This window comes from Benincasa hispida, chromosome 9 (assembly GCF_009727055.1).
Source record: "Benincasa hispida cultivar B227 chromosome 9, ASM972705v1, whole genome shotgun sequence".
Classification (NCBI taxonomy): domain Eukaryota; kingdom Viridiplantae; phylum Streptophyta; class Magnoliopsida; order Cucurbitales; family Cucurbitaceae; genus Benincasa; species Benincasa hispida.
The window spans coordinates 61,779,357-61,851,445 of record NC_052357.1 but is presented as its reverse complement, the minus strand read 5'-3'; the positions used below and the strand labels follow the sequence as shown (position 1 = coordinate 61,851,445).

At 32.9% G+C, this 72,089-nt stretch overlaps 2 protein-coding genes and 1 pseudogene across 2 annotated transcripts; 2 read left to right on the top strand and 1 right to left on the bottom strand.

Annotated features, from left to right (window-relative positions):
• Positions 1–11,860: 11,860 nt before the first annotated feature.
• LOC120085214 (protein WALLS ARE THIN 1-like) lies at positions 11,861–15,429 on the top strand. The gene is made up of 6 exons (XM_039041107.1): positions 11,861–12,144; positions 12,240–12,302; positions 12,781–12,897; positions 12,997–13,411; positions 13,493–13,644; positions 14,960–15,429. The coding sequence occupies exons 1-6, from the start codon at positions 11,921–11,923 to the stop codon at positions 15,150–15,152; spliced, it is 1,164 nt and encodes a 387-aa protein (XP_038897035.1). The 5' UTR covers positions 11,861–11,920; the 3' UTR covers positions 15,153–15,429.
• A 23,136-nt stretch (positions 15,430–38,565) lies between these two features.
• On the top strand, positions 38,566–41,367 carry LOC120084837 (annotated as a pseudogene).
• Positions 41,368–48,397: 7,030 nt separating this feature from the next.
• Positions 48,398–49,228, bottom strand: LOC120086886 (dehydration-responsive element-binding protein 2D-like). The gene has a single exon (XM_039043702.1). The coding sequence runs from the start codon at positions 49,073–49,075 to the stop codon at positions 48,536–48,538; it is 540 nt and encodes a 179-aa protein (XP_038899630.1). The 5' UTR covers positions 49,076–49,228; the 3' UTR covers positions 48,398–48,535.
• Positions 49,229–72,089: the final 22,861 nt, after the last annotated feature.

Here is a 72,089-nt window from a genome sequence, read left to right as displayed (position 1 = left end):
TGTGACGAGAAACGTGAAACTTTTTTTTATGGAGGATGATTAACAAAGTTTAATTAATTTAATTTGTTGCCGGGAAGTTTGAGCATTAAGGTAGAAGCAGCTGAGTGGATACAAATTTGAGGCAAAAACCCAACAATATTCTTTGATTACAAGAGAGGGATTCATATATATACAGAGAAGCATTATTATTGGATAGGCTTTGAATGCGACACAACAAAGCAAGAAGCATTTTGTGATATCCCAACAGCCTTGTCTTTGCAACTCATTTTGTATGGTAAGTTTTCGACATTTCGTCAAGCCTTGAAACAGACGATTCAGTGTAAAAATGAACCATGTTTTAACTTAACTTCCTACCTTAGCTTTGAATAATTATTGACATCCTTAATTTCGAGAATATCTATATATAGATTTAGTTTTTAGTTGGTGTTTTTTCATTTTTATTTTTATGTTTTTTGTCACCACGTGGTTCTAAAATTCAAAACAAAAAGTGTCATTTTTATTACATTTGCTGTCTGACGCTTTTTATTTACCCAGCTAGCTAGCTGCACCCACACTCATAATTAAGGGGAAAAAAACGACCCAGAGATGGTGATTTCAGCAATCGATTCTTCCTTCTTTTTTTTTTTTTCCAACCAACCAACCAACCAACAAAAATTCACCCCTTTTGAGAAATAATTCATCACCCACCGAAAGCTCTTCTGATGGTTTTTTTTTTTTTTTTTGGGGTTATTGCTATAGTGCTAATTGCAACTACTTATCTACATGAATATAAGGATTGGATTTTTTTTTTTTTTTTTAATTGAACTCTTGTTTGAGTTCTACTGTGATATAATATTAAATTAAATGGAATTTTATCTCTAAATTAATTGAAAATAAGAAAAGTAATTTATCTATCTTATAAAGATCATTACAAAATCTTTTGATCTTTTTTCTCAACGTGAGATCCTCAACACTCATCAATATTTTACATGTATTTTTCTTCTTTCTTTCTTGTGATTGAATGCTCCAATTTTCATACTACCTCCCCATTTTTTGTAGTAAAGAAAGGATTACTTATGCTAGTTTGAATAATAACTAAAATAAAGTTACCTAAATTTGAATGGGTAAATATTGAGTATTAAATATCGACGTGTTCCCTTCTTATTGTAGATTTGATTTACTTCTCTTTTTTTTCATTTGTTCTATTTTAGTTCATATTAAAATGTTTTTAATCTGTTGGCACTCCGAAATTCAAGTTGTGCTTGTATCTATCCAGCTTATGTTATTTATGATTTGATCCTAGAGTTTTGAGAAGTGCATTGTATAAACTCTCTAACTCTGTAATATGATATTTTCTTTCTAATAATAAATTGTTTTATCCCTCTATTCATGAACGTAGCTAATATAGTGAACTACATAAATCTCCATCCCAATTCTCTATTATTTACTGTTTTTATTTATCTTTGATTGTTGATTTCTTAACTGTTCATATATCTGGAAAATATCTTTCAAGGTTCAAAACTTTTATATTTTCTTCCATGAACATTATAAACGTAGTGACTTTGATATTTGTTATGACTTTTGTCACTCAATTTTTCGTCATTTCAATTTTTTTGTCTATTCTATTTGAATTCGTATATTAATATTTACACTAATGATTGTTCATTAGACAAATTTTGAAAATATGTAGGGAGAAACAAAATAATGCTAATAGGACAAAATAATAAAAGATATGGAAACCTTATTCTTTCCGTCTAAAGTGAACTAATATGGAGATATTTACCAAGGAAGGGGAAAGGGATAGATATTGCTTTTATGAAAATGTTGATTATTTGTTTGGTTGATTAAGTAGAAATAGGAAGCTAAATATATAAATATATATATATAGAATTAATGATGATGAAAGACCAAATCCGCTGACTGGAGAATCCAATTTTCTGTACAACCAAATCTTGTGTGGGCAAACTGGCCGTGGAAAGCAAGAAGACGACCCCTATAATGTCAATATGCCACGTGCACTTCACATGTGCCATGTGGGCATCCCACGTCCCAAAAAAGCTTTCTAAATAAATAACTCACCTAAAACTAAAAGATATACATTTACATATTTCAATATCCCATCTCTTTTTTGGTTCCACACCTCTACCAAAAGGTGTTCAAAATTTTGAATCAATCCAAGATATTCCATTCATTCAACTCAATCTGTATGTTTTTGTTTGAATAATGGATTATCCTTTTTTTTTTTTCTTTTGAATTTTAGTTGAGTTGAAATAAATTAAAAATTTTATGAATGGATTGGTTCAATAATTTACTTAAATAAAGCCAACTAATTATTAATTTTAAAAGTAAGTTTTTTTAAGAAAGTTATTTTAAACTTCAAAATATTTATAAATATAGTAAAATATCACAACAATTGACTATTATTTATATCTAGATAGACAGTAAATTTTTCTATATTATATAAATATTTTGTTTCATTTTATTATATTTCAAAACAACTTTTCTTTTACTTACAATACAAATATATATACATATTTTTATTTTATTTTATGATTTTTGTGGATGATTAAAAATAATATTTTCAAGCATTTTGAAAATTAAAATTTTAATAATATAAATTGATCTGTTAAATAATCTTCATTCAATATCTAAAAATTTTAAAAAAATTTAAATACTGCTATTTTATTTTTTTAGAATAAAATTTGAGTATCTAAATCAACTCAACCTAAATATTTTATGGTTAGGATGAGTTGAATTGATTAGTTAATAAGGATATATTGGGTTGAAGAGATTCATCACCCGAATAATTGAATTGGATCTATAAACTGTTTTAACATAATTCAACTTATAGACATACCTAATTATAGAGATAAAGAGATAAATGTCCAATTTCAAAAGAGAGAATATATCAAGAATATAATACCATATATGCAAGAATAGAGTTCATATCTTTACGGTAGATTATTCCCATATGTTCTCTTACTTTTTCCAAAATTGGCTAATGAAACCAAGTATTTTGACTGTGTCTACTTTCTAAATATATAATACAAGAGTTAGATATTTTACTTTTAGACTTTTTGTATATATTATTACTTGTTTTTATTTAACCTTAAAACTATAAAGGGTTTTATTATTTTGATTCTAATGAGTTATTATTATTAAATATTTACAGTAGAGAGTCATTACCTTTATTTATCATAGGAAGTACCAAGTCAACATCGATTAAAATAATATAGCATTAAACAACATTTAAAAAAAAAAAAAAAAAAAAAAAAAAAACTATCTATAGAATTATGAGCTTTTATAGAAAGTAGTAATTTTTAGGTTTAAATCCTAGGATAGGTCTTAGGTAGCATTTAGCAGAAAACTACGGATCTGTTAAATAGAAAATTACTTTTTCAGATTTATTGAATTTAATAAATATGTGTTTAGCAAATAATTCGAATTCTGTTTTTTAAAATTGTTTTGGATTCTATAATCTAAATGGTGTAAATTCTGAAAATAATATTTTTATGTTTCCTTTATATCCAAATTTTGAATTTTAAAGTACATAATTATGTTAATTAAAGAAAAAAATACTTATAACTAATCATGTCATGTTATAAACTCAAACATTTTTTTAAAAGTAAAATATGTGTTATGTAATGTATTATAAATTTTTAAAATAGTCATTATAAAAAAAAGTTAACATAAAACATGTTCATAAATAAATCAATAATAGTTTATTGTCAACTAATATTTAGTGAATAATTACAACCAGTTTTATAATTTATGAATATACTATAGCCACATTTTAAACAATTATTTAAATTAGAATCCAGTTTCTGAAATGACTACCAATACATATATCTAAAAACATGAAACACAACTTCGTTTTTATTTAATCCCTTGTTTTCAAATTTCTGTTTTTAAATTCCCTACCAAATCGACCATAATTAAGTACTTGGTAAGCATCTGGTTTTTTATTCTTTGTTTTTAAAAAATTAAACTTATGTGATGGATTAACTTGGGAAAAAAGTTTTTCAAAAAAAAAATCATTTAAACACTTTTAATAAAAAAAAAAAATTGTTTAAAATAAGCTCATGTGTTTGGCAACTATTTCTCAAAAGTATTTTTTTTTTTTTGTTTTACAGAAATACGATATGGTCGAGAGATCACTAGGTGCCCCAGGATATTTCAACTAGGTTGACACATCCATAGGACCCTTATCACACCTCGACTCTAAAATATATTCATCTTCAAAGCCTAAAAAAATGTACAAGAAAGAGCTAGAGATAAGCCCAAGGTTTGAGCCAAGAATAGAAAGAAAAAAGCTTAATAAGAGCCCTCCAATTAATGGCAATATAGGAATCATAGTTCCAAAGCAGTTGTGATTTAGAGTTCCAGGTTGCAGCTAAGTTCAAAATATCTTTCTAAAGTTGAGTTGGTGATCAATTAGGAAAGTGGAATATACGATTATTACACTCCAATCAAATGCACCATAAACAAGCACCAATCAAATTTTCCTTGAGAATATTCTTCACAGATGATGGCGGTCAGTGGTCGTCGGAGTTGGACGGCAGTAGTGGTGGGTGAAGTTGGCTAGTGACTATGGTCGGTGGTAGCCACAGAGAGTTGGCCATTAGTGGCGATGGTTGTCAATAAAGGTGGTCGATAGCGGCAATATGAAGGAATTGAAATACCTCGCAGTGGAAGAAATCATGTCCCAATTTTAATTTTATAGAACAATAATTAGAGAACAGAAACATAGAATAAACAAAATTAATTAAACAAGTTTTCTACTGTACAAGAAGAAGAAGAAGGGTTAGGGTATCACATACCCTTGAAGATCAATTCTTTACGTTCCTTTCTAACTCGCGTCGTCTTCTCCCGATCCCACGAACATCGTAATCGGACACCACCACACAGTGTTCCCCATTATTCTCAGGGTCGAGAATCGTGCAGAGGTGTGGGCCTGTACTCAATCTCAACTTAGGAAGGAGTATGAGAGATTTTTCTAAGAAAAATTTCTACTGAAAAAATAGAGAGAAGGAGAGGGAGGAAGAGGGGATGATGATAAGAGAATCTCTCTTCTCTCTCTCCTTTCTTTACGAAAAAGTGAGAGGTTTGAGGTTTGAGAGAGTTATAACTCACTCCCTTTTTTTAATTCAAAATTCAAATTCAAAATTTGAATTTTAATATATATATATATATATTAACTAACTTAGTACTTAGTATATATAAATTTAAACTATATGTTATATCACATATAACATGTAACCTATAGTTTATATTATATCACATGTAATATTACCTATAGATTTTATATAAATTACATTCATATAATTTAATATTTGAATCACATTCAAATAACAGCCCCTCTTATCAAACTATATAAATTTAATATGAATCATATTAATATTAATTTTAACATATAATTAGTTTCTATATGTGTAACACCCCAGGCTCAGGATTTGGACCATGATTCAGAATCCGGATTCGGCCCCGACATTTCCCTGTGACCTGGCTACATCATCCTCACTTGCCTTGAATGCTTCTAGAAGTGAAAGTTGTCCTACAAACCAACACGGGTCCTTTCAACATGCTTTGTCCTCACTCACATGCATCCTAGGAAAATTCCCAACTTTGGAGTTCTTATGATTGAGCCACCGAAAAGGAAGGTACACCTTGTTGGTATAGGTAGTAACTTTCAATTCTTTTAAGCTTTTTTTAACCATACTTTCATGTCCTCAGAATCTCTCTCATTCGGATGTGATACTGGTTCATTCATGTATCCCTCTTGAACTCGGGTTGTTACAATGTGAATCATATTCACATAATTAATATTTGAATCATATTCAAATATTTATTTTTGTCATAAAACTATATAAATTTAATGTGAATCATATTCACATTAAATTTGAACATATAAATTTTATATGAATCTTATTCATATAATTAATATTTGAATATAATTCAAATATTTATTTCTCTCACAAAACTAAATAAATTTAATAGGAATTATATTCATACTGAATTTTAATATATAGTTTTTATATGAATGATATTCATATAATTAACATTTGAATCATATTCAAATATTTATTTCTCTCATAAAAATGTATCAACATATATTATATTATATAATGTATCAATGTACATTATTCAACTGTATCTTAAGCAATTAATTCCCTTTATTTAATTTGAACAATTCAAATCAGACCAAAACTAATTTGATTCCCATAGTCCTCATTGAGCTAACGAGAAGACCTTATAAACCTATAGATTGGAGTTCCAATGATACGAGATTAGTTGATTAAACTCTTTTAATCAAATTAATCAACATTCATTAACTACCGGTCATTTCACTAAAGAACGACAACTGAACTCTTCGTACTATAGATATATTTACGTGTCCTTTGATTATAACCAATCAATAGCGCGTTGACCCTTCACAAATTGCTTGTAAGTACAGTTTGGTCAAATTACTATTTTATCCCTATAGTTACATCTAACTTAGTAAGTACTACGGATCCCGCTAATGAATAATTAGTCATAATCCAACTATGATCGAACCCCTTTCGAGTTAGGAGAAGGTGAGACACCTTATTGTTCAAGCTCTAGAATCTATCGGAGTAATTTATCTTCTTATCTTAATTATAGAAAATGAATGTATTTCTTCTTATATAGCTGTATTCCCAACTCTGGAATGACATAAATTCTAGATCATTCTAAGTAAGAGAGAGAGTGGAATGCAGCAGGGGAGTGAGGGTGAGTTAATTGTTTGTTCACTGCCTCAAAAGAGAACCAAAAACCAGACTTTGACACTATAATACGTCATAATTACAAAGCGTGACTCTGAGACTTTCAAACCCTAAACATATTCTTCATCTTCCTCGTTAGCAATATACATAATAATATATATTGCCATTGAATACTTGGAATTAATGATGGCGGTTTCATTCAGGGGGGGCATTATGTCTCAACCTTTGTTTTTTTGGGTTGCCCTTTCTGTAGAAACATTAAATTAATACACGATAAAGTAGGGGGAAAAAAACTGTATATTGAAAGGATGGAAGTTTTTTTCTACATTTCCGGCAAGTGTGCAAAAACATCCAAGCTGTAACTGACACTCCTTCCCATTTCCGATGTGCGATTCCTCTTGCTTCTAGACAAAATACTCCAAACACGTTATAAAGATACATAAATTTTATAATCTTTTGAAACCAAATATGTATAAATTATTGTTGAGAATTTCAACTTCAAAAACTTAATATTATCAATTTATATAATCTAATAATTACTCTTTTTTTTTGTCAATTTATACAAATTTTTTAACCATCTAAGTCTCATTTGATAAATTTTTTGTTTTTGATTTTTAATTTTTGAATATTGAGTCTACAAACACTTTTTTTTTTTTTTTTTACTTCTAAAGTTTTTACTTTGTTATTTATTTTTAATCAATATTTAAAACCTCGTCGAGTGCATCTTTGGCTCTTGCTCATCTCTAGTAGCCGATTGAGTCTCTTCGTTGCTCTCCCACATATTGAGTAGGGCAAGTCCCTTGGCACTTGTTCCTCTTTTCTTTTACGAAAATCTCGGAGTTTATGCGTTTTTTGGAAACTCGAGTAGCTCGTCAAGCTAAAAATAGAGGAGCAAAGTAGCTCGACCGATAAGAAGACCATGCTATGGAATAGGCCATCCCATCTCCTAATTGTCAATATAAAACAATCAAGGGACAGATGTGATTAGATCAACTGAGTATGGAATAATAGGGATATGTAATAGATTGTGATCTATCTTGAATCTCTATTTTGAGACATTTTACACAAGACGGTAAAAATGTAGATCTAGCTAAAACAAAAAGCAATGCTCAATATGCTAGAGCCAACCTAAGTGAAAGAGTTTAAGTAAAAAAAAAAAAAGCTAAGTTTTGAAAATTGAATAACTTGTTTTATTTTTTTAAAATTTGGTTAAGAAATTCCACTCTTTTATTTGAGAAAAAAATGAAAGTCATTATCGTATGACATTTAGAAGAAATATATTTAATTTTAAAAACTCAAATAGTTACTAAACGAAGCTTATTTTCTTTTGAAATCTCATTAGTCTGGGTCATACACATATTTTATAATCATTGAATGTATATAAGAGAATACTGTATTTAATGATTTTGAGAAGAAAATTTCAGTACTTACTCAAGTTAAAAGGTGCAATTTAATAGATTTTTGTTTCAACAATTCGTGGAGTAGTGGAGAATCAAACAACTAATCTCGAAGTTTATATCATAGTTTTTTTTGTCAATTGAGCTAAATTTATGTTGGTCATAGTCAAACTTAAAACATATTTTTGATCAATGGTTAAAAGTTGGAATTAATTTCACTCTTTATTTGATCAATGGTTAAAGATTCGTAACTCCAATGAGTGACTTGTTAATTTATAGACTAAACAACGTCCCTCGTTATTCCAATTCATCGGAAAGTATACTTTGAAAATAGGAAAATTTATAGAGAAATATGATGATAATAATTAAGCAAGTGCGTTGGGTTCGTGCGCGTTATGTTATGAAAGGATTGGCGGCTCAGGGCCTGGGTGTTTATTCATCATTAGCCGCATGCTGCCAAAACATAACCTCTTTTTCCTTTTTCATAATTCAATCTAATTGCTCACAACTCTCCCCTCCCAGTTTCCTTCCCGACACTTGGCTTCCTCCCATTGTCTGTATAAAAATTAAATTATTTTGTTATACTTTCGTAAATTTAATTAAATCTATTTAGATTAATGCTCTCTTTTACAAATAATTTAATCTAAAAGTTTGGGAACTTATCTTCCAAAACGAAGAATTTTCTATTAAAATTATGCGTTACTTTTAATTTTGAATTATTACACCTCGAAAAGCGTCACCAACTTTAGTTTCAACCCAAAAAAAATAATAATTTAAGAACTAGTTGTAAGTATGTCAAAATAAGTTATAAAATTTAGGCTCATGTCCACGCAATATAAATTTTGCAAACAGCCAAATCAGTCAGCCCAACCCAATTTAAATGAGGCATTGAGACTGAAAAGTCAAAAATACCCTCTCTCACTCACGCGTGATGGATTCTTGTTTGATTATCATCTACTTACCTTCTATTTTTTGTCACTTCTGTTAGCCATCTTATTACCTTTTGATTGTCATCTAATTAACCTTCTATTCTTTGACACATAGTTACTAGTTGATTACTTTCTATTCTTTGACACATGATTACTTGTTTATAACATTTTCATCCAATTGCCTTCTATTCTTTGATATCATAGTTGTTTATGATATTGTCATCTGATTGTCTCCTGATTACCTTATAATCTTTAATACATAATTAGTAGTTTATGATATTGTTATTTGATTACCTTTATTTTTGTCAATTAGTTAGTAGTTTTCGGTTGCATTTTGATTACCTTCTATTTTTTGTCACATAGTTAGTAGTTTTAAATTAGACACTAAAACAAAAAAGTAAAAATACCGTCATTGATTTAGTGACTTCCGCTCAAAACTTGATTGTTATGTGATTGTATGATTGTTATATGATTGTTGTCTACTTACTATCTGATAATTAACCAGTAAAACTTATTTCTACTCTTTTCTTCCTCTTGTTTCTTGTTAAAAAAAAAGATAATTAGCCAATGATACCAATTGTTATCTGATTGCATCTTATTATTATCTAATACTAATTCTCAATGTTACTGAATACAATTTGATAATGATTTCTATTTTATTACTATTTGATATTGGTTGTCATCTAATTGTTATCTTATCTTGATTGCTATTGATACTTATTTGTTATATGCTTATTGTCTTATTGATATTTGATATTAATAGTTATTTGATTATCAATAATATTTATAACAATTAGATTGTAATAAAAACTCCACTGTTCTTTTCTAATCAAAACTCCAGTAGAGGAATATATAATCCCTATGAAGGAGAAAAGATGATCAAACAGCAGAAAATTTTTATTTGGAGAAGCAGCCGATCAAGAGAAGACTGCGCGAATGTGAATAAGAAAACAACTGGGAAGAAAAGATCTAGAAATTAGGTTTAGATATATTAAAGGGTTAAAAAACAAAAATTAGAATTTAATTATTTTGCAATTCTTAGCAAATCAAAATATTCAAAGTCACGGTTGCAACTTTCCTAATTTATTTTGCCACTCATTGCAATTTCTCAAAATTTAACGTATTTAATGAATAAACTTTTTTCTTCTTCTTAAATTTAATTTGTAATAACACGATAACAAGTATAAAAACTCGAATTTCTACGTATTTCGTAATTTGAAAAAGATCAATGTGTTTAGCGTATTAATACATAAACAACTAAGATCCACTGTCCTTTATATTTTAATAATAATAAAAAAAATCCCTAAATACTTGAGATTTCTTAAAGGTTGTCAATGTTTGAATAGTTATGAAATTTTTTGTCCATGTTTTCTTTTACATGAAATCATTGCTCCCCACTTTACAATTATGATACTAAAATAGTGTTTTTCTCTAACGTTTTCACATGAGTAAGGAATAAAAATCCTCAACAAACAGTTAGATAAAAATCTAAATATATAGGATTTTATTATAAGAAACATAGTTTTTGAATTTTACCTCATATAACAATTTTAATTAGTTATTAGAGGTGAAATAGTATCAATTTTTTTTATAAACAATTGAGTCCATTTAGGGTGCATTTGGTTTAACTTTTCAAGTATTTAATTTTGAAAATAAGTCATTTTGTAAAAAAAAAAAAAAATTGAAGTATTTGAAAACTATTTAAAATAACTTTTAAAATATTTTTCAAAGTATATTTCAACACCCCAAAACCTATTCAAAATTTTTATTTAGCATATTTATTTATTTATAGTTATTTACGATTATGACCTTAGGGTTTAACTCTTTAACCCTAGAGACGCTATTTGATTTAATTTTCTGAAAACATTTTCCCTAATAATATTGTTCTCCCTCTGTCCGTAGACGTAGCTAACACCGTTAGTGAATCACATATATTTGTGTGTCGATCTTCTCTATCTCTACGTTCCTTTTTGTGTTATTTAATTGTCGATTTCGTAACAATTCTTAATCAATCCAACCCTTTATCATTTGTTCCCAACCTTATTTTTCTGCAATTTGAGTTTCTCTCTTTCCTCACTCGCACAGAGTAGATTGGCTATGCAGGAAATTCCTCATACCCCTAAGGGAACGTTCTTGTTGAGACCAACATAAGATTCTTTAGCATCATATGACAAATTTCTCTCTTTCAATGATTCATAGAAAAACTCTAAAATATGTTTGAGAGAACATCGCCGTATCATCCATTTCAGCTTTGAACCAACAAATCTTCTCTCTTTGTCCATTATTCTCGTTCTTGTATTACATTAATCTAGTAGACTTTCATATGTATCTTACATATACTTGTAGAATCTTCTAAAAAAAAACATTTAGTACTTGACTAAATTTATCTCCATTGACAAACTTCATTATAATGAGCAAAAAAGAATTTCAAAATCCAAATTATTACAAAATTTAAATTAAAAGTAGTAAGTTGTTTTATATAAAATTCAAAAGAAGAAGTAGTACATATAAAATCCTAAACTAAAATGTTTTTTTTTTCCCCTCAAAGAATATGAAATAATGATTAAAGTCAAAATTGTGGAAGATTATTCCATTAGCTTTTTTTTTTTTTTTCTCTGTCCGAGTAGTGTGTAATTGAATGAGGTTGTCTTGTCAGAGTTAAGACGACGAATGTGGGAGACAACTTTCAAACATTTGAAAGCTACCAACAGTTGACACTACATCTTTTTAGGTCTTCTCGTGGGCCCTAATTTCTCCATTTTACACTTTCCTTCCAAAATCTCCTATATTTATATCTCCATTTCCTTCCCCAATCTCTTCACAAACCAAACCAAACCAAAACCCATACCTTTCCTTCTTTTCTTGAATTATAATGGCTGATATTGGAGGGTCAGTTTCTGGGTCAAGAATGTGGTGTTCAATTCCTGAGAAGCTTCAGCTACATGGTGCCATGTTGGCCTTGCAATTTGGCTATGCTGGCTTTCATGTTGTCTCAAGGGCTGCCCTTAATATGGGCATTAGTAAACTTGTCTTCCTTGTTTATAGGAACATCATTGCCTTTTTCCTTCTCCTTCCCTTTGCATATTTTCTTGAAAAGTATACTCCTTTTTATCCTTTCTTCTTTTTATTCATTCTGGATCTCTTTTTGCTTTCATTCCTCACTCAACACTCGTTATTTTATGTTCTCTCAGGAAGGAACGCCCTCCCATTACTTTCAATTTCCTCCTTCAGTTCTTCCTTCTTGCCCTTGTTGGGTATGTCCCAATTTTGCATTTTATCTCAATCCCCTAAACTATGCATATAATAACTATCACAGTTCACTATATATATTAAACAACAAACAAACAAACGTACAAACCTACGTTTATACAACATAAGTCCTTTTATATATTAACCTATTTCTATTATATTTAATCAATAAAGAAACTTCAAGAAATTAGGATTCTTACTTACACGAGTGTAGGTAAGTATTGTTATACGAGAAAAACTTATGTTTATGCAATCTAAGTCCAGATAGCTATTCATTTATGTGGTAATTTTTTTTAAAAAGAAATAGAAGTGAGAGAGGCTACACCTAATTATTTTATTTGTATAGTTGATATAATTAAATTTATCATTACCCATTACCTTAAACTTAATATATTTAATATGATATTAGAGTAGTAGGTTTTATTTTTTTTCTCCGATTAGTATTGATACGTAATCTTAAACTTGTGATCTTGTCTGTGACAGAATCACAGCGAACCAGGGGTTTTACTTGCTAGGTTTGGAGAACACATCACCGACGTTTGCATCTGCGATACAAAACTCGGTTCCGGCCATAACATTCCTAATGGCTGCATTGCTCCGGCAAGACATCTATAATTTACGCATCCTGAAAAAAAAAAAACGTATAAATAACATGGGGTGATTATATTTAAGTTGTTTTTAATTTTGGTATTATTACAGAATAGAACAAGTGCGACTAAACAGAAAAGATGGTATAGCAAAAGTGATGGGAACAATATGCTGTGTTGCTGGGGCCACAGTGATCACTCTTTACAAAGGTCCAACAATATACAGCCCAACTCATTCACTACAAACAGCCACCACCACCGCACCCATTTTCGCTTCTCTTGGGGACGCAACCGGCAAAAGCTGGACCCTTGGCTGCGTCTTTTTGATCGGTCATTGCTTGTCTTGGTCTGGATGGCTTGTTTTGCAAGCACCCGTTTTGAAAAAATACCCAGCTCGTCTCTCTGTCACTTCTTACACTTGTTTCTTTGGGATAATTCAGTTTGTTATCATTGCTGCCATTGTCGAGCGAGATGCTCAGGCTTGGCTCTTTCACTCTGGTGGTGAAATATTTAGCGTGTTGTATGCGGTATGTTTAAAGCTTAAGCTGATGAGTTATGATAATATTATTGTTATGGTTAATAAAGGAGAATGCGTGGGAATATTGCAGGGAGTGGTAGCTTCGGGAATTGCTTTCGCTGTGCAGATATGGTGCATACAAAGAGGTGGGCCTGTGTTCGTTGCTGTTTATCAACCAGTTCAGACACTCGTTGTCGCTGTCATGGCTTCCTTCGCTTTGGGTGAAGAGTTCTTCTTGGGAGGGTAGGTCCCCTTTCTCACTCAATCACCACCCTCCATCGCTTTCTTCTTCCAAATTACCTTCTTTACCAACTCTATATTAGGAAATATTTCCTGCTTTCCACCCCTTTAATTATTTAATACCCGTGTTTTCAAATTTAGAAAATTGAGTAAACTATTTATAAATATACTAAAAATTTATTTTTATTCGATAGATGTCGCGATTTATCGTCTAGTGATAGATATCTATCGCGCCACTGATAAATAGTGATATTTTACTATATTTAAAAATATTTCCAGCACTTTATCTTTTGAGATAATTTCATTCCCTTAAACTTCAAAAACAAAACTTAATTTTCCATTCTACAACTATTTTATTTTGAAGTTTTAGTTTTTAAAAGTAGTATGCTTTCATCTATTGAGTTATTTATTTTGTTATCTATTTTTTTTCAATGTTTTTTAAAATTCAAATAAAGTTTTGATAAATTAAAAAAAAATTGAGTGCAGTTTGGCTGAACACATCTTTGTGTAGTCCAACACCGCCCCATAAAAAATCTGACCAGTGGAAAAGTTTTCTTTTTTAAAAATTAAATTATTGTTTATTTTACTTAAGTAAAGAAAATGGAAGGCATGAAATGAGGTGTTTAATCATTTTCATTAAAAATATAATTTTAAAAACTTGATTCTTTTTTATGTAACTTTGCTAAAAATATAACTCAACTGCTTAAAACATATATATGAGGCAAAATATATCAAACTCAAATTCGTATGATTATTTAAGAAAGATAGAATTCAAATTAAAGAAATGATGAGAAAACAAACACAATTTTCAAAAGACAAAAACAAAAACTAAAATCCAAATAATTATGAAATCAAAGGAAGGTTTAAAAAGTATCTGAGAAATTACTTCCTTTAATTTGACCTTTCTTCTAAGGAGTCAAAGGACATACTTCCTAAACTGTGTAATTGGCGATATTTGATTAACAACTCATATCTAAACAAATTATTCTTCAATAAGACCACTACAAATTTTAATCCTCCGACACTAAAAAGAACAGTTATTTGGTTAATGGGATTAAAGTTAAGATTCACCACCCGAAATCAATTAAATTCCTCCGGATGAGTTGGGTGTTTTAGATTCATATATATATATAAAGGACGAGATTATATCACATTCACAAAGCTGGCGTCGTGGGTTAGACGTTCAGATCACCACTTGATAATTTGTTTTTTTTTTTTTTAATTTATAAAATAAAACCTAACGACTTTAAAATAACTTTATTAAAAAGCAGTATCATGCTTGGAAAATGATTGTTAATAATGTGAGCGTGATGTACAGGATCATCGGGGCGATATTGATCATCGCCGGCTTATACTTCGTCCTTTGGGGAAAAAGCGAAGAGAGAAAATTTGCACTTGAGAAGGCTGCGATCCTCTCCGCTCCGGACCACACTAACAACAGAACACCCCCACTCATCAAGCCCTCCATTACTCAGCCACTTCTCATCCATTCATCAAACGACAACGTTTGACTTTCACCACTCAAATGTTTCAACTCCATGTTTTCAAAGCTCTCAAAAAAAAAAAAAAAAAAAAGCTTATGTGTGTATTAAGATTTTCATCTTTTGCCCATCTTTGTTGACTTTGATTTTATTTTTTTTTCCTCAATAGCTTTTGTTAATTAGAGATGGGTTGGGGAAAAGGGAAAAAAGGGGGTTGAAAGAGAGATTCATATGTGAAGAACGGATGAACTTGTATTGATCAATGCCACTTTGAGTTTGTGTGGGATCCAAATTTCATCTTTGCTTTTTTGTTTTTTCTCCCTCTATTTCTTAATATTTTATGTTTCCTTTGATAATCATTTTATTTTCTAAAATTAAGTTTACAAGCACCACTTTCATTATGATGACGGTGCTAACTTAGTTGAGATTCTCTAAAACGATGCAACTTAGTTGAGATTCTCTAGAACGATGCAACTTAGTTGGAATTCTCATTGACCTAAAATTGTCGTATCTTTCTAAAAAAAGATAGAAAAACACCACTTTCACCATTGCTTTGTATATTATGTTATTCACATTTTATGAGTGTTTTCAAAATCTAAGCTAAATTTTGGGGAAAAAATAGTTAAAAATCACTTTTAATCTCTAAGCTTTCATAAAAGCAACAATTTAGTCCCTGAACTTTGGTTTGCAACGATTTAGTTCTTGTATTTTTTTCATTTTTGTTACAATTTAGTCCCTGAACTTTAATGTGTAACAATTTAGTTCTTATACAAGTTTGTAACGATTGATCCCTATAGTAGAAATTAGTGTTAAAATTTAATGAAATTTTTTTTACCTAAATAAGCGATAAACGAGTTAGGGACTCACTATTTTTATGTAATACAAGGCTTACATCATAAAATAATAAAGTTTGATATCTAATTTTGATGAATCTTTTTATATTAGGTACTAAATTGTTATATATTTGAAAGTACAATGACCAAATTGTCACATGCTAAAATTTAGGGATAAAATTAATACAATATTGAAAATATAGAGACTAACTAAATCGTTACAAACTAAAGTTCAGGAACTAAATTATTACTTACATGAAAGTTTAGGGACAAAATGTTTTTTAACCAAAAGAATTCTAAACTTATTTTTAAAATTTGAAATTTGGCTAAGAATATGAAAATCATCAAAAATTGTGTGCAACAAACATTTTTTTAAAAAATGTTACAAAGATAGAGGGATTAGTAACGCATACCTAGATATCTTAACTAGTTTGACACATCTTTAGTGTCCTCATCACACTCCAGAAACAAACATAATTTAAAAAAAAATAAATAGTTACTAAACAGGACCTTAGTTATTTATGTTTTAACTTTACGCAAAAATAATAATAATAATAATAACTCAAACCAGGTGGTGGCGGACAATTTAAAGCATGAAATAATCAAGCTGATTAGTTTAATAATGAGAGAAAAATATTGTAAGTAACATAATAATTAGGCATGAGAGATAGATTTGTAATTTCTTTAGTGAATGGATCTTCTTTTTAGCCAAAAGATGACTTTTCCATGTGTAGGAAGGTCTACTTTTTCTTGGCTTTAGAGTTGTTTGGGGAAAAGGGAAAAGGAGAGGAAGAAAAGAAAGAAAAAGAACAGGCCGTGCTCTCCTGAATTGTTGCTGTCTCTGTAGTGGAAATGTTGTTTTGAGAAAGTAGAGAGAAAAAGATTCAAACCATCATTTAGATTAATGATATAATATAATAGCTAGAGAGGGAGAAATTAAAATAGCTTTGTTTGGTAGGAGATAATGCAAACTTGGGCTCACACCATCATTTCATCAGATTAGATTGGATGAAAGATTAGGTGGAATAAAGATGATGAGCATCAATATACTATTACTTGTAAAACAAATTTATGGTTTTATTTAAGCATGTGTGACAAATAATATCATTTTTCATTTTATAATACACCGTATTTTCTTCTTCTACGTATCATTTTGTTGCTTTCTACACGATAATTCAACATGAATAAGTATGTATATGAAACAATGTTAAATGTCTATTTCATTAGTTATTCTCACATATATATAATTTTCTTTTAATTTTACAGTATTTTTTGTGATTTAAATTAATGAATATTCATGTTGTTTGAAAATAAAATTTTATATGGAATATAAATGAGTTGATTTTCTCTTGCTTCAAAAGTTAGTTTTAATTTGAGCTTTAAATTACTTTAGTTTTTATTTAAGATTTCAATCAACTAGTCTTTAGTTGAAAAATAAATATATCATATTATAAATGTAGTAATAATACATGTCATTTTTTTTAAAAAAAGAAAGATATGATGTTATTAAGCATGTAGGTGAGAATATATATATATATATATATATATATATATATACTCGTGCGTATTTAGCTCACTAGAAACTCAAGAAGTGCTACCAAGTAGAAAATATAGGAAGAAATGATGATAGCTCGTCCTTTCTTCCTATATTTTCTACCAGGCAGTACTTCTTACCTTTATAGTAAGTCGAATACAAGACATCCGCGGTCCACCTTGTATAGTTATACATGTCTTCTACTGTATATTGACATATCTTAGATATAAGAAGTTGTATAACAAAGTGGAGTTTTATTTTATATATATGTCATATATAATTGTCACTGGCATAAAAAAAGAGGTTTTGAGTTTAAGTCGAACCCACATAATATGTTATGTTGAAACCATGTAGTACGATAGTAAATTTCGTAAATCAATAAGGAGTCTATTGTCGTCATATCTTATCCTAGGTTTAGTAAGGTAGTTTTAAACGAGGTATGATTACATGGNGGTCAAATATCAAGCTTTCTTTGACAAGTTTAACATTTTTTATTTGTCAAATGTATTATTATCTTCATATGAAATATTTGACAAGTTATTTAATTCTTGACTAGCTTTCAATGTAATGTATGCCTTTTTTGCAAATTAATTGTCAAATATCAATTGCTTTAAATGGAAAGACTTTCCTCTAGTCTATTATCGTTTTTTTTAATCAAGCTTTTCTCTAGCTCCCCTTGTACTATCTTCCCGTTTTGAAATGAATGCATAACACGAGGGTATGATGAGAATACTAAGGTCGTGTTTGATGGAAAAAGCGATATGCGCAGCGGAAATAAGAATCGATTTTACTCTAATTGCCCAAATTAAACATGCAACCCAAAAGAATTAATTAGGGTTATTTTGAAATAATATCTTTGAAGCTCCTGAAACTCGTCTATCTCCACTCGAACACGAATCGGACAACCACTAGAGCTGACCTACTATCCTCTAAACTCAGAACTAGGTTGTGGGACCTAATGGATGAAGAACTCGAGAGAGAGAAAAAAAAAGATGGAAATAGTACAGTGAAATTGGGTTGGGTTTGGTTTTTTTTTAGCCCAATTTTAAAAACTAATTTTGTAAAATTTTCAAAAGTCTTTAATCCAAAATCACAAGCCCATATTTATAGAAAAGGGTCATGCAAAGTTGCATGAAAAAAACTTCACAAAATCGTAACACCTAGAATCCACTATCTAAGTGGACTTAATGTCTCCACTATAAGCTAACACCTAGCCCACTATTTTGTTAGTGGAATTATCCAACAAAAGTTTGGATTTTCCCACTAGCCAACAGCTAGCCCACTATTTTGTTAGTGGAATTATCCAACAAAAGTTTGGATTTTCCCACTAACTTTAGTCAAAGGGCAAAATAGTCATTTGGTCAAAGTCAAACTTTGACCGAAAAATCAACATTTTTGACTTTTTATGATTTTTTTCGTGTTGACTAATTTTGACCTCTCGAGCATGAATTCGCATTCATTTTCTCGAAATTCAAATCACAATTGAATATAAGGTCGGTCAAAGTTTGACTTTTCAAAGTCATTTGACTTTTTACATCTTTTACCATTTCCATTATTTCCGAGCTTCCGAATATGAACGTATTCATATTCTTGATATTTAAATCACATTTAAATATTAAAGCTATATCTCCAAACTAAAAAATCGATCACTATATCATATATATACTTGTCGGTTTCTCTCTCTTCACCTAATTCGAACAATTCGAATTATTCTATCATACTGTTCTAAGTTTATTCCATATGAGCTAGTAGGGGAACTTAATGGACCTATAGATCATGGGCTCCAACAATCTGAGATTAGCTGGCTAAACTCTTTAGACGGAGCTAATCAACATTCGTTAACTAATGGGTCATTCCACTATAGTCCCATAGTTGTACTCCCCTCACTATAAATATATTTGTGTCCGTTTGATATAACCATGATTAGTTAGTTAATCCTTCATAGGTTGTTCGTAATCTCGGCTGGGTCATAAAAACCGTTTTACCCCCGAGACTATATCTTATTCCTTAAGTTCCACTAATTCTCTAATAAACAATTGACTTAAGGTCCAATCTATAAACCGAACCCCTATCGGGCCAATGAGAGGGTGGGGCCCCTTGTTTAAGACCTGGATTCAGTACTAAAGGGAACAACCTATCTACTATCCCTATAATAGGTAAGAGTGAATTCCATCTTACACCCTATGTTCCCAATTATCCACCTGATCTTACCCCTGAAATGGGAGGCTTATTGGGCCAACAATAATGAGCTGCCCTCACCTATGCAGATCTAAGGATAATTCCGAGTGAACAGGAGTTCATAGTTAGCTCAGGATTAAGAATAAGTTACCTAGGTCATCAATTAATTAAATAGTCAATTTTTTATACATTAAACGGCATTTAGAATGTAAAAGTGGCTATTTCATGGTTCAGTCTTATGTAAACTCTTTACATAGGATGCCCTCATTTTTCATGTCTCCACATGAACAATTTAGGATCACATCATTTATACTAACTACGAAATGGGCTGCATCTACAGTGTCTCCAGAATAAAGCGTCCAACCTTATTCATATACTATAGACCATTTTGACTATTTGAACTTGATCCATATTTATGTCACTACATAAAGTTCAAACTTAAACTTAATAGCCTCGAATCCTTAGTTTATTGGATTCATGAATATAGAATTTAAATTTACTAAAGATTTTCCATAACAGCTTTATTGAACAAGAATATGCTATTACAAACTACGAGTTTTAGGACATAAAATCCAACAAACTCCCACTTGGACAAAAACTCCTAGTAGGATCAAACGATGCTGAATTTACTGTCAGAAATTAATATTACATATGAGTATAATAAACATATGAATACAATAAACTAGGGCATATACCCAAAAGTTCTCCCACTAGTCCTAGTTTACAAACACCGTAGACCTAAACTCTGTAGGTGACCCTAAAAAAATTTTAGCCCTGAGGGTTTTTGTAAAAGGATCAACAATGTTTTGCTTAGAAGATATTTGGGTCACTACAACGTCAGCACAGTGTACGATTTCCCAGATAAGGTGGTACTTGCGTTCGATGTGCTTTCCCCATTTATGGCTTCAATGTTCTTTTGAATTTGCAACTGTATCGCTGTTGTCACAATACAAGGTGATGGGTAAATGCATATTTGGAACAACTTCCAAATCTGTCAAGAATTTCCTCAGCCATACTGCTTCTTTTGCTGCTTCGCAAGCAGCTACACAGCTTCCATTGTGGAGTCAGCTATACAAGTCTGTTTTACGCTTCTCCACACTACTGCTCCTCCGTTAAGAGTGAACACTGATCCAGATGTAGACTTCTTAGCTTTTTTATCAGTTTGGAAATTAGAGTCAGTATATCCAGTAAGGATCAGATCCTTAGCACTATACACGAGCATGTAGTCCCTAGTTCTCCAGAGATACTTTAAGATGTTTTTAACGGCAGTCCAATGATCATGTCCAGGATTAGACTGGTATCTACTGACGATCCCTACTAAGTAGCATATGCCAGGTCTAGTACATAACATTGCATACATCAGGCTTCCAACTGCGGAGGCATAGGGAATATTTCTCATATCCTCAACTTCCTGAGGTGTCTTAGGACATTGTTCTTTCGACAGATGAATTCCATGTCTAAAAGGCAACAGACCCTTTTTGAAATTCTGTATTTTATATCTAGACAACATTTTGTCTATATAAGATGCTTGAGACATGGCTAGTGTCCTATTCTTGCGATTTCAAATAATTTGGATCCGAAGAATATACTGCGCATTTTCTAAATCTTTCATTTGGAATTGTGTATTTAGCCATTGTTTGACGTTAGTAAGATATCCTACATCATTCCCAATGAGTAGAATATCATCGACATATAAAACTAAGAACGCTATAGTAGAATTGGCGATCTTTTTGTAAACACAAGGCTCGTCAACAATTTGTTCAAAGCCATAAGATTTGATTGCAGTATCAAACCTTATATTCTAGGATCTAGAAGCTTGTTTCAACCCATAAATGGATTTTGAAGCTTACAAACCTTTTGTTCTTGACCCTGTGCAATAAACTCCTTTGGTTGAGCCATATAGATACTTTTTTCAAGATTGTCATTTAGAAATGTTGTCTTGACATCCATCTGCCAAATTTCATAGTCATAAAAGGTGGCAATGGATAAGAGTATTCTAATCGACTTATCCATGGCAACGAGAGAGAAAGTTTCTTCATAGTTTGCTCCCTCTCTCTGGGTATAACCCTTTACCACAAATCGAGCCTTAAAAGTCTCTACTTTACTGGCTTGATCTCGTTTTCTTTTGTAGATCCACTTACAACCAATTAGTTTTACATCATTTGGTTGATCTACAAGCTTTCAGACATAATTGAAGTACATAGACTCCATTTCGAGGTCCATGGCTTTGATCCACTGATCACGGTCCACATCTTTCATTGCCTGTTTATAGGTCGATGGATCCTCTGTGCCGTCATCAGGTATGACGACTTGTGTTTCTGTTAAACCCAAGTAACGGTCAGGCTGATGAATAATCCTCCCACTATGTCGAGGCATTCTCAACTCTTGAGAAGGATGTGACTGACCTGATATACTAGTTTTATCTACTACTGTAGTAGATGAACTAGCTTTATCTGTAGCGTCTTTTGAAATTTCTTTCAACACTATTTTACTGCTTGGTTGATGATTTCTAATGTGGTCTTCCTCTAGGAATGTTGCATTTTTTTTATACAAATACCTTGTTTTCTTGAGGATGATAAAACAGACCACCCTTGTTAACTTTGGATAACCTACAAATAGGCATAACTTTAAACGATGTTCTAATTTCTTGGGATTTTGTACCAACACATGTGCTGGACAACCCCAAATTCTAAAGTGACGTAAACTACTTTTATGGCCTTTCCATAGCTCATAAGGTATTTCTGAAACACTTTTAGAGGGAACATTGTTGAAAATATGGACAACAGATTGAAGTGCATATCCCTAAAAGGAATCAGCCAATTGAGCATAGCTCATCATAGAACGAACCATATCTAATAAGGTTCGGTTTCTTCTTTCTGATACACCGTTCTTTTGAGGTGTACTAGGTGCAGAGAGTTGTGATTGGATCCCGTTTTCTATCAAATAGTCTTGGAATCGTATGTCCATATACTCTCCACCTCGATCCGATCGAAGTGTTTTTATTGTTTTACCTAATTCATTCTTAACTTCAGCCTTATATTCTTTGAACTTTTCAAGAGAATAAAACTTGTGATGAAGCAGGTAAACATGACCATACCTTGAATAATCATCAATAAAACTGATGAAAGATTCATACCCACCTCAAGCCTTGACATTCATTGGTCTACAAATGTCCAAATGTACGAGCTCTAAGGGTACTTCAGCTCTGAGACCTTTTCCAGTAAAAGATCTCTTGGTCATCTTTCCTTCAAGACAGGATTCACATGGAGGTAAAGAGTTATCTTCTAACTGACTTAAAAGTCCACTCTTGAACGATCTCCCAATCCTATTGAGATTTATGTGACCAAGTCTTCGGTGCCATAGATAGGCGTTAGAAGAAACCTTTTGTTTTTTTATTCTGAGTTTCTAATGTTCTAAACATTTCAGTATTTAAAACAAAATTTGCTCTAGTTGGTCTTAACTTATATAAGTTGTCTTCAAGTGTAGCAGAACAAATTTGAATACCTTTACAAAAAATGAACTCTTCATTTATATTAAAAAATATTATATATAATTGTTCTATAATACAAGAGATAGATATCAAATTCCTCTTCATAAGAGGTGCATACAAAACATTTTTAAGTACTAGATATCTATCTTTAAAAAACAACTTCAGATTTTCTACTGCTTCAGCTGAGACAATCTCTCTTGTTCCAACTTTGAGGGTTATTTTACCTTATTCAAGCTTTTTCCAAGAATTAGTTTCCTAAAACGAGAAACAAATATGATTAGTGACTTCTAAATCTAATATCCAAGTTAAAGTATCATATTCCACTAAACATGTTTCAACGACCAGTAAATCATATTTACCTTGTGCCGTTTTTTCAGCTTTCTTCTCTACAAGGTACTTCGGACAATTTCTCTTCCAATGCCCGTTTTGGTTACAGTGGAAACATTTTCCTTTATCTGTATCCTTTTTCCCCTTCTTTATCTTGGGAGCCTGCCTTTTTCCCTTCTTTTTCATTTGAGCTTTAGAGGGTCCAGCTTTGGCTTTAGAGGACGATCCTCTTAAAAACTTTTTCTTAGTGGTAGCAACATTTGCTTCCATTTCCTTCCCTTTACCTAAAGTAAGGTTTTGGAATCGCTGGAGTTCGTTAAGAAGGGTAGTGAGATTAAATTCTATCTTATTTAAAGACGCATTTGTCTCGAAAGGTATAAAACTCTTCGAAAGAGATTGTAAGATAAAACTAACCTGGTTAGCCTCATCAATGGGTTTGATATTTACTTCAACGATATTGAAGTACATCATCATGTCCAGGACATGTTCTCTAACAGAGGTCCCCTCCTTCATCCGCTTCGTGTAAATGTGCTTATTGCCTCGTGCTAAGGGACCATGATGGTTGCCCAAACATTTCTCTTAATGAATCTATTATTTCTTTAGCCGTAGCTAAAGATTCATGTTTCTTTGCCAAAACATCAGACATGCTGGCAAGAATGTAAACATAGGCCTTTTCATTGGCTTTGACCCATCGATCGTATACTTCCCGAATAGTTCGGTTAGCATTTGAGGCTGGGGCTTGAGGACATTCCTCAGTTAAGACAAATCTTAAATCGTCAACTACCAGTATTGTGTTTAGATTTAATTTCCATGCCGAATAATTATCGTTGTTTAGTTTCTTGGAAGCTAAGAGTTGAATTATCGAGTTATTCATGTTGAAAAGATAAAGATATTCTTTTTAGTAAAAAAAACATTAATCTTTTAAATCCAATCAAGTTTAGAAAAAAAAACTAATAATGTATCCTTCATTATTATATTTTGCAACGATATTTCAAAAGTTTAGAGTAACCTCCACCGAAGGGCAGTCGATTATTCATCTTTTGAACCAAGACAATCTTGACTAAATGCTAACTCCAGAATAACTCTTTATTCTTATAACACTTTAGTTATCGTTACTTTGGTCGAGAATATACTAACATCTTAGTAATTCTTTTAAGTGTAACCTTCCATTTTTGGATTTCAGAAACCAGAATCAACATGCTCCCAAAAGTGGAAAGTCCATATGAAAACTGATTTAAGAGAGCCTATCAAATTTGGAGTTCGCGGTGTTCAGAATCCTATAATACAACCCTCTGAAGGGAAAGGTCACTCCAGGGCAGACATATAGACGCATTATAGGAATCTCACGATGCGACCTAATGGAAGAGATCGTGGGATATGTTGTTACATACCCCTCACTCACTTACTATGAACTATTTCCCCTATTCACATTGATATTGATCCATATAAACACTCTCTGAAGGGTCTGCTCCTAAGCACGACCCAAAGCCCTGCATGGACCTCACAATGTGAACTCTTAGGGATGCTAGAGCTAAAAGTATGCTACTTCTCTCTAGCTGAAGTGTTCTATAACGGTTTAGGGTATAAAAAAAATACTTAGAGATATATTTCGGCTAAATTAAACATATCCTAAGTCTAAGTGATAGATCCATGTGTAACTCTTATACTGAATTTTAACCTATGATGTCTAAGTGATAAACAAATTTTATTTCTTCACATCTCTCACATATGCTCATTAAAACTAGGGTTATTTGACTTAGACGCCAGTTTGATATCCAGGTAGGAGGTGTTCCATAAACCGTCATCTTAAGAACCCCCAACCTTAGACAAGATCTCCCCGGGTAAGTAAATAACTCTTTGTTTAACAAGTAATCGATCTATTTTAACTCTTTAGAAAAGCCGATTGAAATTGTACCAATTTAATCCTAGGGGGGCATGCGACTTTTACCTTTGTTATAGATTTTAAAGTCTAGGTTATTTTATAACAATTAAAAAATAAAATTACAACCATTATAACCTTAGAATCATACATCTATAACATACATTCATACTTGATTATCATGCTTTAATATAACACTTTATATTAAAAAAACTTAACATGCATACTATATATATTATAACAATTATAACATATATTATAACAATTATAACATATATCAAACATATCAAATGCATAACAATTATAACATATATCAAATGCATGTAATTATAACATATATTATATCAAATTATAACATATATCAAATGCATATAGACAACCACTAGAGCTGACCTACTATCCTCTGACTCAGAACTGGGTTGTTGGACCCGATGGATGAAGAACCCGAAAGAGAAAAAAAAAGATGGAAATAGTATAGTGAAATTGGGTTGGGTTTGGTTTTTTTTCAGCCCAATTTTAAAAATTAATTTTGCAAAATTTTCAAAAGTCTTTAATCCAAAATCACAAGCCCATATTTATAAAAAAAGGGTCATGCAAAATTGCATGAAAAAACTTCACAAAATCCCAACACCTAGAATCCATTATCTATATGAGCTTAATGTCTCTACTATAAGCTAACACCTAGCCCACTATTTTGTTAGTGGAATTATCCAACAAAAGTTTGGATTTTCCCACTAAATTTAGTCAAAGGGCAAAATAGTCATTTGGTCAAAGTCAAACTTTGACCAAAAAGTCAACATTTTGACTTTTTATGATTTTTTTCATGTTGACTAATTTTGACCTCCTGAGCATGAATCCACATTCATTTTCTCGAAATTCAAATCTCAATTGAATATAAGGTCGGTCAAAGTTTAACTTTTCAAAGTCAAAAGTCAACTCTTTGACTTTTTACATCTTTGACCATTTCCATTATTTACGAGCTTCCGAATATGAACGTATCATATTCTTGATATTTAAATCATATTTAAATATTAAAGCTGTATCTCCAAACTAAAAAACCAATCACTATATCATATATATACTTGTCGGTTTCTCTCTCTTCACCAAATTCGAACAATTCGAATTATTCTATCATACTATTCTAAGTTTATTCCATATGAGGTAGTCGGGGAACCTAATGGACCTATAGATCATGGGCTCCAACGATCCGAGATTAGTTGGCTAAACTCTTTAGACGGAGCTAATCAACATTCGTTAACTAACGGGTCATTCCACTATAGTCTCGTAGTTATACTCTCCTCACTATAGATATATTTGTGTCCTTTTGATATAACCATGATTAGTAAGTTAATCCTTCACAGGTTGTTCGTAACCTCGGCTGGGTCATAAAAACCGTTTTACCCCGGAGACTACATCTTATTCCTTAAGTTCCACTGATCCTCTAATGAACAATTGGTTTAAGGTCCAACCTATAAACCGAACCCCTATTGGGCCAATGAGAGGGTGGGCCCCTTGTTCAAGACCTGGATTCATTACTAAAGGGAACAACCTATGTACTATCCCTATAACGGGTAAGAGTAAATTCCGTCTTGCACCCTATGTTCCCAGCTATCCACCTGATCTTACCCTTGAAATGGGAGGCTTATTGGGCCAACGATAATGAGCTGCCCTCACCTATGCAAATCTAATGATAATTCCGAGTGAACAGGAGTTCATAGTTAGCTCAGGATTAAGATTAAGTTACCTAGGTCATCAATTAACGAAATAGTCAGTTTACAATAAACGACATTTAGAATGTAAAAGTGGCTATTTCATGGTTCAGTCTTATGTAAACTCTTTACATATGATGCCCCCATTTTCATGTCTCCACATGAACGGTTTAGGATCACATCGTTTGTACTAACTACAAAATGGGCTGCATCCAGTGGCTCCAGAATAAGGCGCCCAACCTTATTCATATACTATAGACCATTTTGACTATTTGAACTTGATCCACATTTATGTCACTATATAAAGTTCAAACTTAAACTTAATAGCCTCGGATCCTTAGTTTATTGGATTCATGAATATAAAATTTAAATTTACTAAAGATTTTCAATAACAGTTTTATTGAACAAGAATATAATATTACGAACTAGGAGTTTTAGGACATAAAATCCAATAGTGTTAACCTAGTTGAGACAGTCCAGTATATATATTGATCCCATCGTTCCGAGTACTTTGTTTAAAAGAAAAGTCAAGTGATCCACTTTTAAGAATATGGGATAACTTGAACACGAAAAAACCAACTCATATTTCTTGATATATGATGACGAAAATTCAGTAACGCAATTTATGTGTGATGCATGTCTTATGCTATGCATTTGTACCCATGCGTCGGAGGTCATGCATTGGAATGGAAAGTATGCGTTACTCTAGTATGCAATGACATGCGTTCCTATCACAAGTTTTCTTGCCTTCTCGCCAAGTATATTGAGAACGCAAGTTTCTCGGGTGATCCGAGGTCGAACACAGGGACTTATAACTCAATAATGCTTGTGAAGTAATGTGTTTGAGGCGATGAATGAAAGTAAAAAGAAGAAGTTAATGGATTACACACTACTTCTTCTCCTAACTAAGCAGATTGAGCAATGGAAGACTTGCGATGAGAATTGGTAGATATGCAACAACTGTTAATGCATATTAATGTTTATTATATTAAATCGCTCGAATAATCCCAGCTCGTCACACTAACGCATTGCACACCTCTCGGTGGTCAGCCGCATGACTATATCTCTATAGTGCATGGTTGTGTCAAGCATAAGACTGTACCTATCTCTAGGAACAATGCATACTTTACTTTAGTGTGTTCCACCTCTTACCTTCTCAAACAGTTAGATGCAGCTAATTAACTTATTGACAAGCATTGCAACAGCCCATCGACAAGCGTTGCTACAACCTCTTACCAAGCAAAGAAGATTAACTCACTATACTCGCACAACGCATACCTCTCGGTGGGTTGCTACATGCGTCCTATCTCTAGGCTACACGATTGAGTATGCGATTGCCTTTGATAAATAAACGATGAAGGTAAACGATGATAAAGACAAAGAGGATGAAGAAGATGGTGTTGGAGAAATTTAGAGATGCATTGATTACAAAATGTAAGTATCTTAAGCCCAAAATGTAATGCAATACAAAGATCAGAAAGGAAATGTAAGGCTATGCGTCAAGGCTGCTGGTGGTGCCATGGATGGATGATGGAGACATCTCTCTCGAGCTCTAACTTCGATGAAAGCTCCGGTCGTCACTCGGAATGGATTTTGGAGGTGAAGAATCCTCAAAGAAAATCTCACTCATGTTTTCATCGTTGACCGCAAGCATCTGCCTTAAGGCAGAAGCTCGAATGCTTTAAAATGAAGGTCCCAAGGGCTATTTATAGAGTTTAAACTTCGACAGCAATCATGATTGCGTTCTGTCTCACTACTGCCTTTGTCGCGGTATGGGTAATGTCGGCATCACCTTATCTTATTGATACTCCCAAGGTATGCGTTCGTGTTTGCTTCTCTTGAGGTGCCAACGCATTCCATCTACCTTGCGAGCAGACTTCTATCGATCTATGGACGCAACATCCCATGCAGCGAACTTAATCAACTCATGCTTTTAACCTTACGGTGGTCGGGGATCGACGCATGCGATCAACTCTTGTAATATCTGCAAAAATGAACACTTTGACTCGAAATAATGCATGGTATAGGGTTAGTGGGGATTTTTTTTTTTTTTTTTTGGTGTTGTTTGAGCAAGCTCACTTTCCACATGAATTTTTAGTATTAATATGCATATTCTTGCTTATTGGCCCTCATAATTCTAAGTAAAAGGCTACAAAAGCTTGTATTTCTATGAGCTATCACACCCCCAAACTTAGAATTATGTTTGTCCTTAAGCATGTCTTATACTTAGGAAATTCAACATTTACCCTTCGGCTTTTCCTATGTGATGACCAGCTTTTCAACATATAATTCACTCGTACTTCTAACCTTAGCAGCAACACTCTCCTCAACTTTGGCTACTTCTTCAAAGAGATATTTCTAAGTTTAAATCTGACAAGCCTCTTCTCAAAGACCTTTTTACCCATTTCTGGAAACTTTGCATTTAACTTTTTACAATGTGTTCATTTAAAGCAATGCAAAGCTTGCGATATATTATTATATTGATGCATTGAACCTGGCTACACTCCTCGCTCTTATACACATCTAGATGTGTATAAGAGACAGGTTGAACCTGGTTACACTCTTCGTTTTGGCTTGCCCCCACGGGTGTCATGCAGACATCCAACTTCGGTTGCGTGCCATATTCAACTCAATTCTTGTCTTAGCTTATTTGGGTTGCGCCAGACAGAAGAGTTGTTATTATGCGTTGATTTTGGTCATCTACTTTCATTTTGGCTTATCTGCACGGGTGTCATGCAAAGTATCCAACTATGCGTAAGTGCCTTGCACAACTTTAACTCTTATCAGCTTGGGTCTCCCTCTTGCGCTGACAGTGGAGTTCTCTCTCTCTCTTTTTTGAAGGAAATAAACATCGCAATGTGTAGATTGGACGCAATTGCCCGGACCACTGCCTCCCCCAAACTTAGAGAGTAGCAGGGATCCTTGCCAAAAATCTAAAAACAAACTCATCAAGAATGCGGTAGAAGATATTTGAGCAGAGGTTTACACATAATGAAACTTAGACTGTCAAACTTTGAAGAAGTTACTAAAGTGGGGTGAGCTATACAACTTTTAGTTAGTGGATGTAGTGAGTTATAAGTATCATAAATGCTGGTTTATCAATGCATAAGAGAGCAAGTGGGCAAAGAAGAATTTCAGAAGGATAACGCATAAAAGAAAACAAGAAAGGACCTATTGAGCAGAATATCAATTTCGTCAATGCTTAGAATTCATGCAGGGAAATAGTCATGCATTGAATGATGGAGAAGATTCTTCTTCCAGCCCATCGCACTGAGTGGAATTATTAATGCACCTACAAAGAGTTAGCACATATTTATCCAAGAAACCAGCTGCAAATCCAAAATGGCAATAATCAAATAAATAATTAAAATAGGAAAGCAGGGTAAAGATAGAGTTGAAGACGTCTCTGGATAAATTAGAGTGAAGTCACCACGAGGCGTCTTCCATGCAGGAGATTGATCTCAACTGCTTAGGTCAAGAATCTCGCCCTGACCATTGGAGCTTCCAGCAATTGTTGGACACATGTTGGCTAACACGCTCCCAAGACTGCTTCCAGCTTATGCGACAGATAGCCTTTCTGTCTCGAGGTCAACATTGAATTTTGGCGCATCGCCTTCATTCAAATATTGTTTGCAACTTGGTCGCACAAGCTACAATACGCCCAAGACTAAAAAGGTTGCCTATAAAAACACAAAACTTAACAAACTCTTAGCTGTAAAGTCCCTGGCAATGGTGCCAAAAACTTGATGACGAAAATTCGATAACACAATTTATGTGTAATGCATGTCTTATGCTATGCATTTATACTCTGCATGTCTTATGCTATGCGTTGGTACCCATGCGTCGGAGGTCATGCGTTGGAATGGAAAGTATGCATTAGTCTAGTACGCAATGACCATGCATTCCTATCATAAGTTTTCTTGCCTTCTCGCTAAGTATAACGAGAACGAAAGTTTCTCGGGTGATCTGAGGTCGAACACAGGGACTTCTAACTCAATAATGCTTGTGAAGGAATGCGTTTGAGGCGATGAATAAAAGTAAAAAGAAGAAGTTAATGGATTACACACTACTCCTACTCCTAACTAAATGGATTGAGCAATGGAAGACTTGCAATGAGAATTGGTAGATATGTAACAACTGTTAATGCATATTACTGTTTATTATCTTAAATCACTTGAATAATCCCAACTCGTCACACTAACGCATCGCACACCTCTCGATGGTCAGCAGCATGACTATATCTCTATAGTGCATGATTGCGTCGAGCATAAGATTGTGCCTATCTCTAGGAATAATGCATACTTTGCTTTAGTGCGTTCCACCTCTTACCTTCTCAAGTAGTTAGATGCGGCTAATTAACTTACAGAAAAGCATTGCAACAGCCCATCAACAAGCGTTGCTACAGCCTCTCACCAAGCAAAGAAGATTAAATCACTATACTCGCACAACGCACACCTCTCGGTGGGTTGCTACATGCGTCCTATCTCTAGGCTACAGGATTGAGTACGCGATTGCCTTTGATAAATAAACGATGAAGGTAAACAATGATAAAGACAAAGAGGATGAAGAAGATGGTGTTAGAGGAATTTAGAGATGCATTGATTACAAAATGTAAGTATCTTAAGCCCAAAATGTAATACGATACAGAGATAAAAAAAGGAAATGTAAGGCTATGCGTCAAGGCTGCTGGTGGTGCCATGGATGGATGGTGAAGACGTCTCTCTCGAGCTCTAACAACGGCGAAAGCTCCGGTCATCATTTGGAATGGATTGTGGAGGTGAAGAATCCTTAAAGAAAATCTCGCTCATGTTCTCATTTGTGACCGTAAGCATCTACCTTAAGACAGAAGCTCAGATGCTTTGAAATGAAGGTCCCAGGGACTATTTATAGAGTTTAAACTCCAACAACAATCATGATTGCGTTCTGTCTCATTGTTGCCTTTGTCGTGGTATGGGCAATGTCAGCATCACCTTATCTTATTAATACTCCCAAGGTATACGTTCGTGCTTGCTTCTCTTAAGGTGCCAATGCATTCCATCTACCTTGTGAGCAGACTTCTATCGGTCTATGGACGCAACATCCCATGCGGCGAACTTAATCAACTTATGTGTTCAACCATGCGGCGGTCGGGGACCGATGCATGCGATCAACTCTTGTAATATCTGCAGAAATGAACACTTTGACTTGAAATAACGCATGATATAGGGCTAGTGAGGATTTTTTTTATGCTATTTGACGCAAGCTCACTTTTCACATGAATTCTTAGTATTATCAACGCATATTCTTGCTTATTGCTCTCATAATTCTAAGTAAAAGACTACAAAAGCTTGCATTTCTACGAGCTATCAATATACTTTCAATGTCAAGAATGATAACAAACTCGACACTAGCAAAATGTCAAATTTAACAATTCTTGACATTGATTACATATCATATGTGGTAACTCTTAACGTTTTTTATTTGTCAAATGTATTGTTATCTTGACATAATTGATGAGTTATTTAATTCTTGACATGCTTTCAATGTAATGTATGCCTTTTTCCGCAAATTAATTATATACCAATTCCATAATCTCATTCCTGCATTGTGTTCCAACAAGACAAACTTTTGTCAACTAAATAAACAATTAGATATTTGAGGTCTATATCAATCCAATATATCCACTAGCAGTTGGTGTATATATATATTTATATATAAGAATAAACAACGTGCATGCAAAATCAATTTGGATCTTAAGCATTCTAAATTTCATTAATTTTAATGATAAAACATGCATGCAAATAAATTTGAAATTAGGGTTTGAGTTATAACCTTTGTAGCTCTAAATTGACCACCAATTCCGCTCTAATCTTTTCATGAACCGATTGTGAACCACCACGAGGGTCTTCTCGACTTCTCTGGCCTCAGAATGGGATGGTGGATTCAACGAGTGACTAAATTAGGGATGAATTTAGAATAGAAATTGAGAGAGAATTGAAGACTTAAATTCTAAAACTCTTTTAGAATCTCTAAGTTGTCAAGAAGAATTTGTTTTTCAACTAACTTAAAAATCACCAAAATGGCCAAAAACTTTAATCTTTATCCAAGCATCCTATTTATAGAGCAATTACATGCAATTCATGCAAAATTGAGTTAACCAAATTTTGACACTTCAAAATGCACTCATTTTAGTGGGATAAGTGGCATTTTGGAGAATCAACACTTTGCCAAATAAATTACTCATTAATTCATTAAAAAATGGATTTTTTTCACTAAAAATCATTCTTGGCCGATCTTTCCACTAAGTGAAGTCAATATTTTTACTTTTGACTATTTTGAAGTCAACATTTGACTTTAGTCAAATTTTAACTAAATACAATTTAATTCAAAATTAATTCAAAACTAATTTTGGAATTTTCCACTTAGTGACGTCAACTTTTGACCTTTGACCAACTTTCATTAGTTCCATTTAATTCAAAATTAATTCAAGTAATTAATTTTAAATCAAAATAGATAATTCACTAAATAATTTAATTAATTTAATTTAATATTCAATTGTCCAACACTAATCACAATGAATCCTTATTCATAGTTTTGATATAAATCCTATTTAAATATAAAAAACTCTCTCTCTTTATCATTCAATTCCCAATTGAATAATACGCAGTTAAATATATATCGCATATATTTAACGCTTATTCCCTAATTTGAATATTAACACTTCAAACTCACTTATCATATTGTTCTAAGATTTAGTCCAGTATGAGCTAGCAGAGGGGCCTAATAGACTTACAGATCATGAGCTCCAACGATCTGAGATTAATTGGCTAAACTCTTTTAACAAAATTAACCGACATTCGTAAACTACCGAGACACTCTACTAAAGCCCAGTAGCTACACTCTTCTCATTGTAGATATATTTCTGTTCAGTTGATTTAACAATGATCAGTAAGTCGATCCTTCAAAGGTTGTTCGTATTTATAGTTGGGTCAAAATTGCTATTTTACCCTTATAAAACATCTTACTCCCTAAGTCTCCATGGATCCACTAATGAACAATTGATTTTTGGTTCTATCAATAAACTAAGTCCCTCTCAGTCATAGAGAGAGTGGGCCCCATTGTTCAAGACTAGGAGTTAGTACTTAAGGGAACAACCTATTTGCTAATCCTAAAATCAGGTAGGAGTAAATTTCATCTTGCAGGACTATGTCCCGAGCTATTTATTTGATCTTATCCCTAAAATGGGAGGCTTATTGAGCAGCGATGTTGAGCCACTCTTACCCATGTAGATTAAAAGATAATCTTGAATAAACAAGAGTTCATGGTTAGCTTAGTTTAAGATTAAGTTACCTTAGGTCATCAAAATGAAATAGTCAGTTTTAACAGTAAACAAGGTTATAAATAAAAGTTACTATTTTATTGTCCGGTCTCATGCAAACATCTTTTGTATAGGATGCCCTCCACTCACATGTCTCTACATGAACGATTCAGGATCACATCATTTGTCTTAAATACAAAGTTGGGCCACATCCATAGTGTTTCCAATATAAGATACCCAATCCTATCCCTATATTTATAGACTGTTTTGGCTATATACTCAAACTTGATTCATTTTTATGTCTCTAAATAAAATTCAAGTATTCATGCTATAGTCAGGGGTTCGTTAGTTTATTGGATTTAGGCTTTAACAAGTACAATTTAGATATTCAATAACAACTTTACTGAATATACCTCAATAACTTCTTTATTGCAAAATAGAATATGTTTAATATTTATAAACTGCGAGTTTTAGGACACACATACATACATACATACATATATACATATATATATATATATGATAATTACAAAATTACAAGAACAACTACTAATTCATATGAGATATTCCAAAATCACAAACTATAAATCTATCCCCATCATATTGTTTTGAAGAATCATCAATAGAATAAACTTTTGATAAAATAATTGCTAAGATCAAAACATTTACAATATGTATGTTCGTACATACGTACAATTCCAAATATGTCCATTAGATATAGTGACCTAGAAATTCAGCCCACTCCCCATGCACTTCATCCAATTCAATTTATGAGTACAAGTTGCTTATATCAATCCACAAGGTATATTTCATATATACAACACAATATATTCGATATATATTTAAATTTTCTAGAAATCGATCAGGTTATATTTGATAAGTGCATGAACAAGACAATTTATACAATATATTGTCTTATATACCGAATAATATATGCGATATATATTTATATTTTTCAATATATTTGTAAATACATACCAAACTATCAATTATGATATATACAATATATATTTACTTTTTCAGTATATTATCAATATATGAGGCATATATTTGAGATGTAGATGGAGATATGATTGATTTTCAATTAGGAATTATGAAAGAAAATAAATAAAGTCTCTTAAAATATCCTGCATTCAAGAAATATAGAATAAAATAAATAAATAATAGAAATAAAGTCAAAATTCGAAGATGATGGTGGAAAGAAAAGTTAATGTAATTAATGTTATTTTAAAAATAAACACATTAAATATTCAATAGCTAATCTGGATTTTTTTAAGTATTTATAATACTACAAAATTAATAGAGAAGAGAAAATGTATCACAAGGATAAAAATATTCTAAAATGCAGTTAAAATCTAACTATGAAAAATTATAATTTTGGAACATTTATAAAATATTAGTTGTAATAGGCTGATACGCTAAATCTTTCCCCTTTTGTTTACTACAGATACTCTGATAAAATCAGTTACAATAGGACATGGGCCACCACTTGGGTCGTCATTGCATTCAAAGTTTCGGCCCAAAGCCCAAAGTTAGGTACATCCTGATTTAAAGCAAAATCCTTCAAAATAACCCTATTCTAACTTTTTCTATTAAATCTTCGCATCATTTAGTCTTAAAATAATTCTAAACTTTATATTATTTTGTAATTTTTTTCATTTTTTTTATTAAATTTGTGCTCTCGCATCGTCATTTATAATATACATTTAAATGTCATTTTATTTTATAGAAATGATGATTAAAAATGATTAATTATAGTCTAATTTATGAGTGTTCAGAAAACTAGTGACTCGAAAAAATCGTTCAACCCAACCCAACCTGTGCGGTTTTGGTTGAGTTGTCAACTTTTTTGGGTTAGGTTGAATTCAAATAAATAAAAAATTTATTGGTTGGGTTGGTTCATGGGTTCATTAAAGTAACTCAAACCAACCTGCACCAATCTGAATTTATTATTAACTTTAAAAATCTATATTTTCTTTTACTTATGATATAATTAAATATACATATATTTATTTTAATTTTACTTAATTTCATTAGCATTTTTTATAATTTATTCTCCAATAATTCTAAAAGTAGTTTCGTTTAGCACTTTGGAAAGAGATTTTACATTATACAAATTAAAACTGAGTTACTAATCTTAATTCAATATATGAAAATTATTAAATCAAAATTTTACGTAATATTTACTTTTTTTTAGAACAAAAATTTAAATAAATGATCCGACTATTCCGAACCAACCCAACCCAAATGCTTCATGGTTGGGTTGGGTTGGGTTCATTTTACGAGGGTTATTTGGGTTCAAGAAATTTACAACTCTAACAATTAGGTTGTGTCTAAAAAGTCCTTCAACTCAATCTAATTTAACCCACAAACACTCCTATCTAATTAAGCCACAGTTAAAGTTTCAATAATTAATTATATCAATTTCCTTCAATTTTCATTCAGTTTTATGAAATTTCCATCAATATCGATATTTTCATATAATCTGGATGTCAATATCTCCATCAACATGATCCATATTTCGAATATTGCTTCACACCACGGACAAATTATGAATTTTTGGCTGTTTTAAGGTAGCTTGTCTAGGAAGGCAAAAGAGTTAAGAAATTAAAAGAGGAAGGGATTGGTATCGTTTACCTCTTCGTTGTACACGATAGAGTCAGGAAGCTAATCGACAAAGATTGTATTGAATCGTTTACCTCTTCGTTGTATACGATTGAGTCAAGAAGCTAAACGACAACGAGTGTATTATATCGTTACCTCTTCATTGTATACGATAGAGTCAGGAAAACTAAACGATAGAGAGGGAAATGAGTCGTTTGCCTCTTCGTATTCCACGATATCTTTGGAAAGAGGCAGCTTGCCCAATTTATGTACTATTCCCTATTTTAGGGATACAAAAGAATTAAAAAATTATTTAATGAATGACTAATGGTAAGAGGACACATGACCCAATACATAGAGAATGAATAATTGTTTGTTATTACTCAATCCTAACAGAATTCTGGAGCACTAAGCGAATACTCCTTCATGACTCACCTCTGTGACATGACATTCTTCAGTTGATGTGTTTTCTTAACTCTTCCTTGGTAGCTGACATGACAGAGTCTCTAACAATTATGAATTAAAAGTCGTACGGTGTCACCGTTTTTTCTTCCTTTTTCTCTCTATCGATCTCAAATTATGCAAAGCAATTAATGATATTATAGAAGGCTCTAACTTCGGTTAGTGTGTGTTTGAGAGTGATAATTGGAATCGTGATTTTAGAAAAAGAGATTTAGATACAATAGATTTTGTAAAATTGATCTTTAAACCATCAATTATGTTTGGTTCCAAACTTTAAAGTGATTTTCAAATATTTAAAAGTGATTTTATATTATTATGTTTTATTCTAAAAATGAATTTAAAGTTATCAAATTACTTAAAATTGTATTTTCTATTTGAGAAATTATTATTTAACTAAATAATTATGATAAATATCTATTTTTATTTATTCTATTGTTAAAATCTTATATGCATAATTGATATTTTAAGTAAGGTGAATGTTTATAATAAATATTGAAAGGAAATTAAAAAGATTATGTAGTTTGTTTTATTAACAATTTAATGATAGATAATGTCTGTCATCTTTTGTTACAATATTTAAAATTAAAATTAAATGATTTAATAAATAGCTAAGCAACCATATTTTTTTTAAAAAAAGAAATTGAATTAGATAACCATTTTGGGTCTGATTCCCGGTCAATCACTTAATAAAAATCACCTATCAATTAATTCATCCAAAATCAATTTGAAATGATTTTAGATTTTTCTAAAATCAATTTTAACTCATGTCAGATACCATTATTTTATAGAAAAATGATATTGACAAGAAAAAAGATGATTTTTACCGTATTAAAATCACTTTCAAACATATTCTAAAATTCCGTGGACATACATGCAGGACGCGGCAACTTCAGCATATAATCCCGCTTATTCTGTATCTAACCTTAATATCTCCTAATATTTTTTTTTTTCAGAATTGTTACAATTTTTTATCTTCTTAATTGACCAATTAGAAAATTTTAAATCCAACAAAGTTGATCTAACGCCCATTACCTAAGGAAGGACTCACCAGTTATTGTAATCTCTAAGAATAGAAGATCATGGGCATAAAATATTAATAGACAACGGTATAATATCATATTTAGATATCAATGGAGACATGTTGGAAATGCGACCAAAGTCCCATATTGGTTAGATTAGAGGAGGATCATGGGTATATAAGTAAGGATGACTATCTCTATTGGTATGAGACTTTTTGGGGTGAAACAAAAAACAAAGCCATGAGGGTTTACTCCCAAAGTGGTATGAGGGTCGTTCACCTTTACACCTACAAGGAGAGTTTTTGTAAATCATTGTTGTTTTTGTGACAACTTTTGAGATTTAAAGTACATTGTGAGCTAAATTTGCTTATTGATGTATGTATTCTTGAATATTCATTTTTTGGGAATTCTAATAGTTTTGTTGAGAACAAGTGGTTGTGGAATATTATTAAGAGTGTGTTTCTTTGAACAGGTTCAAGGTAAATTTTTGGTTTTGTTGTGCTAGCATCATTATGCTACTGAAAATTTTTCATAGTCTTCATAGCTCATATCTAGGTAACCAAGCTTCTCTTCTTCAAGATCTTGAAAAAGAAGATTCTCTCATTTATTCAACTATTGAGTTTTCTTGTTTTGCAGGTGCAACAAAGGAGTAAAGATTTGGTATCACAACCTCTTTATACTTTTTCTTGGGGAAGTCTAGATCCAACACATTCACTACAAGAAATTTTCCTTAAATTTACCATTTATGTACATTCCCAATAAACACGACTAGTTGAATATGAATTTTGATCACATTTTCACTTTCAATCCTTTGTCTTAAACCTTTTTTTTTTGTGATCCTTTGAACAACAGTGATCAGGCAAAGATGCCTATAACCATATACTACTGAAGCTGGGGGGTCTGTTCAAGAAGAATTATGAAGGGATTCATACTTACCAAGTAGAGAGGAACAGTAAACTGGCTGAGGAAATTCTTGCAGTTGGTCCAATTTTGTAATAAAATGGTAAATGAAGCTCTTCAAGAATTTGGATGATATCATGAAATGACTGGCGTTGGGTGGATTTTACAAATGTAAGTGTGAAAGTTTCAAAGTTGAAAGTTTTTTTTTTAATAAATAGGATATCAATCTTTCTTCCATATGTAGAGTTTTTTTTTTTTTTTTTTTTTTTTTCATTAGGCATCGATTCTTGTTGCTCGCAAGTACTACTTGACCTATGATGATTAGTGTTTAGAATGAGAGTTTTACCCTACAATCCAGCTGTTAAAGTGTCATGTAGACACTTGGATATATGGTTTGTCGGTGTGACAAGTTTATAGTTTTGTGGTAACTTTGTGATTATGAAAGTTTGTTTGTTTGTTTGTTTGTTTGTTTTTTTTTTTTTTTTTTTTTTTTATCAACTTAAGAATTAAACATGACATGTTTTAAGCCTCAGTCACTTTGGTAATGTAAACAGGTCAAAGAGTATTATTTAATTTAAAATGTTAGATAAAAGATAAGGTATGAGTTCTTACCCCATGTTTATACAATGTAACATTTATAGTTGTGCTACTTTCAATGATGAAGTAGTTAAGATAAATATGATATGTTACTTATTTGTAAGTTTTGAGGTTATATTATTTATTTTGGCTTCTTTCTTAGACATTTGGATGTTTAGTTTGTGGGTGTGACCTGTTTATAGTTTCATGGGGACATTGTGATTCTGAAAGCTTGTTTGCTTGTTTCTGCTTGTTTGATCCATTGTCAATCTTATTTAATTCTGATATAAACTTTGGAATTCTTTTTTGTTGTGTGTTGGATTTTGACCATTATGACTTTGTACTGATTGTGTGTGTATTTTGAATATTAAGTTGTGAAGATTTTGCACATTGTTAGGCATTTGAAGAGCGAAGGGCATTACATCATTACTTCTGATTGGAAGAAGAATGAACACATGACAGGGGATATGTATGAATTCTATCTTGTTGATCTCAGAGTTATGGATAATTGCATGAACCTGACTGAGAAAGTTGACCATGTCCACTCACTCTGTTATTATGTATAACAATACCATGATCGGCTTCAATATGCTTGGAGCTGCAAGAATTAATGGAGTTAAGAGGTTAATTTTTAAGGAAAATTTTCTCAATTCATGGTGTTTAGGCATGCTTTGAATTTTTAATGGTACAAGGTTGGTTGGTCAATGTTTTTATACTTTAGAGTTATGGTTTGTCGGTGGGGGGTGGGGTCAAAATGAGCAAGAAATTTTTTAAAGGGGAATATTTTGTATTCTAAATCTTTTTAATCTTAGATTATTTCCTCCTTTGTTGTTGGTTTTGTCTCTACCAATGAGAAAGAAAGTACCCAACAGATAATTTGATCTTCTATCATGTGAGTACAGGTTTTTCTATTCTTCTAGTGCTTGCATCTACCCTGAATTTAAGCATTGGAAACTAATGTGAGCTTGAAAGAGTCAGATGCTTGGCCTGCTGATGTTCATATTTACTTAGGTGTTAATGATTTGGAAACGAAAAAACTGCTAGATATGTTTGGCCTGCTTATTAAAACCGTGTTAACGTTTGTTTCGTAGCCCAAGATGCTTATGGTTTGGAGAAGCTTGCTACAGAGTTGTGCAAACATTATACTAAGGATTTCAGTATTGAGTGCCTAATTGGGAGGTTCCATAACATTTATGGTCCATTTGGAACATGGAAAGGTAGATCCAAATGCAAGAAATGGTTGTGTTATCTCTAGACAATTCATAATGTAAGATCTAATGCTATCAGTTCATTTATATAGGTGGAAGGGAAAAGGCTTCTGCTGCATTCTGCAGAAAGACCCTCACTTTTGTAGACAAGTTTGAGATGTGGGGAGATGGTCTTCAAACAAGATCTTTCACTTTCATTGATGATTGTGTAGAAGGTATCCTGAGGTAAGAAAGCTCAATTGCTGTAAATTCCATGTTTAAAATTTGTTTTTTCTTGGATTTGGTATAATCTTAAGCACCTCAAGAGTGTTCAAAGGTGGAAAGAGTTTGAGACATTTGGAGACACGTTTCAAGGACTTTAGGATTAGTTGGAGTGGGCTATGAACATAATGCAAAGGGAAATAACCTTAGTTTAAGTAGTTTTTGGCTTATTGGTTTTAGCTCAACTCTAGCTAAGGAAAAATAATTAGTGTATATTTTTTTTGTTATGAGCAACTTCTGTTATATAAACTTTGAAAGGTTAGAATTGTATATTAAGTTTGTGAAGATGTGCAACATTAAAGAACAGATGACATATTTTTCTGATGTTCAACATTCTTTAATATGTTTTTATAAGTTCTTATTATATGTTGTTTGCCAATTTTTCTCTGCCAGCAGGAAGTCATGCTTTCAATTTGGATCAAACGTGTGGTGGATGGTGGAGAGAACATAATGAAGGAGCAATTGAAAGACTATTTGGAAAACACTATATAATAACTCACTATATAATAACAACAAGTGTGTGTGCACTTTTTTTTTTTTCTTTTGGAGGGGGGAGGGATATTTACAAGTTTTAATTTGTGTTTTATAGTTTAAAAGTAAAACTTATGAGCTATGTAACACTTAAACAAGTGTGTGCTATGTAACACTTATGAGTTTTGATAATTTGTTGATTACCTTGATTTTAGAGTTAAATTATCATCTCTAATTCCTCTTTTGTAACTTATTATTATGGATTTGTGAAAACAATTAAGAATTTGTTTTGTGCATGTACAGGTTGATTACCTTGGTTTTAGGGACATGTCGTTTTTAACTTTGTGACCGGCATTAAAAATGGATTGGACAATAATTATATCGAATACACGGACAATAATTCTGGACCATAACTGAAATAAACGAACATGATACAAAAAAAGGGATAATAATTGAAAAAATGGACAATAATTATTTATACACCCTCTTCAATGTCGATTTAAAACCGACATTAAAGGGCTTTAATAATACTATCTTTAATGTCAGTTGTCAACCGACATTAAAGTCTAGAATTCTTGTAGTGAACCCACGTTTTTTACCACATTAAAATATGTCAGTTGTGTATTTTTCTTCCCATTGATTCTTAATTTTATAGTTTTCTTTTGTTTTTTTATCGTTCAATCTAAAACTCACTAACCCTCAGTATACTCATTTCGACAAATGCCAAATAATTAGAGAAAAAGTACGTTTCAAAAAAATCATTTTTACGATATTTTTAACACAGTTAAATAAGTAACCATTGAAGTAACCATTTTCATTTTTACCAAATCTACCAGAAACCCTAAAATAAATTTGTCAGAAAAACTTTTCTAAAAACTTATTAATCTTAAAAAGTTATTACTTTTAAAATAATTTTGTTAACCTATTGTTGAAAAGTTTGTCATTATTAAACTTTATTTGTGGCATTTAATGTGGCTTTTGGGTTTTGTGACTTTTAGTTTTTTGTAACCAATAGTGATTTTTAAGTTATAGGAGTTATGTGAGTTATGAGTATTGATGACATGTGTAGCTTAAAACCATTGGCATTTCTATGGTTATGTTTGTAAACCTATATAAAGGTATGCTTAGTTGAATGGAAAATATATCTCTCATTTTTCATATTTTTTCTCCATGTTTTTTCTAACATAATGGTATCAGAGCTAATAAAAAATATTAAGAGAAAAATGGCCAACGGTGGGATAGGTTCACTTCAACTACCAATGCTTACCAAGCTCAACTATGACAATTGGAGCATCAAGATAAAAGGGTTAGTAGGAGCACAAGATGTGTGGGAGATCGTGGAGAACGGTTTCTAAGAGGCAGAAGTTGGAGTCGATCAAGTGCAAAGAGATGCGTTAAAGGAGACAAGAAAGAAGGACAAGAAGGCCCTTTATATCTTGTATCAATCGGTGGATGAAGATACGTTTGAGACCATCGCCAATGTGAAGACGTCAAAGGCGGTATGGGACAAGCTCCAATCGACTCATAGAAGAGCCAATCATGTGAAAAAGGTACGGTTGCAAACCTTACGTGGTGAGTTTAAATCTTTATAAATAAAGGAGACGGAGGTGATAGCGGAATATCACACAAAAGTAATGGCTGTCGTCAACCAATTGAGACGGAATGGTGAAGAAATCACCGATGTTCGTGTCATAGAGAAGGTTCTACGAAGCCTAAATACAAAGTTCGAGATTATCGCCACGACGATCGAGGAAACACAGGATCTTGAGAACATGACAATTGAACAATTTATAGGCTCGTTACAAGCCTATGAGAAGAAAAAGAAAAGGAGGATGGAGCAAACAAAGACCGTTGAACAACTTCTCCAACTCAAAATCAAGGAGGAGAATAGTCATGGACGTGGAAGAGGTCGTGGTGGTCGAGGCCATGGTGGAAGAGGTGAAGCCAACACCGATGTTTCTCAAAACTCGTCTGAATCCTCAAGAGGAAGAGGAGGTCGAGATCATGGAAGACGTGGTGGAAGGTCTGGGAGAGATAAATCTCAGGTAAAATTGTTATAATTGTAACAAATATGGACATTATGTGAATGATGTTACTCATCTCAAACAGAATCGATTGATCGAAAGCATCAGGACCGATCAACCGCTAGCACCATCAAGGGCAATCCAATTATGCAGAGGAGAATGGAACCTTATTTATGGTTTCAAAGGGAGAAGAAGAGAGTCAAGATAGTATGTGATCTCTTGACACAGGAGCCTCGAATCACATGTGTGGAAAATGCGAGATGTTTGTGGAGTTGAACGAGATGGAGAATGATAATATTGCCTTTGGAGACAATTCTTTGGCCGCCATCAAAGAAATAGGTAAAATTCTCATTCAGTTAAAAAATGGAGAAAATCAATATATCATAAATGTTTATTACATTCCCAATGTAAAAAATAATATATTGAGTGTAGGACAATTGTTAGAGAAAGGTTTTGAAGTTCAAATGAAAAACAATTGTTTGTATTTGAGGGATAATCATGAGAGACTTATTGCTAAAGTCTCCATGACCAAAAATGAATGTTTCCTTTGAATATATGTAATGATGTTCCAAAATGTTTGAAGATGTGTTATAAAGATCTCTCTTGGCTATGGCATCTACGGTTGGGGCACCTTAATTTTGGAAGTCTAGAAGATTTGTCGAAGAAGAAGATGGTGCGAGGTTTACCACACATTCACAAGCCAAACCAAGTGTGTGAAGGGTGTTTGCTTGGCAAACATCATCAAAGTAGTTTTCCGAAGGAGTCTATGACAAGATCAAAGAAGCCTTTAGAACTCATCCATGCCGATGTGTGTGGAATGATCAAACCAGAGTCTCATGGTAAAAGTAAATATTTCCTTCTCTTTATTGATGATTTTTCTAGGAAAACATGGGTGTACTTTTTGAAGGAAAAATCAGAAGTATTTGAAATCTTCAAAAGATTTAAGGCACGTGTGGAGAATGAAAGTAACCTTACAATCAAGGTCATGAGAACCGATGGAGGTGGTGAATTCACATCAAATAAGTTCAAATAATTTTGTGATGAAAAAGGCAACCGACGTCCGTTAACAGTCCCAAGGACACCACAACAAAATGACGTGGTGGAGAGGAAGAATCAGACAATCTTGAACATGGCAAGAAGCATGCTAAAGACAAAGAAGATGACGAGGTAATTTTGGGCGGAGGCCGTAGCTTGTGCAGTTTATTTGACAAATCGAGCACCAACTGAAAGTGTGCTTGACAAGACGCCTCAAGAAGCATGGAACAGAAGAAAGCCCGGGATTGATCACTTTAAGGTGTTTGGGAGTATTGCATATGCTCATGTGTCAGAAGAAAAAAGGACCAAGCTCGATGATCAAGCGAGAAACTCATCTTCATCGGCTATGATGTAAGTTCAAAGGGTTATCGTCTTTACAATCCTTTGAACGGGAAGGTAATGATTTTTTGTGATGTTTTTTTTTTATGAGGAAGTTTCTTGGGATTGGAATATACAAGAGGATGAGTATGATTTCCTTCCATATTTTGAAGAAGACGATGAAAATGAGCCGATCAGGGATGAAATGGATGAATGTTTGCCAATTCCAGTGCCACCTCATTCAACCGATCGATCATCATCTGAAGGTTCATTCAGCGATTCGGAGAATGAAATTGGCCTAAGAGGAGCTCGAAGTCTACGGGAACTTAATGAGGTAAATGAAAATCAAAATGACATAATTCTCTATTGTCTTTTTGGTGATTGTGAGCCTATTAGTTTCCAAGAAGCCATTGCAAGCAAGAAATGGAAGGATACAATGGATGAAGAAATTCGAGCGATAGAGAAAAATGACACATGGGAGTTGACCAATCTTCCAAAAGGGCACAAACCGATCGGAGTGAAGTGGGTATACAAGACAAAGAGAAAAGTCAATGGCAATGTTGAGAGGCACAATGCGAGACTAGTGGTAAAAGGGTATAGCCAATGACATGACATCGACTATGATGAGGTATTTGCCCCTGTTTTTCGCCTTGAAACTATTCGTTTGATTATTGCTTTGGCAGTCCATAATCATTGGAAGATACATCAAATGGATGTTAAATCAATATTCTTGAACGGAATTCTTGAGGAAGAGGTCTATGTGGAATAACCATTGGGTTATGAAGTCAAGTGTGAAGAAGATAAAGTGCTTCGATTGAATAAGGCACTTTATGGTTTAAAGCAAGCACCAAGAGCATGGAATTTGAAGATTGACAAGTACTTTCAAGAGAAGAAGTATATGAAATATCCTTATGAGCATGCCCTCTACATCAAAATGCAAGGTGAAAGTATACTACTCATTTGTTTATATGTTAATGATTTAGTATTTACTGGAAACAATCCTAGCATGTTTGATGAGTTCAAAAGAGAGATGAAAATGGAGTTTGAAATGACGGACATTGGTCTCATGAGTTACTATCTTGGGATCGAGGTCAAACAAGGTGAAGATGAGATTTTTATATCCCAAGAGGGCTATGTTAAAGAAGTGCTCAAGAAGTTCAATATGAATGATGCTAATCCAGTTGGAACACCGATGAAATTTGGAGTCAAAACCACCAAGCAAGATGGAGAAGAGAAGGTAAATTCTACATATTTGAAAAGCTTGGTTGGAAATTTGAGATACTTGACATGTACAAGACCGAATATTCTTTATTCGATTGGAATTATTAGTCGATTTATGGAGGAACCGACAGCAACATATTGCAAAATGACAAAAAGGATACTTCGCTACATCAAAAGGACGATTGGGTATGGTCTTTCCTATGTCTCTTCTAGAAATTTTGATATTGTTGGTTATTGTGATAGTGATTGGAGTAGTGATTTAGATGATCGAAAGAACACTACAGGGTTTGTATTTTTTATTTGTGAAACGACGTTCACATGGATGTCAAAAAAGCAACCCATAGTCACATTATTATCTGCATAGTCACATTATCAACATGCGAGACAGAGTACGTCGCAACTTCATGTGTATGTCATGTAATTTGGCTAAGAAACTTAGTGAAAGAGTTGAAGTTTTAAATAGAAGGTCAGAGATTTTTGTTGACAACAAATCGACCATTGCCGTAGCAAAAAATCCGATATTTCATGGAAAGAGTAAGCACAAGTCACCAGACCAAACGACGGACATTTTTACAAAACCACTCAAGTTGGAGATTTTTATTAAAATGAGGAGTTTACGAGGTATTGAAAAGTTTATTATTATTAAACTTTATTTGTGACATTTAGTGTAGCTTTTGGGTCTCGTAACTTTTAATTTTTTTTAACCAATAGTGATTTTTGAATTATAGAAGTTATGAGCCTTTGACGACATTTATAGTTTTAAACAATAGTGATTTTTGAATTATAGAAGTTATGAGCCTTTGACGACATTTATAGCTTAAAACTATAAAGACATACTTAGTTGAATGAAAAATATCTCCCTCTTTTTTTCTAAGACCTATCACATTTGCCAACAATGTAGATAAAAATAAATCTACCGAAATTCTAGAACATTCAGCTATTACACCCGAAACAATCTCTACCATCATTCTTTGAAAACCTTTGCATTTTCGCATTTTCTAATTCGTCAATTGAGTGTTTGTACCTCGACTTTTCTTTGAGGTTTAGATTCTTGAGAAATTTTTCGTTCATTCCTCAAGATGATCCAAACTTTCTTGCAAGGGTAAACGGTCGTGCTGCATAACGACTCTCTCTCCCTCCCTCCCTCCCTCTCTATGTATATATATATTAGTACACATGTATGGCTTCAAATTATCACACCTCCTGGAAATTACAAACACGACAGCTCAAAGCCATAAAAAATATAAACTTAAACCAAGTAATCTTCTGTTAAATGTAAGCCATGTCTAATCAACAAATAATTTAATAAAAAAGGAAACTAAGAACATCATCCTACTCATCCCTCATGCCTTGTGATTACATTTGAAAAAAGAAAAAAAAAAGAAAAGAACATCATCCTATTAATTTACGAAACAAACAAAAACTACAAAGCAACAAAGACTTAGAATTTTACTTTACACGCCTCTCTGAACTAATTCTATTAATTTATAGAGGTCGTTAACATTTAATTCAGATAACATAAATATAGTCGATAAATATGGAGTGATCGAACCCTTTTGACATTTGGTCGGTAGCTTAAGCGTGAAATAATTATCTCAACAGAGCTTTACGTAGGAAAAACAATCCCTCAATTTATGGACAATATCAAAAGCTTTTCAACCTACCTCAACTTCAGAAAAGATATGCCTTGATATACTCGATCAAATTATGACATATCATTAAATTCCAAAACTGAAAAAATGAAAAGAAAAAAAAAAAAAAAAAACACTCAAACTTATTTTGCATCTATCAAAATAAAAAGCTAGAAAGTAACAGAGAACATACCTATGAATATGTTTCTTTTTCTTTTTGTTTCTAATCTTCTTTGTAGTAGTATATACATATATATAACACAAACCCCACAATAATTACCCGATAATTAACTCATAATTTAATTTTTTATACACACACACACACATGCAGCATGTATGTGTAAATATATATATTTTATGTATATAAAAAGCAAGCTATATATAAACATATACAGACTATAATTCTCTACGTATCTACGAAATCATATATCAAAGATCACATGCACCACTGCAAAGTGTCCCAATTGCTGACCCCATCAAAGAAAATCCCTTGATCATCTTGAATAATAGGAAAATCCAAAGACATCACAGCCTCTCTCCATATTGACTCATCAAAATTCACGTTCTCACTTCCCCACAGCTCTCCAATTCGTTCCACCGAAGACGACAACGATTTCATGGTTGTTGTAGCGGTTGGAGAAGGCTGACCGCCGTGTTCCAACTGAGACAGCTGATCATGAGGAGGAGGAGTAGTTTGAGGGAGATTGAGCTTAGCTTCGGAGCCGTAGAGTTTACGAGCAGCAGCGTCGTAAGCTACAGCGGCTTCATGGGCGGTGTCGAAGGTGCCAAGCCAAAGACGAGCACCGCGATTGGGCTCGCGAATTTCAGCAACCCATTTGCCCCAAGTACGCTGGCGGACACCTTTGAAAGTGCAAGAGGCGTTGTCTGGGCCGCCTTTGCCTCTCATGCAGCCCTTGCGAGAGCTGGCTTGAGCAACGCTGTTGGCGGTGATCGTGTTTCTGGGCTTTCCATCCATTATAATCTCATATCCAAAAAATGAATTTGATGATAATATTATAATGATGGGCGGGAAATATAATGAATATATATATAAATGGAAAGAGTGAGAGAGAGAGAGACGTGGCTAGATGTGAAGGAAGTCTATTAGTTGAGGATGACGAATCGGTGGAATCGTGTCACCAAGTGGAGTTGTGTGGTGGGTTCTCAAGCATACACTTGGCTTTATTATTTGCTTAATTTCTTCAAATATATACTTTAAATCCAAATTATATGCCCAAATTCTATTTCCTCTTTTCTTCTTCTTTAAAAGCGCGTGAATCAGTAGATATAAATCAAACTCTTTTCTTGACTTTTGAATTCCAGTTGTGTTCATGTACTTTCTTTTTCTTGTTCACATTTATGTTGTATTTTAAAACCATTTTGATTCATGCTCAAACAATGTAAAATAACAATCAACAGATTGATCTATTAATTCATTATCAGCTGTTTAACAAATGATTAGCGGGATAATCCATTTAGATATGTGTATTAGTGAATTCATGCTCACATTTAGATTAAGTAAAATTACCAACATGACCCTATATAGTTTAACCAACATAAAGTTAGAGTCGTTTGTTTTTTATTATTAATTTGTTGTCAACAGCTCAACAAATGATTATATAGAGATAATCCTAATTTTGAATGTGTGTTATATAGAAACCCTTGGCAACCATTTAACCATGTGTTAGGTTAATAGTTGTTTTTAACTAACACATACTTGATGTTAGACTCTAAGTAAACCTAGTCTACGTTCATATAATTTTTTTTTTTACAATAAAAGAGATTAAAATAGACATGTGAGCTTAATAAATAAACAGGATCAAAGTGTAGTTTTAACCTAAATAACTCATGCATGTATTATTATTATTGTTATTATTTATGTACATGTAATCGTTGTTTTTTAATTAAACATTTTACGCTTAATTAATTCTATCAACTAGAGTATATTTCGAATTTATAACTACAATTAGTTGAAACTAATAATATTAAAAGAAAATAGAAAAATGAATGGACTATTTGTCTTTTTTTCGCTGTGAGTAGTATCTAATATTATATATGTAGTCAAAGGGTGGATACTAAATAGATAAACAGTGTGGCATCCAAAGGAAGGGAATGTGGGGCCCATAATGATAGGAATTCTGGAATTATTATTATTACTCTTCTATTTCTTTTCGAAATCCAAAGGAATTTGAAAATTGGATATGAATACCATATTTGTTCTCTATTAAATTTAAAATAACGATGAAAATATCCACATCTTGATTTTATAGAAATTTAGATAGAAATATCGATAATATGTTGATAGATATTTTAGAAAAATTATAAAACAAAAAAATTTAAAATAATTAAATTAGTAAATAAATATTTTAAGATTTTTAAACTTTGCTTATTTTTTATATTTAGTAAATTTTTTTAATGGTTTAATAAAAATATCTTAAAATTTAATACTATGATTCTTTGTACCAATTCAATACATTCGATTTTTCCGTTAATTAAAGAAGACTGATTTTGTCGTCACATGCTCTGTACATACGCTCTTTCATGCATTTATTTATTTATTTATTTATTATATACGTCTATTCTTTTTAGAAGCACAATACAATTCACTCAATGACGTTTGGTGGATAATTTCCCATCTTTTCCAATTTTTAATCTTATTCCGTATGAGAGTATTGAGATAGGAAAGAAGTTTTTCTTTTTATTTTTACAAAATCACTTTTTAAGGAAATCAATTGACTTTAAAATATTGTTTTTCAGTTAATTATTGATTTATAGGATTGATATGTATAAGTGCACGCGTCAAATAATAATATAGTTAAAATGGTATTGATTAAGTATCGTTCTCAAGAAATTGAATTGATATTCTTTAGTTATTTTAGAGGTCGTTCTAATTTTATTTAAGGTCTGACTCGTGATGTAAAATAAATTAATTTAAACTAAGAAAACAAATAAAGTGATCAAATATGAAAATTATCAACAAAGAGACGTTTTAAGGAATAGATTTTATCAGTAGCATTACTAAACACGATTGCTTTCTAATAACTAATATCTTGAAACTAGATAATGAAACAAAGCATTAGGATTCTTCAATAACAACCTCTACAATTATCCGACTATGCTAGTGTGCTCAAACGATAGTCAAACATGCATGATCTAATCTAAAGTTTACTCTATCAAGCAAAATTGAAATCATAAAATCATTCAAACAGATCAAACATTCAAAAATACTAAAAACGATAATGCTTGAAAGTGTAAATGGAAATTAACATTCAACAAGCAAAGTGTTTAATTAAGCTAAAAAATTCATCTACTCCTAAAACTATGAGAATTTACCTAACATGACTTCGATGAACATAGCTTTAATTAGAATGAAAAAATAGAGAAAGTAATCCAAGATACAAAAGGGAAAAAGGCGTTATCTAGCATTTGAGTCTTGTCTCCATGGTGGAATAGACTCTTCAATGTTCTCCCATCGACTTTGGTATCAAAGACCTCAGTATTCTGCTCAAAACACTCTCTTTAAGCCTTTAAAACTCCCAAAATTTGATCATTATAGCCAACCGAAAACCTAGAATAAATAGATTAAAAAAAAAAAAATTCCTAAATTGAATCCTAGCATTGCGACACTCTTGTTTTCTTTCCCATGTGGCCTTCACGTTGCGACACTCCTCATAAGCACCCATTCTCTTGGTGGCGCTGTGATTCAACGTTGTGGGCACTGCCTTGTTTTTGGGCATCTTCTCTCTTTACTTCATTCATTTCGATGTTTTGTTTTGACTTGTCTCATTTATGCACAATTGGACTATTTTGACTTGTTTTTAGCTTCAAATCTTGTTTTTCTTCTTTGCTCAAATTCAGGAAATCACTAACAAACAACATAAAAAAATTAATAAAATCAAGTGACCAATTCCTCTACCTCGCTTCTTCCCCTTATTTTTCTTTCACTATTCCTACCCGGCTATAGTGATCTAGGAGTTCCGTGTGGAAGGGCTCTCAGAAAGGGCTTTTTCACTTGCTTAATAAAATCAAGTGAAATCCTATGTAAATAAAAGCATTTTTAAGTGTTTTTCAGTGATTAACTAAAATTACTTTTTAGATCACTTTGTGATAATTTAGCGTTTATATGATTATTTTATGAAATGTTAACGTAACCTGTAGACACCATATTTGGTTTGGGTATTTTTATTTTTATTATTTGTATTTATATTTGTATTTGTATTTGTATTATTATTTATTATTATTATTATTATTCAAAAGATTTTATCTTTGGAAAAGAAAAAAATTAGTTTCTAATTTTACTTATAATTAGTTTTATTTTTTTAATTTTATTTTAGTTTTATAATATTTTATCTTTATTCCCATTCTTCCTTAGTTTTCATTTTTCATTTTATTATTTTATCTTTATCTTTATTTTTATTTTTTTTTATATTATTATTATTATTATTTTCTTTCTTCCCACGTCCCCATCCTTCTCCTTCTCCAATTTCTTCCCCAAACTTCTCTTCTTCCCTATTCTTTCTCGCCCACTGACTCATTCACTTATTCCCTTTTTTTCCCTCAACCCTCATCTCTTTTTAGTCTTTCTCCATTAGTATAAATAAGAGGTGCAAATGAAGGAGGAGGGAGGCCATATTTTTTTAGTGGAAAATTGATTCGGTAAAAACTTCCCGCGAGTTGTTTGAGGAAAAGAGAGAGACAAAAAGAGTTACAAAAAAAGAGAGTGAATTCCATAAAGTTTCCGACCGATATCCATCAAGTGACAAAAATCTGCCCAAAGAAGTTTATAGTGACAAAGAATATCCACTCATGAGCTTTCGATCGACGGTGACCACAACTGTAGTAGATTCTAGCACTCCATATCGATTGCAAACCTGTCCAGTGTCCAAAGGGCTGCCTTACAAGCTATTAAGTGTTGGTCTTGTGAAGAAGAAGAAAACTTGGAAGAAAGGAGGAGGAAAACACAAAGAATGAGAAAATGAAGAAGAAAGGTAAATAAGGTAGGTCCCATTTTTTACTTTTCATTATTTTATCTTGTATTATTATTTATTTCATTCTTCCTTTTAAAAAAATCACAAAGAAGGAGAAAATGGTCCCACTCTCTTTTTTTTTTTTTAGGTAATTATCATTTTTAAATGTGGAGTTCCAAATGAATAAATAGTTATTTGAGGTTAAAGTGGGAACTCTTAATTTGATTTCGGTCTAATTTGGAACTGTTAACTTGATTTGAAATGATATTAGCAAGACAAGTTCACGTTTTCAATATGTTTTAAATGTGGTTCGTGCTCTGATTCTCCAAATTTCTTTTTAATTGATCTAAGACCAAAATTTCCAAGTCCAATTTCCAATTCAATGAGATTTCAATTTGTGGATTCTAATTTGAAAATTCAATTAGACTTTGCTTAGTTTGATGGGAAGCTTTCTATGTACGGTTGCATCTTGACTTTGACCTAATGCTAAATTGGTTTTAATTTGGATATCTAAATGAAATAAATGTAAACTTAATTTCGATCATCTAAATAAAATCTTTGTCTCAAGAATTGATTAGTGAATTTGAAATAAGTTTTGACTATAAGGGAACCTTGTTGGACAATTGTGTTTAGGCTGAGGTACTTAAGTTGACCGTAGAGAATACCTTTATCTGATAATTGTCCATAAGGTTGAATTAACAAAAATTTATTTTATGTCATTGAATTTTTGAGTTGTCACCTTTTAAAAATGGATTTCTAAAATAAGAACCCTCCAATTTTTCAAAATTGAACTTTGACAATGAAATTTGAAATAAAATAAGTTATCGCCTTTAAAAATTGGATTTCTAAAATAAGAACCCTCCAATTTTCCAAAATTGAACTTTGACAATGAAATTTGAAATAAAATAAGTTGTCAGCTTTTCAAAATTGGATTTATGAAATAAGAACCCTCCGATTTTTTTCCATCTTTTTTGAGTTTTAGCAATGGAGTTTGAAATAAAATCAATTGCTCACTTTCTAAAATGAATTTCTGAAATAAGAATTCTTCGTTTTTACAAGTATATATTTTTAAATTTTAAAATAAATGTTTGTTCAATAAATTTCTAAATTTGGAGTAAAAGTAGTGTTCTCTTTTTGGACTTCATCAAATTTCTAGAAATACATAAAAATCTCCGGAACTGATTTATTTTAATCGGACATTTGTTTTAGGGAATCTAGTAGTGTTCTCTTGTTGGGATAATCATCCTTGAAATACATTAAAATTTCCTTAAAAATTCGACGGAATATTGGAAAATATTGATTTTTTAATTTTCTTGAATGAAGAAATTATCTTGAAATTCAAGGTAAGTTCCAAGATCTTTCGAATGGCCTCGAGCCACTCATAATTATTAGTTCATTTTTTGCTACAAAGTGTGAATTAATATCATTGGGACATTCAAAAGAAAAATTGAAAAAAAAAATTCTTTTTAAGACCAAAGAATAATAGGATAATTTTAAAATAAAATGTGGTAATTGTTTTTCGAAACGAGTGTTGTAGGGGTGCTAAGACTTTTCCTATACTCAACTGACTCTCGAACCTTAAGTCTTGTTTTGCAAAATATTTTTATTTTAAAAGAGTGACCAATCGACCCCAAAGATGATTGGTGACAACTCCAAACCTCTTACCTCAAAAGAGACTCGTAGGGAAGAACATGGCCCATTCTGCGTCACGATGACGTTGCTGCAGCTTGACGACTTCATTGGGGACTTTAGAGAGTCAAACCACAAAATTTTTATTTTTCTATTATTCTATTATTTATGTGTTTAGTTTTTGTTTTCGATCTTTTGTTTGTTTTTCTTTATCTTGAGCTTTAACCTTTAGGAGACGAATTGAGAATCGAGTAATGTCAACCTTCGAGGGAATTTAATTGCGCTTGGGCAGGCAGACGAAAGATTCTCACTCAAGTTAGTTCATTTGTTAATTTTTAATATTTGATTTAATTTGGGACCTTTTATCCTTTTAGGATTAGAATTATACCCTCACTGCATCCTTCATTAGCTTTATTTGTGGTTCAAAGAAGAAATTATTTAGAAAAGGGTTTTCTAAATGAAAAGGAAAGAGTGTGATTCTATAAGTTCATTTTGTTTCTTGGTGTTTTTCTTTTTCCTTTTGAAAAAAATGTTCTTTTCTCTTTCCATTTTTTTTTTTATTTCTTTCAGGAAATAGGTCCAGCAGAACCATACGGACACCCTTAACTCAACATAAAGAGTTAGGAACAATATCTCAATTGGCCGAAAAAATTCAACTTTAGCATGGAGATAGTCAACCGTTCACTTGGTTACCAAATTCTTGTCAGGTTCATATTATTCCTAGTGAATTAGGAAAGTTCATAGAGATTTGGGAGAGTTTGATACTCGAGCAAAGATACAATTTCTCACGCAAGTATGGAAATATAGCGGAGCTTAGGTATATTCCAGTCAATTATTTTGCCATCAAGGCGTTAGTAGATTGTTGAAATCCTGCTTATAGATGCTTCACATTCCAAGGTATGGATCTGACACCTACCTTTGAGGAATATCACACGATGTTGGATCTCAAAGGAAAAATTGGAGAAAGAGTTTATTGGTTTAACCCAAAGCTCACAGCAAAGAGAGCATCGTCAAATTTTCTAGGTGTTCGTATTACTGAAGTTTGGAAGCGTCAACTCATCGAGAAGGAGGAGTTTATTCCATTCGAATATATAATAAGACTTATTCGTGATCACATTACAGAAGAAAGAAGTATGATCTTATTGGCATTGTATGTGTATGGGGTAGTCTTATACCCTAGAGCTAAAGGATATATCGATGGTCAAGTTCTAAAATTATTTTTTAGAATAGAAAAAGGCATAGACCAACGATTCCCATTTTGGCAGAGACTTTCAAGGCTTTGAATTATTGTTGCTCTACAGAAAGCGAAAAATTGTGATGTTGTATCTCATTGTTTTACAGTTGGATGTATAGTATCTTCAAGTTCCCAGAAGAGTTCAAATGTTCAAAAGTTAATTTCAAAAGCACTTGGAATACAACCAGGAATGTAATTTCTGATTTCGACACTACCCAACAAAATTCAAATTTCTTGGAAGAGGAGGCATGGAAGTCTTTCTTTGCTCGTGTAAGGCAATAGAACGTAATATGGAAGGCATGTTGGATGCGTTTGACTGCTGTAATGTCTAGATGCAATAACTTTCACACAGTTTCCTTGCTAGGTTCATGAGGCTGCATCCATTATTCACCATTTTTGGTTCTCAGGCAGATATGGTTTAGACAATTTACGCCTCTAACTCATGGCCTGAGTAGTTTAGAGTTCTCATATGATGATGAAGACTGTAATGAAAAGAAACGTCACGTGATAACTTCTTGGAAGATGGTTAAAAAGATCGACAGTGATGATCATGGTGAATAAGATACAAAAGAATATTTATATTGGCACTGAAACAGAAAAAATAACATAATGATTGTTCCAGATAATGTTAAAAATGAATCTCCTGATCATAAGGCCATGAACAGGCTTGACCGATGGGCAATTGAGCATATAATGAGAAATCAAATTCTTGAGAAGCTGAGACAAGAGTTCATTCACATAGTGGGGGATATAGTCCAGACCAACAAAAAATCCCTAGGAGCGGAAAAGACAACAAAAAAGAGGACAAGGCAACAAAGGAGTTACGACTTATTAGAGGTGGAAAATAGAAGACTATATAAAAAAAACATACTTTCTGGGTTCATAACGCAATGCTGCGAAAGAGAGCCCATCAACAAGAAGATGAGATAAAAAAGGCTTCTAAACTTTCCAGTGAATTGAACAAGATTATTAGCAAATTCAAATCTCAACTAATGTAACACTACGCCAAACAATTGATTGTTTCAATTAAGAGTAAAAGATTAGTTTGAAGAGCATGAGATTTTAAAAAGTTTTGCAAAGTCAATTGAACGTCATCTCTAAGGTTATTAAAGAGTGAATGAGCAGTTGTCATAAAAATATGAACATCTGAAGAAAGAGTATTTGGCGTTAAAAGAAAATTATGATCTCTTAAGGGATGACATGCAAACAGTCCTGAGCAAAGTTAATCAACGCTGGGTACTATCAAAAGTAATGGCCAGAAGAGCTCAAGGGTATGCAACATGGGTCAGAGATCTCCGAGAAAGCAACTTACCAATGGCTCATAATGCTGATGAACTATACGAGTTTCTGGGGTTGATTCATAGGGACCTAGGATATTTTGGACATTTCTATTTATTGTTTCCTTTTTTTTTTTGCAATTTTTATTTTCTTTTTTCTCTTTTAATCTTTCTTTGGACATTCATCATGTAAATTTGTTCGTTACTCAATAAACTTCGTTTATTCATTATACATTTTCTTTTTCCTCATTATTCTGAGGTCACTCTTTTAAAATCAAAATAGAAAACTAAAATATCTCGTTCACCATGAATTCATCGAATACATTGCACAAGATGCAAAGTTAAAGCTATGGAAGAAAAAGCAGAGCAAAGAGAACCAGAAAAGATATTGATGATATTAAAGAAAAAATGGAGGCCATCTTGGCTGCTCTGGAAAAAGGGAAAATGATAGCAGATGTGAACCTTACTGAAAATCCAGCTAGCGACTTGTCATTCCCACCAGGTTTTGGGCCACCTTTATCAACAGAAGGATTGTGTTCCACATTATATATTATACAATCCTATGTATGAGATGCCAACAGGACGTTACACATATCATAACGGAAAAGTCCCGAGAATGAATCGGCATGGTATTTCAGCTCTAAAGCAAGAGATATCCAATGTACCTTTCATGATGCCTAACTTGAATGGCACTGGAGTCTCAAAAAATCTGACGAATGAAGAGCAAAAAACTCCCAGTAATGAAGTATTTGAGGCCTTCCACCAATTTCTTTGATATAATGACAATTGGAGAAAGAATTGAATATGGAATTAAACATGGTAGAATAATCCCAATCTCATATACATTAGTGTAGAAGACGAGATCTTCATTGAAAAAGAAAGAAGGAAAAGTACACATGGGGGGAAGATTGAAAGGTCCATGCAACAACCTTATCAAAAAATAAGGTAAATAATGCATCCATGAAATACTCTCCTTATGTTGGTCAAGGAGTAAGACCTCAGACAAGTCAAGGCTTTCAGCCTCGTAAACAACAATAGGCAAATACTCCTAGACAAGAAAGCAGTCGGATGACAAATAGGCCACAATTTGATCCAATTCCCATGACATATACTGAACTTCTGCCGCAGTTAATTCAGAATAATTAAGTGACTCCCAAACCTATACGACTGATTCATTCTCTCTATCCGTGGTGGTATGACCCAATTGCTAGATGTTATTATCATGCTGGAGCTATCGAGCATTCGATAGAAAATTGTGTTTCTTTAAAATACAAGGTTCAAGAGCTAGTTAAGTTAAGGTGGTTGAACATTAAAAGGGAAGAAGGGCCTAATGTCAATAACAACCCTATTGCAAATCACCAAGTAATTGTTGTAGAATGTTTGGAGATCAACTTAAAGACCAAGGGTACAAGTATAAACATTCCTATGAAACAACTCTTTGAAGTTCTCTTGGAAAACGGATATATTTCTATTGAACATTTAAGCTCGGACCTTGATTGTGAAGAGTATGATGATAATTTGACCTGCCTGCCTTTTCCATGTTGGATGGATGTTCTCGTTTTCATAAAAAAAATTCAAAAGTTAGTTGACATAAAAGTTCTTACTATCACACAATCCCATCGTTCTTGTCAAGATCATGAAATATGTGTAGTTGGAGGGGGGGGGTCATCATCCTAAGAAGATGTTAGTCTGCCACTCAAACGAAAGCGTTTGACAGTAACTTATCGAGAAAAATTTGACCTAAAAGTAATCACCATTCAAGTACCAGCTCCATTTGTGTACCAAAGTTTAAAAAGTTCCTGGGAGTTATGAATATAAGGTGACTGTTGATTCAAAAGTACCGGAAATTCCTATCAACAATATTTTAGGAGCTGGAGGTCAAACACGAAGCGAAAAATGATATACTCCCGATCAGTTGACGAAACGTTGTATGGACCAAAGGAAATGAGAAATTGGAGCAAGCTAAGGTCGATGCAGAAAATGATTATAGTTCCAGGGGAGATATCCATAATGTTGGGTTGTATGTCCCAAAACTTGTAGTTTGTAATGCTAAACATATTCTATTATCAATAAAGGTGTTATTGACGTTTATTCAATAAAACTGTTATTGAATATGTAAATTGAACTTGTAAAGACTAAATCCAATAAACTAAAGATCCATGGCTGTTATATGAATACTTGAACTTTATGTGGCAACATAAAGATGGATCAAATTCGAGTAAATAACCAAAACGATCTATAATATATGAATAAGGTTGGGTGTCTTATTCTGGTAACACTATCGAATGCGGCTTACTCTGTAGTTGTTACAATTTGTTGTAAAGTGTTACAAATGAAGTGATCCTGATTCGTTCATGCATTGACATGAGGAGCGGGGGTGTCTTATGCAATGAGTTTGCATAAAATCGGACCAACAAATAAGTCACTCTTACTTTATATGTTGTTTACTGTTTAAGACTGACTATTTCAAAGCAATGACCTAGGTAACTTGACCTTAATCCTGCACTAACTAAAAACTCCTGTTTATTCAAGATTATCCTTAGATTTACATGGGTAAGGGTTGACTCAATAGCGTCGGCTCAATAAGCCTCCCATTTTAAGGGTAAAACTTGGTAGATAGTTGGGGACATAGGATGCAAGACGGAATCCACTCCTACCCGCTTTTAGGGATAGTAGAGAGGTTGTTCCTTTAATTGTTGACTCTGGGTCTTGAATAAGGGCCCTACCTCTCTTATTGGCCCAAAAGGGACTCGGTTTAGTGATTGAATCACAAACCAATTGTTTGTTAGAGGATCAGTGGGACTTAAGTTGTAAGATATAATCTTGGGGGTAAAACAGTTTGCGACCCAACCATTATTACGAACAAATTGTGAATGGTTGACTTACTGATTATGGTTATATCAAGTGGACAGAAATATATCTACAGTGAGGGGAGTATAACTACTTGGCTTTAGTGAAGTGACCCGATAGTTAATGAATGTTGGTTAATTGGTTAAAGAGGTTAGCCGGTTAATCTCGGATCATTGGAGGCCATGATCTGTAGGTTCATGAGGTCCCCTACTAGCTCATATCGGATTAAACCTTAGAATAGTGTGACGAACAAATTCGAAGTGTTCGATGTCAGTTTTTGGATCAAAGTATATACGATATATTTAACCTAATGTTTAATTGTGAATTAAACATAAAGAGAGAGAAAATAGGAGATATTTAAATAAGATTTAAATATCAAGATTATGAATAAGGATTCATATTGATTGGGATTAGTGTTGGATTTAATATTAAATTAAATTAATTAAAATTTCAATTAATTATTTAATATTAATTTAATTTTTAAATTAATTATTAGAATTAATTTTAAAATTAAATGGAATTGGTCAAAATTGCATTAAAAGTTAAAATAGTTGACCAGGTCAAAATTGCATTAAAAGTCAAAATTATTGATTAGGAAAAAAATGCAATGAAAGTCAAAATGTTGACTGTTGACTTTAAAAGTTGTTGACTTTGGACTTTGAGAGTCAAACTTTGACCTTTGACCAAGTTAGTGGAAAGATCCAACAATTGACCTTTGACTAAGTGTTGTCTTCAATTGAAGACATTTGCCCCACTAATCTCAGTTTGAGTTAGTAGACTTTTTATTGTCAAAATCCAATCAAACTCAAACTTGTATGTTTTGCATGATATGACCTATAAAAGGAAGAGATTTATGAATCTTAGAACTCTTGGCCAAGTGGATCTTTATGAGATTATTTGATAATCTCAAACTTATTTTCTAAAAAAAAAATCCTTAACCTTTTCCTCTCTAAATTAGTCACAACCCGGATCCCACCATCCCATTCTAAAGCCGGAGAATAATCAGAAAGACTCTCATGGTAGTCTACGAATCGTTCATGAGGAGATTGGAGCTAATTCAGAGAAGATTTGAGATTACAAAGATTGTATATCTTCTATCCCATTGTTCTTAATTTAATTGCATGCTTATTCTTTGAAATTAACTTAATTAAAGTACTTTGTTTTTTTTCTTCCACTGTAATGTGATTGTTCCATCAATGGGCATCAACGCATGCTTAAAGTACTCAATTTTGGTAAATTTTTGCATATGGTAGGTATTGTTTCATGTGATGAATGTTTGTGTGCTAAAGTGGATAGTTTTGGTTTTGGCATCCAAATTTTCTCTTGGGTTGTAATAATTATTGTAATTTCCCAGTGTTTTATGGGCTTTTATGTGTTGCGAAGGCTCTATAATTTTGCTAGAGTCATTAGAGTCATTCTTAGGCTATAATTGCTCAGTTTCGTCAAAGTGGACAACTTCATTTTTGGTGAAGAAAAGCTCACAGACCCGAAACAGCTCCTAGACCTGGTTTTGACCTGACGATTTGACTCGGAGTGTTGATCCAACATGTAAGGTGATGTTAACGCATGTAGTTGTCCCAGACCCGATCCAGGCTCGCGATCCGACCTGCTTCAGGTCCACCCATATCCGCCTGCATCAGGATCTGCTCTAGCCAACCCGTCGACCCACGCGTCCGTCTGACCCGTTGACCCGCACGCTCGATTTGGTGGCTCAACTGGTCCAGTGTTAGGAATGTCCTAAACTCGCAGTTCATAAATATTGTTATTCTATTTATCAATAAAAGTATTGTTGAGTAATTTTTCAATAAATTGTTATCGATATTGCATTCTATTATAAAAGTCCAATAAACAAATTCATGGCTATAATATGAATACTTTAGCTTTATTTGGTGACATAAAAGAGGATCAAGTTTTAGTATATAACTAAAATAGTTTATAATTATATGGATGAGATTGGGTACCTCATCCTAGTGACGCTATTGGATGCAACCTATTTTGTATATTGATATAAATGATGTGATCCAAAAAACATTCATGTGGAGACATGTTTGTGGGGACATCCTATGCAATGAGTTTGCATAAGACCAGACCTCGAAATAGTCATTTTTCTTTATAACAACCGTTTACTGTTAAAACTGACTATTTCAAATTCAATGACCTAGGGTAACTCGATCTTAATCCTGAGCTAAATATGAACTCCTGTCTATTCGGGATTATCCTTTGATCTACATAGGTGAGAGTAGTCCATTAGCACTGTTCAATAAGCTTCCCATTTTGGAGATAAGACTGGATAGATAGCTGGGGACATAGTTCTGCAAGATAGAATTCATTTCTACCCGATTTCGGGTTAGCGGATAGGTTGTTCTCTTAAGCACTGATTCCTGTTCTTGAGCAATGGGGCCCCACCCTCTCATGATCAAGAGGAACATGATTTATAAGTTAGACTATAAACCAATTTGTTTAATAGAGGATCAGTGGGAGTTTAAGGAGCAAGAAGTATTTACAGGGATAAAACGATAATTTTGACCTAGTTGAAAATACGAACAATCTGTGAAGGATTGACTTACTGATTATGGTTAAAATGGAAAGACATATATATGAGGAAAGTGCAACTATCGAGCTATAGTGGTATGTCTTGGTAGTTAATGGATATTGATTAATTTGGTCTAAAAGATTTTAGCCAATTATTCTCATATTATTGAAGTTCATGATCTGTAGGTCCATAAAGTCTCTCTACTAGCTCATAAAATTATATCTTGAATTAGTGAATTGAGCCGATTTGAAATGTTTAAAATCGAAATTTAAGTTTTTGAATTTGAAGTATGTAAATTAAACTAGGGTTTTAATGAATTGTATTTGATACAATTAAAATGTTTAATTTTGTAGAAATTAAACAAAATTAGAGAGATTGAAATATTTAAATATTAATTTAAATATTGAATTGCATGAATAAGATTCATGTATAAATTAGGTGTTTGATTAATTAATATTTGATATTAAATTATTATTTATTTAATTAATTATTGAAATAAATTGTTTTCAATTCTAAAAATCAAATTCATATTTTATTTTAATTTTAATTTTAGGCTTAATGGAATTTAGATTAAAACTCAAATTTAAAAAAGGAATTGAAAAAGAAAAATTGGAAAATTCTACTGTTTAGTGAAGTTTTCCAATTTTGCATCTTCAAATGGAGTGATTTTCTCCAAGCCAAACACCTAGCCCATTAAACTTCAGCTCCTTGTAGTGTGAATGAGTTGAAGTTGAAGAATTTGCATGTTCTTCTTGGTTAAATAAGCTGAGAATTTTGTGGGCAAGGTGATGGTTTTAGTTCTTGTTGAAATTCTACTATTCTCTCTAATAACCCTCCTCATCCCTTAACAAATTGACCTCAATTTGAGATTCCACCTCTTAATCCAAGTTGGAGGATAGTAGAGAAGCTTTTTTTGGTGGTCTACTGAGCATTTAGAGGTTGATTTCATGTTGGGGAGCAAGGATTTGAAGAGTTACATCAAAGGTAGTATTCTTATGTAACCCTATTTTTATGACAGTTTCATTACATGCTTTAAAACTCAATTAAATGTAATTAGAGTGCTTGTCAATTTTGATTTCTTCCGTTGCATGTTAGTTTTATCCATCAATTGGTATCAGAGAATGATTTAAGCAGTCAATTAACGTTAATTTGAGTTTGGTGGATGAAATTCTATTATTGCATGTTTGGTTGACTGATATGGTGAAATTTCAATTTTCGCATTAGAATTCTCTTTAATTATGAAGTTTAATTTGTAATTGGCTCTTGTTTGATGAGTTTAAATGTGTGCTATAGAGTACATAATTTTATTAAAGTCAATATAGTCCAAATTAGGCTGTAATTGAAGAGAAATCAATCAAGGTCGAGCTGCAGTTTTAAGAATTCGAGCTTCTGCCCAACAGCGTCAAGACGTTGTTCATCAATCATTGCAACGTTGTTCATCATTTTTCCAGAAGCGTTGCAATGCTAGGATGCAACGTCGTGACGCTATTCATCCCAGTTCAGAAAGGCATGCATTTGCGAGCCAATTCGCACGGGAGGATATCCGATTTGACCGATTCTGTCTTCATTTGGTCTGGTTAGCCTCATTTAGCATTTGGAGGCCGGTTCGAGTGGTTCAAGTTCGGTTCGGGTTGAGTCGAGCAGTCCAGTCCTCTTTTGAAGCTATTTTTGGGTTGTTTTTGTAATAATTAGTAATTTTGCTTATTTAGGATGCCAAAATTCAACCATATTGGTGTTGTTTAATTATTTTAATTATTTTAATTATTTTATGTAAGTGATGTATATTATATTTGAATTAAACATGTTTGTGCATATAGTCTGCCATTTAGACTTAAAATCCCATCTAAGCATGTTACATGCATAATATTATGTTACAAGTTAGTTATAATATATAGTATGCATGTTTAGGGTTTCTTAAAATTAACATAAGTGTTATGTTAATTTTGAATGCCTTTGATGTATGTTATGGTTTGAAAGATGTCTATTGTTTTATAAGGTGTTATAAAATTGGATTAGACATTAAAATCCATGACAAAGTTAAATAGCATGGTCACTTAGGTTAACAACTTATTTTAATAGTTAAAATAGGTCGTTATCTTATAAAATTAATTTACAAACTCAGTCAGTTTATAATCCTATCTAAGGCTGGAGGTACTTATGTTGACGGTTTACGTAACACCTCTTACCTGGGGATGACCGAAATATTGAGCGTTGTTAACTGGTTTTATGAGTTTGCATGAACGGTGTGAGATTTAAAATTGGTTTAACACCTAGACATCGTAGGTTAAAATCCAAATATAAATGTTATACTTGGATAAATCATATATACTTAGGTTGTTTAAAATTAGCCGGAATATTCCTAAGTAAAAGAATACCCAAATATTTAGAACACTTCAGCGAGAGAGTAACAATATATTCGATATATTATTTTTTAGCTCTCTCATTCCCAAAAGTTCACACCGTGAGATCCATGCTCGGCTTCGTATCACTTTTATCGGGATTGCTCCATTCGGAAAGTGTTTGCATGGGTCAATAACAAGGTGAATGGGGGAAGTAGTTTATAGTAAGTGGGTGATATAAATATGTCAACATATCCTATGGTCTCCTCCATTAGTTTGAACCGTGAGATTTCTATGTTGCGTCTGCTGTCGTTTTAGACGACACTAGCTAGTCCTTAACCACGACAATCCCTTTGGAGGGTTGTAACATAGGATTCAGAAGAACCCAAGCTTCAGAAATTAATAGGATTTTATAGTTCCGTCTTCAACGTTGTCTTCCAATTAAAGGGCCTTTTCATACTGTTCTATAAGTTCTAAAAATGGCATATCACACTTACAAAAGTTACTAAATGTTAGTAAAGTTCTTGATCGAAAACGGTAACCAAACAACTATAGGAATAAGAGTTATTTCGGATATAGTATTTGATCAAGATTGTCTTACTTCAGTGAAAGAATATTTGATTGCCCCTCGGTAGCATCTATTCTAACTCAATAAAGTATCGTTGCAAATAAATAAAAAAATGTGGGTACTTTATTACTTTTTTCTAAAATTTGATTTAAATACATAAATTTAATAGAATTTGTTTATTTTTCAGTAATGAAAAACTCGATTATACAACTTCTTGCTTCCGAAAAATTCAATGGAGAAGGTTACTCTAATTGGAAATCGAATATAAATACAATATTAGTGGTTGACGACCTGAGGTTTGTTTTAATGGAGGAATGCCCTCCCCTTCTTGGTTCAAATACTAACCGAAATGTTTGGGAAGTTTATGATAGATGGGTAAGGGCTAATGAGAAGGCAAGAGCCTACATCCTGGCGAGCATATCTGATGTGCTCAATAAGAAACATGAAGCCATGCCCACTACTCGTGAGATTATGGCGTCGTTGTAGGAAATGTTTGGGCAACCGTCATCTTTAGTACGACATGAGGCTATAAAATATGTTTATAACTCACGTGTGAAAGATGGAACCAATGTTAAGGAACATGTCCTGGACATGATGGTCCATTTTAACATTGTAGAAGCTCATGGTGCTATCATAGATGAGACTAGTCAAGTTAGTATGATCTTGGTGCTCACATTGATAACTTGGTGCTCACATTGCAGAAGCCATGCCCACTTCCGAAGAGCTTCTTAACCTTCCGAACTAATGCTGTAATGAATAAGATTAATTACAATCTGACTACTCTATTGAACGAACTCCAGACTTACCAATCGATGATGAAATTAAAAGAAAGTGTAGCAAACGTTGTTTCACAAAAAAAATATTTTCGAGATCATCTTCGAGATCGAAGCCTTCAAAAAGAAGTCTGCCCCTTCCTCTTCCAAAGATAAAAGTATCCAAATGAAGAAGAAGGTAAAAGGGAAGAAAAAACTTGCTGCTAAGAAAACCAAGGCTCCTAAAGGAAAATATTTTCATTGTGGAGAAGACGGGCACTAGAAATGTAACTGCCCGAAATATTTCGCTGAAAGGAGAGCAGAAAAGGAAAAACAAGATAAATTAGATTTACTTGTAATTGAAACATGTTTAGTGGAAATTTCTCACCTAGATATTAGATTCAGGCACCGCTAACCATGTTTACACTTTTCTACACGAAACTAGTTCTTGGACTCAACTCTCAGAACACGAAATGACTTTCAGGGTTGGAACAGGAGAAGTCATTTCAGCTGAAGCAGTGGGAGACATCAAGTTATATTTTGGAGAATCTTTCATTTTGTTAAAAAATGTATATTATGTACCCAAAATGAAAAGAAACTTGATCTCTATATCTTGTCTATTAGAAAATATGTATAAAGTATCTTTTGAAATCAATGAAGTGTTCGTTTTTTCAAGAGACGTTCATATTTGTTTTGCTAGACTTGAAAATAACTTATATGTATTAAAACCAACTGAAGCAAAAGCCATTTTAAATATAGAGATGTTTAAAATGGCAGAGACTCAAAATAAAAAACGAAAAATTTCTTCTAATGCCTATCTTTGGCACCTCAGACTTGGTCACATAAATCTTAACAGAATTGAGAGATTAGTTAAAAATAGTCATCTAAATTAGTTAGAAGACAGTTCTTTACCTCCGTGTGAATCGTGTCTTGAAGGCAAAATGACTAAAGATCTTTTATGAAAAAGATCTTCGTGTGAAAGAACCCCTAAAACTTATACACTCAGACTTTTGTGGTCTGATGAATGTAAAAGCTCGAGGTGAATATGAATATTTCATCAATTTTGTTGATGACTATTCAAGATATGACTATATTTACTTAATGAGTCACAAGTCTGAAACTCTTGAAAAGTTCAGAGAACTTAAGACGGAAGTTGAAAACTTATTAGGTAAAAGAATTAAAACACTTCGATCAGATCGAGGCGGTGAGTATATGGATTTACAATTCCAGAACTATTTTGTTGATCATAGAATTCAATCTCAACTCACAACACTTGGAACACGACAACAAAATGGTGTTACACAAAGGATAAATCGAACCTTGTTAGATGGTTCGTTCGATGATGAGTTATGCTCAGTTACCTCAGTCCTTTTGGGGATATGCTATACAAACTGTTGTATATATTCTGAACATGGTTTCCTCAAAAAGTGTTTCAAAAACGCCGTATGAGTTATGGAGAGGATGTAAAAGTAGTTTACATCACTTCAAAATCTGAGGATGCCCGACACACATGTTAGTGCAAAAGCTTAAGAAATTGGAACGACGTTCAAAATTATGCTTATTTGTAGGATACCCAAAAGAAACAAAAGGTGGATTGTTCTATGATCCCCAAGAAGATAAAATATTTTTATCGACAAATGTTACATTCTTAGAAGAAGATCATATTAGAAATCATCAACCTCGTAGTAAACTAGTTTGACTGAAATGACCAAAGATACTACAAATAAATCAACAACAGTTGTTGATCAAGCTGGTCCATCAACAACAGCTGTTGTCCCATCACATCCTTCTCAAGAATTAAGAATGCCTCGACGTAGTGGGAGGGTTGTGCATCAGCCTGAACACTACATGGGTTTAACAAAAACTCAGGACATCATACCTGATGATGGCCTAAAGGATCCATTAATCTTTAAACAGGCAATGGATGATGTTGATAGGGAACAATGGTTAAAAGCCATGGACGTGGAAATGGAGTCAATATACTTTAATAGAAACTTGTCGATTAACTACATGGGGTTGAACCTATAGGTTGTAAATGAATCTACAAGAGAAAGCAAGACCAAACTGGCAAGGTGCAAACCTATAAAGGCAGACTTGTGGCAAAAGGTTTTACTCAAAATGAGGGGGTTGACTATGAAGAAACATTCTCTTCTGTTGCCATGATAAAATCATTTAGAATACTTTTATCTATTGCCGTATATTACGATTATGAAATATGACAAATGGATGTCAAGATAGCTTTCTTGAATGGCCATCTTGACGAAAGTATTTTCATGTCTCAACCAGAAGGTCTCATTGAACAGGGTAAAAAAAAAAAAAAGTTTGTAAGCTTAAAAGATCCATTTATGGGTTAAAACAAACTTCCAAATCCTGGAATAGAAGATTTCACACTGCGATCAAGTCTTATGGCTTTGAACAGAATGTTGACGAACCTTGTGTATACAAGAAAATAATCAACAAAATTGTAGCGTTTTTGGTCCTTTATGTTGATGATATCTTGCTCATTGGGAATGAGATAAGTTTCCTTGTTGACGTAAAGAGATGGTTAGCATCACAATTTCAAATGAAAGATTTGGGATATGCTCAATACGTTCTCGAGATCCAAATTTTTTGGAATCACAAGAATAGAATCCTAGCACTATCTTAAGCATCTTATATTGACAAGATGTTTTCAGGGTATAATATGCAGAATTCTAAAAAGGGTATGTTACCTTTTAGACATGGAATTCATTTGTCAAAGGAACAGTGTTCTAAAACACCTCAAGAAGTTGAGGAAATGAAAATAATTTCATATGCTTCAGTAGTTGAGAGTCTGATGTACGCTATGTTGTGTACACGTCCTGACATATGCTTTGTAGTAGGAATCGTCAACATGTTCCAATCTAACCCAAAACACATTCATTGGACTGATGTCAAGAACATCCTCAAGTATCTTCAGAGAACGTGGGACTATGTGCTCGTGTATGGACCTAAGGATTTGATCCTTATGGAATACATTGATTCTGATTTTAAAACTGATGTTGATTCTAGGAAATCTACTTAAGGATTAGTTTTCACGCTTAATAGGGGAACTATAGTGTGAAGAAGCATCAAACAGAGTTGTATAGTTGACTGATAACAGGCGGAAATGCACGTTATCATAGTTCGAAGTTCTTAAACAATGCAGGCTTGCGTTGATAAAACGTGTTAAATTGTGTCCAAAAAGCATCAGATTCATAATATTGCAGTCGCATGCATTCATCGCAAAGGAACATTTGATTTTTATACTTTTATTCAGAATATGCATTGACGCAAGGTGAAAATTGCGATCATAGGACATCATTGGTCGAACGTAGCATTACTGCAAGGCTTTGCGGTGATCGTGTTCGCAAACATTTGCTCAAGAAGGATTGCCGCAACTTGGTTGGCGTAACATGGTGGGCACATCTAGGTGAAAAGCATAATTAATCACGATGGGACAGAAAGCTGATGACAGTCGAATCCGAATTAAGTTGACAGCTGCTAACGATAACAAGTACATCCAGCTTTTCGGTGACAAATATTTGGCGCATCAGTCAGGGAATTAAAGCCATCCCATTTGAGTAATCATGAGAGAGAGGCCACCGTTCACCCTGGAAGTTCTATAAATACCAAAGGCATCCTTCAGAAAAGGGGTTCCACTGGTTCCACTAGTTCACGAGTTCACCATCTTATGAGTTTAGTTTGGTTCTTAGATTTCTTTTACTTCAAGGCGAACGCGAGAGAAGAGGTTGTGCTGACAGATCGTTCTGGTAAGCTTGAGAGAGCGCCGGAAGCTTCAAGGACAGAGAGAGGGCCGGCGGTTAAGGAAGCAGGAACATCTTTGGAACCGAATAGAGATTTATAGTGTAAAAGCCTCGGTCAGCAAGGAATTGCTACCAGGCTCTCTACCTTTAACTTTCGTTGTTATTTTGTACTCAACTCATTTATCGAAATGGAATCTACTTCTCTACATCTGTTCACTCTCTGTTATTTACGCATGAGTAGTTAAATCAGTTGAATGGGTTGAGAAGTATTTAGCTAGCACAACTAGGGAATCTTCATTCTATGCGATTATCTTGTATTATGTATGATTCATTTGTCCATTAGAGATACTTAGAAGGGTAGGCTAAGGACAGGATCTAGGCTTGGGAAGGTCAGGTTAGAATCTAGGCTCGGGAGAGTCAGATTAGAAACGCATAATCAAGAGATAGGAGCTTAGGAATAAGCGTTATCTGCTATTAACGCATCGCATGCATCCTTGAGATAGGATATGATTGTATGCAGTCACCTTGCCCTTATGCATTTTGCATCATCGCATAGGAAAAGAGTAGAGACTTAGGAATAAGCTCTATGAACACTTTTGCATTCAACACATACGTCCTAGACTTAGGAGCATCGCATTTGCATTGGAAAATGACTTGTTGTGCATGGTTGTAGCATGATCGCATAGTCTGACGCATTTCTAAGTAACGCTAGCTAAAGAGCTTCTCAACCCGTTCATTCGCATACTCAGTACATCTATCACACAACTGACTTTTCTCAAATCCGCCGCATTTGTTTATTATTCATTAATGCAATCAACAACAAACCAACAATTAATTGAGTTACCGGTTACCGCAAAGTTTTCATAAAAATTACCATCGCAATCTATTTTCCCAAGTCCCTGAGTTCAACCCTGGACTTATCAGGAAACTCAGTGGGTTTACCTTAGATTCCGCTGAGGAAACTTGAGTGCTCAACACAATCTTATCATCGCATATCATCCATAATTTCCACATCATAAAACCAAGCATCACTGACTCCACGATAGAAGCAGAATATATAGCTGCATGTGAAGCAACTAAAGAAGCAGTATGGCTACACAAGTTCCTGTCAGATTTAGAAGTAGCTCCAAATATGCATCTACCAATTATCCTGTATTGCGACAACATTGGTGCAGTTGCCAATTCCAAGGAACCAAGAAGTCACAAATGTGGAAAACATATCAAAAGAAAGTACCATCTCATTAGAGAGATAGTACACCGAGGAGACGTGATAGTCACGAAGATAGCCTCCGAAGACAACCTTGCTAATATTTTTACAAAGGCCCTCTTGGCTAAAGTGTTTGAGAGCCACCTGGTCGAATTTAGACTACGGAAATCATAATCTATGGCAAGTGGGAGAATGACCAGGGTATTTTGGATGCCCTAGTTTATTGTATTTTCTCTCTATTTTTCTCAATATTGCAAACATTATATATCTATATATTTGTATCTCACTGGAGTATTAGTCCAAGTAGGAGATTGTTGGGAATGTCCTAAACTCGCAGTTTGTAAATATTGTTAGCATATTTTATTTATCAATAAAGCATTGTTGAGTAATTTTTCAATAAATTGTTATCGATATTGCATTCTATTATAAAAGTCCAATAAACGAATTCGTGGCTATAATATGAATACTTTAACTTTATTTGGCGACATAAAAGAGGATCAAGTTTTAGTATATAACCAAAATGGTTTATAATTATATGGATGAGATTGGGTACCTCATCCTAATGACGCTATTGGATGCAACCTATTTTGTATATTGATATAAATGATTTGATCCCAAAATCATTCATGTGGAGACATGTTTGTAGGGACATCTTATGCAATGAGTTTGCATAAGATTGAACCTCGAAATAGTCACTTTTCTTTATAACTACCATTTACTATTAAAACTGACTATTTCAAATTCAATGACCTAGGTAACTCGATCTTAATCCTGAGCTAAATATGAACTCCTGTCTATTCAGGATTATCCTTTGATCTGCATAGGTGAGTGTAGTCCATTAGCACTACTCAATAAGCCTCCCATTTTGGA

Bases quoted from the DNA above. Each gene is read 5' to 3' on its own strand.
- LOC120085214 (XM_039041107.1), top strand. From the start codon at position 11,921: ATGGCTGATATTGGAGGGTCAGTTTCTGGGTCAAGAATGTGGTGTTCA. The intron at 12,303-12,780 runs GTATGTCCCAAT...TGTCTGTGACAG, and splicing joins TTCCTTCTTGCCCTTGTTGG to AATCACAGCGAACCAGGGGT. The intron at 13,645-14,959 runs GTAGGTCCCCTT...CGTGATGTACAG, and splicing joins GAAGAGTTCTTCTTGGGAGG to GATCATCGGGGCGATATTGA.
- LOC120086886 (XM_039043702.1), bottom strand. From the start codon at position 49,075: ATGGATGGAAAGCCCAGAAACACGATCACCGCCAACAGCGTTGCTCAA.